At 37.6% G+C, this 53,519-nt stretch overlaps 1 protein-coding gene across 4 annotated transcripts; it reads right to left on the bottom strand.

Moving 5' to 3' along the window:
* Positions 1-528: 528 nt before the first annotated feature.
* LOC124180182 (GTP-binding protein RAD) lies at positions 529-50,187 on the bottom strand. 4 transcript variants are annotated; one of them, XM_046565345.1, is made up of 8 exons: positions 49,920-50,187; positions 46,231-46,773; positions 24,609-24,866; positions 23,900-24,115; positions 18,349-18,431; positions 15,979-16,168; positions 13,324-13,389; positions 11,868-11,949 (listed from the first exon to the last, which is right to left on the bottom strand). In XM_046565345.1, the coding sequence occupies exons 2-7, from the start codon at positions 46,514-46,516 to the stop codon at positions 13,340-13,342; spliced, it is 1,083 nt and encodes a 360-aa protein (XP_046421301.1). In that variant the 5' UTR covers positions 46,517-46,773; positions 49,920-50,187; the 3' UTR covers positions 11,868-11,949; positions 13,324-13,339. The 4 variants fall into 4 exon arrangements, with proteins under 4 accessions (XP_046421299.1, XP_046421297.1, XP_046421298.1 ...); XM_046565343.1 differs by lacking the exon at positions 13,324-13,389 and having other exon boundaries at positions 529-11,949; positions 46,231-46,598; XM_046565341.1 differs by lacking the exon at positions 13,324-13,389 and having other exon boundaries at positions 529-11,949.
* Between the last annotated feature and the right edge of the window lie 3,332 nt (positions 50,188-53,519).

The raw sequence follows: 53,519 nt of genomic DNA on the forward strand, positions 1-53,519 counted from the left end.
TTCTCTTTACTCAGTTTTCAAGTTTACCGTAGGTCTGTGGAGAAATTTAAATTAGCAATACCATTGGGCGTAAGGCACGTTGAAGGCAATGCTCACCGAGCATGATCCAATTGGATACCACCAACATCGCGACAAAGAATCAACAGTGTCATCCGACTCAACGCAAACTGTATTTTCTATCGTATCGTTTGAGATTGGATATTGTAAATGTGCAGTGAAATGTGGCACTCGCAATATTGTAGCGGTTTGCAAAGTGTTTCGGCAGCAATCTGACAATGAGTAGCTCACGATCAGTGATCATAGCAGTTGCCTGGAAAGCGAAAGGTCTTGGGTATGAGCCCCAGTCTCGTTGACTGAAGATGTATAATATTATAATCATTTATTTAATTTGTTATGGGTAAATTCCGGTACAAATAAGTTTCGCTGATGTGGCACAACATAATTTACAAAATGATTTACAAAAATGTTTACAGCCACCCCATATATATATATATATATATATATACATACATATAGAGTTCTATCTTATGTTATTTGTTTTTATTTTACTTCAATTTATACGTTATATGTATATATATATTTTTTTATTTAATGTATTTTTAGTATTGTACGCGATTATTCATTTCAATTCTCGCAAAATATTACGGATGCCCTTTTAAGAAATGTACACAGCTTATTCGCTCCACTAACAGAATCCGGATTAAACTATGTCCGTAAGGATGATAAAATTTGTACCATACATTGAATATCTTAGTTCGGAATAAAGTTTAGATACGGCTATTAAATTGTATTTCTCTTGGTCTGGCATACAGCAAGCGTTACATATTGATTTCGAGTTGGGTTTCATAATTTTATTATTTATCATTAACTTCTCAAATTGTTTATATTATTCTAAAGGTTCATAACATCATTTTTTGCTCCCCTGCCATTTTATTTTAGTGTCCGCTAATGAGCTCGTCACTTAATTACATAAAGTTGTCGTTGATGACAAAAGTTTTATTCACACTAGGTTCTTTACATAAAATATTGATTTGTAAGATCCAGCTGTACATTTAATTTGTGTGTGTCTATTCAGTGAACGATGAATTAGTTTATTCAAACATATTTTGGGATATCGTTCTTCGGCATATTTTTGATTTCAATAATCTAATTAAAAGTTATCATAATTATTTCAGAAGATAGCGGAGGTGTACCTACTTCTATTCTGACGGTATAATTTGATCAATATTTAGGAAGATTGAATACATGCTTATAGGAAAATGTTTAAAATACATTTATTTCCAACAGATAACACATCCCGCAATTTTCTATATTATAAAATAGTACACTGACTGCTGAAGCATTAAATAATTTATCCTTTGTTTGCGAATAATCCGTTTGAACGCAATGTAAAATATGAATTATTGATCTTGTCGCTATTTACACTGAGTGTTTCGCTTTGTTGCAAGTCCCATAAAATAAATCCGATGATGAGCTAGAAAAATTTCTGCTGGGATAGCAAAATTTCTTTACTATTCGCAGTTGCTTGTCTGCACATGTAAAGTTATATCGGTATTTGTTACTTAATCCGCCTTCATGAAAGATTGAAATCTTAGATTTCTTTCATCGATTTGAATTGAGATAGAGGGGATTTTCTAAATAGTAATCGCTCATCTGCAGACGTAAGAAAGAGGATTTTGTGTCTGCGATTCAAAGATATTACTTTAGCTTCGTTTTTCCTTACGAACGTTTCGGAATCGTTGTTTCTCCCTGTAGTGTAACTTTTTCTGTAACGTCAACATGTTCATACTTACATTGAGTTCTACAGACTGGAATTTCGGTATTATCGTAGACATTTTTACAAATTCTGATGAACGACGAGTTTAAATTCATGCTGAAAAGTTTCACCCATAGTTAAAAATACTTGATGGACTCAAACGTATGTAGAAAATCTGTAGGTATGAAATGATACAAAGGAAATTATTTCCGTTTCATTAACAAGCGATAAGCTGTATTTGGGTTAGAGAATTGAGTAAAAAAATATCAGTACAGTTTCATTATTACGAAAATTAGCTTGATCATAGAGCGATTTGACAGTCGTTCGTATGAGATTTGAGTGAAGATATTTGCGATTAAATTTACTAGCGAAATTCAGCTACAGTTTGACGGGTCATCTGAATCTCTTTTTTCCATACAAAATAGACGCATATATTGTGAACCACATTGAAGGAACCTTTCCCTCTTGCCTTATTTGATTGAACAGATTGGTCCGAAGGTACTTAAAAAACTCATCATTCATACCGTTGGCCCCTAGAGATTTACGATTTTTACACAGACTTAAACTACAAATAATTTCGTCTTGAGATATGGAGGAATCCAATAATGGGTGTCTCACATCTAACATGTCAGTATTAAAAGCTTTTCTGTTTTAGTAAATTTTCTTCAAATAGTCATGCCACTTTTTCGCTTTAATTGAATTTGGATTGTACTTTTTTTTTCTTTATCCAATAATCGTATTCCAAAGTTACTCCGAGCTTCTGGAATCCAGCAACTAGTTCTTCATTTCCAAATCACAATTGTTTCATTTAAAGATAACAGATTTTTGTAAGTCTGTTGCTTCCTTGTATTCCAAAGTGCTCATTTCGATAGAAGTTTTTTTTTTCACATCTTCTCAGTTGTAATTTGAACTTACGTTTAGCTTTTTCACATTCTGCGCCATACCATCGATTTTTTTTAGTGAATAATAAAATATCGGTTTAGCGATTTATTCAAGCCTACTGTAGTGGATTATTCTTTGATAGAATTAATCAAGTCATCATTTAGCCGATCTGATATACCTGAAAACCACACTACTGACTTTGAACATTGCATATTAAATGTATAATCGTCTTCTGAATTCTTGTCTCATTTGAATTCAACCTGTGTTCTTTCACTGGTTTTATAACTATAGTGTTCGAATTGAGGGTTATGATCTAATTCTAACAGGCGTATGATCAGAATTATTAACAACCTCGAGAACGTTTATATTGAGTAATTAAATTCAAATGCTTGTCGGGACAAGCTATAAGATCTATCTTATCGAAGCCTCCTGCTCCGTAATAAGTATGACTCGGAGAATCACACGGATATCTTCCAATCAAGATAACAATGCCGCTTTCCTCAAAACATTCTACAAGATTTAATACCGCGATGATTCACCACCAAGTCGAGTGATGATCGTGCAGGATAAGCGTGTGAAAAATGGTCGCATAGTTCTGCGGTCGAACTATTTAATACCCCAATTTGTGAGTTAAAAACGCCACATCTTATAATCGGAATATCCTGATATAGATTATAAATATTATGTGATCATTTCCTCAGTTTTCTTACAACTATACTAAACTCTATAGGAGGTCAAGGTACGTTAGAATTGAAATAAATTCCGAGTTAAAACTTGCAATCGTTACTGCTAACGTATCCACCGCGCATGCGATAGTCGCATATTTGTAAACTCCTTTATGCACCGCCATTGTTATGCCGTCTTTTACCCTTCCGTTTGTCTTCATCTGACAATGAATAGCATACGAATTTATCAAATTTTATTCGGCCAGCTGCATTAGCGATAGTAATTTTTCCGATGCCATGTTTCCGCTAAGCATGGAACGTCTACATTGACTACTGAATGTTTAATATTCATAAAATTATTCATTCCTAATACATTTCGGTATAAAATTTTTGATTGCTTTGTTTTCTGTAGATCGTCTCTGTATTGAGTCGATGACTCGGAGTCATCTTGAAACATTTCCTTACTTGAATTATCTAGCTAATGCGTTGATTGCTATACTCTGTTTTGCCTTGTGGTTCTAGATGTGCGATGTGTATACACATATATTTTGGTCATTTTTGGTATCAGGTTGTGAGAATGAAGAATCTTTCATTTTTCATTTACTTCTCACCGGTATTTTCTAATGATGTAAAATTCATCACTTGTGGTCATATAAGAAAAGTATTGGTTTCGGTCGTAAGTGACGTTTTTCAATTTCAATGAATCTTTACGTTTCGGGCCTCCGCTATCCGAAAAATAGGTTTCTAGGAAAACGTCGTTCTGTCGCGGTCTATCAGTTTCTTCTGACAAACTCCCGTGCTGATCTCGGAAACAGTTGGATGAAAAACTATGATATTCGCATGATTCCACATTCAAATGATGAGGATGAAAAATTGCCATATCCAGATTTCTTTGTTCGTATGGTTCCGGCGACAAAAATTCACAAAACTCAAATGACTTCGACACAGTACATTCAACGTTCGTAAAAAATTTTATACAAATTTATATGAAACGGATAAAATAACGAAATAAGAAACAATTCCATGAAACATGAAGGAACCATTGTGTGAAAAGAAAAGAATTGTGACGGTAAAAAAATTGGATCATACGTGATGGTACTTCCAGTAACTCAATTGGTTTGCAAAGTGATGAAAAGTACCGAAGGAAAATACTATTTTTACGGCACGTTTGTTGTCATGCCAATATCTCCTTTCGTCGGAAAATTTTACAAATTTCAACGTCTGTGAAGTAGTTCCATTTAGTACGCTTTCGTTGATCGTGATGTCTGAATTTTTTAATCATTCTTTTTGAGTAGACATATACCTCATTCTTAACAATCTTTCAACAACATCCCTTTCGTTTTTATAAATATCATTTGTGATCGTGTAATTAAGATTTTCGAGATCTTCCAGTTTGTTAGAAAAGGTTTTCTCAGCCTAAGGGCAATCAGTTTTATTGACTTGGGCCTCCGACCTATTTGTTTTTCTGTACGGAACACAGTAGAAATAAACACTGCTGGGATATTGATTTCAGCCTACTTTGCGATTTCGGGGTCTCGTTACCAAATTTTTGTCTGTCGTATCATGACTGGCACCTTAAGTAGCAATAATTTCAACGTTTCGTGAGATTTTTCGGTATCATTCGTTCTGGCACTGATCACTTTCACTGCATTTTCCAAATTTTTATATTTTTTATCTCGCCTACGTCGAGATTGCTTTATACTATTGACACTATCCACGATACATTTATTCGATTGATCTAGAGCTTCAAAAACATCACGAGTCTCGATTGATGTAGCCTGCGATTCTTTGTACGTATGAATCGCGATAACAGCTGAACTTTCAGCACGACATTTGAATTTATTGTGTTAGATCCGAATAACGAAGCAAACATAAAAATGTCCACCTCCTTTGGCTGCCAGAGCACAAAACTCAGCTGAAGATATATAAAGACTGTTAAACTTATTGACTTTGGTCCGCTGACTAGGGGAGGTGAATGGCCGAGGGGCGAAGACGGGAGGGGAAATTGTGACTTTCCGTAGTGCCGACTCGATTTACATTTAGATCCCATAAGACCGGTCGGTGGGCGCAGAACAATAGAATCACCCTGAAAACCCAGAGGGACACACCCAGCCGGAGGAAATATCATCCAAGGGCTGAACGTCTTTTTTTTATCTTCAGTCAACGCCAGTTCAATTGAATCCGTGAAGCGTTTGGCCCGGGTTCACCAAAATTTAGGTATAATGTTACAACAGACGTATAATTTGCGAAAATGTGTTCATATTTATAAACGCTAGAAAATTGTTTAAAATGACATGATATATTAAATGACCATTATAAATTTCACCAACATGAAAATTCGTATGCATTTATTCCAATCTACATTATTGGACGCGCCTAAGTAGCAGAGTCAGTGCCAGGATATTTACTATGAGTAAACGAGACATTTCCGTTTGCAGACAATAGCCATGCTAACCCGAGCACTTGTACATTGTTCCCTTTGTTTTTGCTAAAAGTTTAAATATTTAGAGACGATCTGCATCGGTTAAGCCACGTTGCAGCAATCTGTAACGCTGGTGAACAACTACGCGGAAAGAGTCAAAGATAGAAGTCTTTTACGTCTCAGTTTGCATTATAAAGAGCTTCCTTGATACTTTGTTTCGATGTCAGTAGCAACGACTAATTTATCTACAGAAATATTTATAATTAATAATTTCGAAAGTTCAACAGATACGTATAAATATAATGAAAGTTCCCAATGATACGATTGGTTAAAAAGAGATGAAACACTTTATTGGCTTATGTCGCATGTGGTGACTAAAGCTAACAGAGCTGACAAGCCTCACGTCAGCCACGTACAATCAGAACACACGTAATCTCGATGATTTTAGCATTGGTTTTCAAAATTCAAGCAACAGATTATATTAATGCTATACATAGTTGGGTAATCGGAACTTAAAAGAGGTGATTAGATACCTGCGAATTCGATACTGAGTGAAAATAAGCTTGAATAAGTGACCTGGTGTTCGTCGGTGGACGTTTTCGGTAATGAAAAATGTTAGTGTGTTGTTTGCAAGGCACTATGAATCCTGCATTCATATATGAGATATACGTACAGCGAATTGGCATAAGAAAATCGTCGCTCAGTCCCACATCTGGGTGGACTCTGGCACTTGCAACAGCCTAGCTTTCGACTTAATGTGTAATCGACGGCACGGGATCGAGTCCTGGAGAATAACAGTTCGAGCATCTCTCGAGTAACGGTTGACATGGATGAACCGATACTCGAAGCATGAACTGGGTTGATTGTGGGATTAACTTCCGCCCAGGCTTGGTTCCGATGTCGAGTCAAGGGTCGATACGATATCCGGAGAAACGACGGTTCAAGTATCAACCCAGCATTGGTTGACAAAGTTGGACCAGCACTCGATGCCGTGCCTGGGTTAGTACAGGCAGGTTAATTGGATTGTCATTGGCTCAGAATCGGAAGTCGACTCTCGATCGCCAAGATAGAACCAAGTCGTAGCTGCATTGTAGGTGTTGGCTAACTCTGTATGGGAACCAGCTGACTTTAGAACGAACAATATCAAGGTCCGGCAGGGATGGGTCTGTATTCCACGTCACCTTTGGTCTAATTCATTGCCTAAATATTAGACTGCTAGTTGCGTCAGATCAAGCATATCGCTTCATCTACCATTGACGGTCGCAACTTTCCCGTCGGACTAAAATCCTGGCTACATCCATCGGCAACTCGTCATAACCGTTCCCGCTACAACGGCACTCAACTACCGATCTCTCTCCGAAACGAGTTCCGTAAACTGAGGAACGCCGGGAGCGGATAAGTTCATTACTTGCAATTACCGCCATTTTGGTTCTGTCAGTGCGTGGGTGAGTTAGGGTGAACGCAATAAAACACCAAATGAATGAATAAGTAGGTACTTATCGTGAATTCAAGATAGAAAATGCATAGATAAAAGCTAAGGATTGCATCGAGCCAATTTCTTACCCTCTCCACTCTCATAATTTAAAAAACATTCAGAGAGAAGAAACTTATTACGTTAGGAGTAGAGTTTTCCCACTTGTTTACCTTTCTCTTTTTTTGCCCTCATCGTAGCCTGTACTAGTTGAATTTTTGAATTGAAAAGCATCAGCATAACAAGTTACACGTAAAAATGCCTGAAAAAGATCCAAAGAAAGAGAGAGAGAGAGAGAGACATAAATAGGTAGCGAAGAAGGGAAATCCAATCGTCAACCTACTTATCAAAGCATGGCTGCCATCGCTGTCGTGGTACTGATACATAAAGTAGTAAGTCTAAGTCTAGACAAAAGCAAAACGAGAGGGAAAACTAATTTTAAGGAAAAATCACACCTGTGAAAAGTCGAACAATTTTGAAAATAATTAACCTTTCTATTTTTCAATTAATTGCGATATAAATCACCAAGATTTACAGAATTTTTGTCCTCAACTACGTAACACAATTTCTAATCGTAATCTTTCTCCCGGTTGAATCTTATTGCATCAGTGTAATTAAAAGTATGATTATGATCTACTTTGTGCGTCTTTAGGGCAGTTTGTTTATCTTTATCACAAAAAAGATTCCTCTTATGTTTATGAATTTTAGTCCATAGTAACCTACTTGTTTGGCCCGCGTCGCATTTGTTGTAGTAATCGCTTGGGATTCGAAGAAATTTGTTTGAACATTTCTCTTGTGTTTCCTTATTTTTAGGAAGCACAAACAGGGAAGGTAAATTGTTTGTTTTCTTGAGCGTACTTTTCACAAATCTATTTGAATTAAATCCGATTGATTCTGATTGCCTTTTCACGTACGGAAAAACAAACGCACTTATCCTTGCAAATCTTGCAGTATTCTCGATCATGAAACCTGATTCCTTATTAGGTTTATTACGCAAAAAGGTCGATCCGTAAGCATTACAGTAATTTCGGTTTAATGTGAAGGATTATTGTTATCCGGCAGCAGCTTTAAAATTAAATCCAAGTTTTTGGCATGGAATATTACGTTTTTGATACCAGTCAGTTATAATAAGGTTTTTATTTTTGATTACAAATGTGTCGAGGAAACTAATTCTGTTGTTTGACTCTCTTTCGATTGTCAACTGCAAACGGTTATAAACAATATTCAAGGTATTCAGAGCAGAACCTAAATTTTGTTCAAGAACCACTGGCGGAATATTGTCAGTATATGTTTAATAGAATATCTGTTGGAAACTAAGACAGCCCAACGCCTTTTTCTCCAAATCCTGCATCCGAAATCACATAATATTGAGCTTTCGTATATTGGCAAACCAAAGATTTGAAAGTAATTTGCACGATCAAATGTAAAAATAGCTGCATCAAATGAAACTTTCAGTTCTTTAATGACTTTCTACACTGAAAAACGAAGTGGCTTGTGTAATAGAAGTAATGATAGTTGTACGCGTATCACTTACTGCAAATATAAGTATTGTATCATTGCGATTACATATTGCTGTGATAGCCACTCCGTTCAGTCGCTTACGTGTGTTTACTCTAACGACAAATAAAACTACCCAGAAAGATGCTCCCCATTTAAGAGAGAAAGGCTTTTTGACAGGTACGTTAACTGTCTCGGCATAGCTGTGGAAGCTATATGCATGGTGTGGAAATCACACATATTATATAGCTAAACCAAGCAAACTTTTTGGATCTTTGCGCGATAAGTAACAGGCAGCGACTTCAGTCCGACAATGCAAATTATTGAGCTTCTGCAGCTAAACCGTCTCGTTTGCGTTAGCCGAGTACATCGGGTACTTTAACGTTCCACTGTGGTATCCAAAGACTCTACTATGGTTTCAAGAACCAGAAATCTGGTTGGCATAGCCGTATTTTTCTCAGTGTGGAGTGGGGATTTCTTTTTGTTTGTAAGTTGGTTTCATCTATGAGCCACCGACTTAAGTGTAACTTGAGTGAAAACATTCGTAAAAGAAAGACAAAACATTTAAATGAGATGGTTATATGTCCTTCATTAATGTTAGAATTGTTCATTTCTTAGAGATATTTGAAACTGTGTTTCGTATTCATTGTGGGTCCTAGGCAGTGGAATTTCAGAATATTCTTGTACACGTTTGGCCGAAAAATAGATAGAACTATCGGCACGGAGTACGGACAACCAGAGGAGACACTCGGAAGTCGTATTGATTCCAACCATTTTGCGCATGTGTTTTGTGCGTGTGCGAAAATGCCTTGAGCATATGGTGGCTAATACACAGTGATTGCGATATCCATTTAAATTTTCGTTCCATTGAAATGCCCTCAGAACATGGCGGGTCTGAATCAAATACATTAAAGATTTGGCCACAAGTGTCTCCTCTGGTTATATAGGCTACTTTGTGCTATCGATTAAGGAAACAAGATGCGTTGACATGTGTTTCCAATGTAAATATCAAATCAAATTTCACTTGTTTGTACGTCAGTTCGTTATTAAACATTGACGACATCGCAGCGCTGTGTTCACAACGACCCATGATAAACTTTGTAAATATCGCCTCTAACGGCATTTAAGGAAAATAAGTGAAAATTTTCATTCTAAAACCTCACTGTCCGTTCACCTACCATTCTAACGTATAGTTAACAATAATAGTGGTAATAATAGTAATAAGACTGAAAATACCAAGAAAAAGAAGACGAATAATAAGAGTAAGATTAAGAATAATAAGGTTTATAATAATCATCGTACTAATAATACAAACAAGAATAATGATAGTAAGAATGACAATAATAATAATAATAGTAACAACATCAATAATATTAATAATAACTACAACCAAACTCGCCATATTCTTTCGGACGCGTCCCCGTATAAGCGATTGGCTTGTGCAAGACGAGAGAGGGATGGGGTTTAGTAACCATCATTATGCGTCTGCAGCCGTCTTATATGTTCGATAGAAACTATCTCATTAGTACAGGGAGTGAGGAAAACTGCGGAAAACCTTGCCCAGGTGGAGCCGGATCGAGTTTAAACCTCAGTTTTCCGATTTGGCGTCTGAACTGTGCCTTACAATTTTTGCGATCTGCCACTCAGATCCTTTCCAACACGCTGGGGATTTAAACTCAAGTCCTCCCATTCCGTAGACTGACTCGTTAGAGCGATGCTACTGAGGTCGGTAGTTGGTTAACCTTATTTTGTTTGTTGGTATCGCCACAAGCATTCTCCAGGTAATTAACAAAGACAATTCTATCGTTATTTCTATATTCTGAACGTATCAGATCGATTTTTGCTTCAAAAGCGATAAATTCAAAAATAGGAAAACTAACCTTTTTGTACCCAATACCATGCTTCTTCGTACCAAACTTAACTTATACCTCGATCACCTTCTTGGGGACTTTGCTAGCAGGAAGATTGATCGATAATCCAAATTTTTGAGGCACACTTATTATAAACTAGAGATTCATTTTTTAATTTGATGACACGATCAAACTCAGATATGCTCTCCCGTTGATATGTACTTCTCGTACTTATAACGAACCGAGAACCATTCGGTGAAAAATTATTGATAAGATCAAGATAATATTGTTATACATATTAAACGAAGAAACGAATCCTTACATTTTAAGGTACCGATATCTTGTAGAAATTTTCAATAATCAAGGAAGCAGTGAGCCTTTTAGTAGGTTCAAATGATTGCGAGTCAATCGTTATTTCCCGAAAACAAAGTTCATAAATCTAGGAGTATAGGATTAATAAAAGTTTCTAATTGTGAGAGTTGATTTGGTACGAAATGCGCCATACATTGCTGCTTTTGCTTGACCGTTAGATCATGCTAGCATCCGCATAAAAAAATTTGATATCAAGTGCTAGTGCTAGTGAAACAAGTTAGCTTTGTAGCTATCTCACGATTTCTCATGGGACTATTCCGTAAAGAAATTAGGTCACGCGCTTGTATTTGCATCCTCAATATTCTATCAGAAAATTTCTTTCGCTAGCTTTCCGTTTTTTGGCTTACGATACTTGTAAGTTGCAAATACGGCTCCAAGATCAAAAAAAATCCATCCTGTAACCGTCACCAGAATCTCGGTTAAATTTTTTACTCATAAGTCCCTGTATCACAGCAAAGGACTTGCGTGCGTAAATTTCGTTCTTATCGCACGTGCGTGAAAAGTGGGGCTTTGCGTAGCGGTTTAGCAGGACTAAAGTAGTCGAAGACTACCACGCAAAGCTCCAACATTTTTCATTCGCTTGTTATAAAAACTAACGCGTGTAACTCGGGCCAAAATTTGGCGATCCCTTGTCACACAATATACTATTGCCTTCCATTCCATACGACGGAAACACGTATTATACGTTTTTTTTTCTCGATCATAACTCGCTGCGGTTAGCCTCGCGTCGTCCAGCCAATCTTACGATTACAAGACGTGAAGATTTTCACAATTCTTGAACTTGCTGTCCTCTTTACCAAACAACCAGGTAAACATCTGGCGCGCCTTCATGCTCGCTCTGACCACTCCTCTTGACTTGTACCAATGGCCGCTTCCATCGCTTCCGCCTCCACCACGGTTTTCGGAACTGGCGTGTATCCACTTCAATCGAATTTGATTCAGAATCCCTACTAAGAGTTCGTCCACATTGTGGTTGATGCCGACGGACACCTCGATGAACTTTGCACGATAAGTACAGGCCATACACTTGCCATCTGGAAAAATGAAGTGCGTTGTGTGAAACATTGCTGTTGTTTAGAGGTTTTTAGGTTTTATCGCGACTTTGACGAGAATTCGACTACCGAAGTCTTTCGTTAGGTGGACAATGTTTTGGACTGAAAATTTGACGAAATGTAGTTAGAAAGTGTAGTAAAATAAACATTATGTTATTACTAACGTCAGAGAATGCGTGTCATTTTATCAATTTCCATCAGAAAATTGATATTGTTCGTTTGATTTTATCAAATAAAATGACATTTTATTTATCATTCGATCCCCTTCAAATCGTATGAGACAGATTTTTTCTTGAGCTTGTCAGTTGGCAGTAAATATATTATAGTTATGTGAAACTCAACATAGGCAATAGAAGAAGAATTTGCATTCGTAAAAAAAAAAAATATGGTACACGGTTGATCTCTGCGTGATTGAAAATGACCGTCAATTTATCTTCGTGATGTACTCATAAGTATTTGTTTGTATATTCTCGTATGAAAAATGTCAGTAACATTCAACGTTAAACTAAAAAATAATTCCTTTGGATTTCTGAAGTAATTTTTACATCGTTGACCTCACGTTCTCCCTCTTTCTTTGTCATCCGTGATAAGTTTCGAGGTTAAATTTGTTACTCTTCATTTCGGTCAAAGCCTGAGTTATTTGTTTTTCGTTTGTTGTTACCAATACCTTGGCACTTTGGTACATGGCACCCAATTTATTCAATTTTGGTTTGTATACGTTGGGAAATATATGCGATAAGTGTAACACTAATGCCCGCGAAGAACCAGGAAATTGTGCTCGCGTCCAATGTTATCGGCCGATCATGGTACGAATCTTAATTGAAATGAACCCTGCTGATACTGTATTAAAAAATAGGGGATGAATCAATTTCATTACTTGGAAGTGATGTATCTTGTTATATGTGGGGAAAAGGAATCGGGGGTACATTAATAAAGCCCCGTACCTCTTTATTTAACAGCTTCATCACTACTGACTACTTGGCTTCTACGCCAACTATACGTACATTTGTGCCGGAGCGTGACATGCGGAAGCGCTTATACAAAGTGCTGACCTTAAGGGCCACCGCCTTTTGTCATGCCAAACCTGCGACTTTGCATATACTTTGTACTACAAATCTCAAGATCGATACCCCGAACAGTAGTCTGCGTACTGGACACATGTAAAAATAAAGACAAGTCGCTCCAAGTGACAACTCGAACTACGAACTATCTTACGATTAATGGCAGCAAATGTAACATCTTAAAATCACGTTTCGCAGGCACTGTATCGTGAAATATTAATTAAACAGCCGACCAGGTTTCGAGGTGTTAATTTTGAGACTTAAATCTTGAGAGTAATGAAAATTCATTGCTTACCATTTTCATTTGAATATCAGTGGGATCCACCTTCGACAGTTACAGGGGTATGGTTGAACGGACCATCTGAATTTATACAGAGTACTGTACAACGGTATTTTTATTGTGTTCTTATAAAAGTAATGAAATTCGCAACAAACCATTTGAAATGTAAAGGGAGCCGCTCAGTACCAAAATTATCTTATATTAAAAATACACGAAAAACTTATCGCCGCTTTTCATCGTGAAATCATCATGAAAAATTGCAAGCACAACTTCTCGGCATGTATGCGTCGTCATGTCAGACCTTGCTGTTTTGTACAGCGGTATTGAAACACGATTCAACGAGCAAGGTACGTGGCGGGAAAATCATTTTTTTTTCTCTATGCTCTCTCCCTGCTCCCTTCTGTCCTCAAAAAAATTTCGAAAGCGACAGTAGTGTTAATAATAAATCAAGCAATTGCTTTCACATGTTCGATACAAGTCATGACGCTGAAGCTAGCAGCCAAAGTCGGCGGCGATTGGAGCTAGCCTACGGACGAATAGAGTGCTGGAGCCCCGGGGCAAAAAATATTGTTTGACGGGATTTATGTGCCTCCCGAAGATTGTATTTCAAGCTCAACAATTTGCATAAATGAAGTTTTGGCGTCGTGAGCCTTCGCTGATTTTTCAATAAAATTCGAAATAAAATTCGTGAACAAATAACAGCTGAATCATAACGTATGATAGGGGGTGTCGGAAATTTGGGTACATTTTGTAGTTACAATCCGATTGACTAGCCAAGTCGAGCTCTGGTGTTGGAAGACCTCGTCAAGTGTTTGAAAAATAAAATTCTTCAGTAAATAGCTGCCTATTCGCAACGCATCATTGGAGGAAGGGTGTTGCAATGTTATGAACATATTGGCGGTTCAGTTGAAAAATTTGACTGCTGGTTGTCATTTATTTTCCGTATCATTGATTCGTGATCTTCACAATAATCGCGCAAAGTGATCGAGTACATGGCAAAGAAGCCAAATACTAATACAGATACTGAGGTGAAATCAGCGAAAAGAAAAAACTGTCTCTATTAATTCGCAATATGAATACTCGGGAGACGAACGAGATAGGTAATCTACGAGTGCTTCGACACATCCATACGAGCTCATCAAGGAGCAAACCGAACGAACGGAAGAATCAAAAGTGTGTCAAAGAGCAAATATCGAGATGCGATAATTCGCAAAACAACTAACTTATCAGGAAGACGGAAACGTACAATTTTCGGAACTTATATTTTGAATCAACCTTTCGAGAAATGTGCATTAAATACCGTAACACGACGAACGGAAGCCGAATAAGAAAACAGGTTCCAAGACTATTTAACTAATTGTAAGTACAGCATGGCAATTTCTGTTTCAAACCAAGAAGTTAACACTGTACTAAAACATTTCGTAACCAGGATTGTGTACGAACGTGGAATACCGCAAGAAATACCCACTGATCAAGGTACGAAATTTCTGTGTAACGGTCTCGAAAATATTTGTAAACCGTAGATGATTGACAAGATCCAGTCGATGACTCATCGACCCGAATCCAAAGGAGCTCTGGGGCGTTACATGGAACATCAGTGGAATGTATAAAACGTTACGTAGACGAGGAACACAGCAACTGGGACGAATGATTACCCTATGCCATGCTTACATATAACAAGACGCAGCATACTGCGACGAGATTTACACCATTCGAGCTGGTATACGGATAGCGATTTGAACTATCAACGTCGCTAAGAATAAGATCCAGCACCAATGTACACTTATGGTGATTACATCCGAGAATTACGAGAGAACTTTCAATCTAGCAGCCTCAGAATTACAGAAAACCTACAGCAGGCTAAAGAAGAGTCAAAAATTGAGTACGGTTGAGGAAAATAATAATAAAATTTGATGACTCTCGGCGTTTTATGCAGGCCGAAACAGCAATCATTTGTTGATATTTTAACATGACAAAGTGATCCTAAGAGTTTTATGGTGTCGCTAAACTCGAAATCGATTTCCGAATTCCAAAATTTATAATGACTTCAAATGGACTTCAAATGATGAATTGACTCGTTCATAGCCAATTCGGATGCCATCTAATTTCGATAAAGTTGATCTACCATTTTGAATGCAATAAATCCAATTTCAAATTCCAGACTAGAGAGCTTGAAAACACTATGGTAAAATTTTTCATTAATTTTAATTACCTTTTATCACGTCGATTTGTCAGTTCAGGTGCAACACTCTGTATTTCCAAATTTGGACTTTGGATTCGGAATTAACGACCACAAAAACTCTGAGGAGAACTTTATCACGGCAAAATATCATCGGATGACTTCCGTTTGAATGCACGTGGAAGGTCAAACAATGAAAGGTGTTTTATTTTCATGGTTTACTTCACGTTGAGGATAGGATGTCGGTATGAAAAATAACATGTCGAAGATTTTCACTCATCCTGCAACCCTGCAAAGTCTTGGCAGAGGGAGTCTCAAATTTTTTCGTTATGAATATGATAAAAAAAAATTTCGATTAACTACTCTGATCAGGAGTATTTAAAAAATCTGCAGTAATAGTGATTTACGCGAGTATAACAACATCTTGAATGCAAGAGGTGTGAGGTTTTCGACAAAGTTTAAAAATCCAGATATTCTAAAAATTAAATCACCTTGCGACGACACTGCTCTTGACCGAGCTAAGTCAATCTTGTTACCAACCAAGATGGCTGGCCTTCCTCGAAGGAGATCCTGATCGTGTAAGTATGCCAAGTATTCTTCAGCTCGTTGGAAAGACGCCTTGTCAATAACTGAATACATCACGACGAAGGCGCCAGGTTGTGATATCTTATCCAACTCCGCCTGAAAAATGGTAGAATTAAATAAATAGGTATTGTTGGAACAGCGATACGAAAATAATAATCTTCAGCGAATGCCGTAACTCCTCAAAATTTTTTATTAACAGTGCATGTTGGATTCAAAAGTTAAGTGAAAATTGATTGTACTCGTTCATGTTATCGATATCATGCAGAAAATTTTTCAATTATGAGACGTTTACGAATAGTTAGGTAAATCGGATCGATTATTAAATGGTACATTGTGTTACAAGTGCGGAAAACGGATGATTTCCGATGAGGGTGCAGCTTACGCGTGAGCCGCAAAGGCGTGTGTTGCGTTGGCACAAATTCGGGTAGCAAAGTTGACAGTACGAGCCAAAGGCGAACGGAAAAAACACTTTCTTCCAACCTTTGCTTGGAGAATTCGATTGTCAAAGTCTGTGGAACGTGCGTAAACTGCTCAATTTCCGAACAGTGCAGTACAATGACGTTAACAAAGAAGTAGAATTTATTTAGTTGAATGTTGGAATAAAAGTAGACCGACTTGATAAAAGATCGATTAGAAGCGTACTTGACGGAGGATGGATTAGAAGTTAATCAGTTGGCTGTTACAACTGAAGTGAAGTTAAAGACGAAAGTGTGTGTCAGGAATGGTGGATAAAATCCACGATCGCTGGAATACATTTCGTGGTTTTATTCTCGCACGAAGCTAAAAAGTTTCGGGATGTTTTTATTCGGCATTGTACGTAGAATTTAACGGACTACGGGATTTTCACGTCGTTGCTGCTTAGGCGTCGATAATATTAAAAAACAGTGGCATTTTACTCCGTCGGTAAAGACTGACTGTAGCATCCCCTTAAGTGTTACACGCGGGCAACCGGTCGGTGCTGCCACTGGTCGTTCGCCTCGCCGCTAAAACACTAGTTGGGTTCACCGACGCGCGAAATAATGTGCGTAACTTCGTGCGTCGACGAGGCAAGCCGTCGTCGCTGGGTTTGCCGGTTCGTCGTCCCGACCGTCCTAAGTACCGTCCGTGCTAAAAGTAAGCATTCCCGACGAATTTGGCAAATTTTTTTATTTGAAAATTGAGCAATTTTCACATCAGTGAAATTTGTAATAAGTAACTACAAAACAAGTGGTTTTCACCTGGTTCCTACGCGAATTATGTTCCGCATGCGCCTGGATTTCTTTTTTTTTCAAATAACTTCGAAAAGGCGCTTTTCAAAAAGCTCGTTGTACCTTGTACGATTACTGTCGAAATATTTTTTGTTCCCACGCATATGGCCGAAGCGTAGGGAATAAAAGTTGCGATGGAAATTGCGATCCGACAAGTTACCACTTGATTGTGTCAATAATTAGCAATTGACTATTGATTTTATTTCACAAAAACTTGTGTAAAAATTGTCGTACGGTACACATGTAATTTAGAGTTACGCTTGATATTATATTCGATACTTGAGTAGTATAACTGAACCAGAATAATTAACGGTTATCGTGACGAGCAGCACGAACACCCAGTATTCTGAAGGAACGTATGTGTATATATGAGGCAGCCCATGCCATTTCGACCTGGGTCTGAACCTTGACCTCTCGGATTTGGCCCGTGATTTTGGATATGATTGTTCTCACTTTGAAAGACACTCGTTGTTTTAAGATTCTTTTGACACTCTTTGAATGTTCTACAACTTTCAATATCATGTTACTGATCGACACGATTTAAAAATCTGAAAATATTCTGAAAAATTGTGCGTCAGAAAGGAGAGCGGATATTTTTCCTTCATACTGTTTTCAATCTTTGTCCGAACAAAAACGTTAAAAAACTAGAAGCGAGAGTCATTTTACTACGGATGGTCGCTGAAACATTCTCATATGCCACATCAGATTTTTGAATATTTTTTCAGATTTTTCGCAAGAAATTTTCTTTATTCTGCTAATAAATAAAAATGCAAATGTTCAAACGATAAGTGTTAGGCTAATTTCTTCTATGCATTAGTACAATTTAATCAATAGAAATGGAGCAGTGTGCAAGCGTTGGTAATTTGCTGCTATTCACGTCCATGAAGCAGCAGAAATACTAAAATAAAAATTTTATGTATACTATTTGATAACAATCAAATTGAAAATCAACTGCGATATTCAAAATTTTCATGAGAACAGCGAATAATTTTCAAACTAGAAATTGTAGTGAAACGATGAGGACTGTACCTTCGGGTTTGTGATGTTTAAAAATCTCAATTCGCTCTCTTCACCGTTCAGCATTATGAAGACGGATTGTTCACTTGGTATGTCTGTAACACATAGAATTAAATGTACATTATCCCGAAGTTTTCCGATAATCAATTCAAAGTACAATTATTTTCACATTATCCACTGTGATACTTTTCAGTAATCCACAGTTAAGGGTTATTTGAAAAAAAAAAAGAATAATTTGGAAAGTCATTTTCGCCGATATTTAAGCCTGTAGAAATAAGGTTCGTGACGCAGGCAAAAATATTAAAATCCTGACGTACAGGTAGAATTTCATAAGGATTTTGCTTACCGCTCACAAGAATAGATTGTTATGTCTTCGGTGCGCAAGGTTCCAGTATATTAAATTGTCTCTCTTTTATTATAATTTAATTTCTACCTCTATTGCCAATTTTGGATTGATATTCAGTTAATGCATATTTACACCATTACAATCAATGTCGTATTCACATTATATCATCGTACCTACGTGCATCAGTTTAGCACACGTGCAGCAGTAAAACCTTTCAGACAATAATTAGTGACGTTTCTAAAATTAAGATGAGCTAACACGTATTATTTTTTTTCTAAAACATATATATATATATGTAACTAAAGATAGAGATAGAAATTTTGAAATCGTCTCAAAAAGAGCCGAAGCGGACGTAATTTTGCCACGAGCTTTGGCTCAAGAATGAAATTCATAGATGGAATAGGAAAATTTACCAATAAAAGTTTTGGGGCTAAATTTTGCTTGTTGATTCAGATGACACGTAATAAATTTTGGGAGAAAAGGAAATAATTTTAATTGCTTTAACTTCAGTTCACTTTGAGTGAGTCACTGCACGACTCTACTTAGCGAAGTTCGATACTCTTGTCCTGGCGATGGTTTCGAGCACTGCGCACTTTTTCAATTGGAGGAAGTCACGACAGAATTTCGCTTGCGGGAGGCGAGAAAGGTCAGATCCCTATGACGAAATACGAGGGAACCCGGGAGTTTCCGGTATATATGACTGCGGAGCGGTGAGCGCTGATTTAATTTCCTACAATCGAATTTCCAGAGACGTAGAGTAACGGCATGCCGGCAAACGGCTTAACCATTCTGGATTTTGCGTGTCGAAGAGTTCTCGAAACTCGTTTACCGATCTCTGTGCTTGGTGGCCGTGACCTGAGTTTCGCGATACAACGTAGAGTCAGTTTCGTTTTATTGAAAATTGTGGAATCGAGTCACGGCTTCGAGCAGAATCAATTTCTTCGTTAGTTGTGATCAGCCAAATTCTGTGGGACGGGGTTGAATCACGTTAGCGTCTTTTTCAAGTGTCACCTTTAAAGTACAGGTTGGGTATCATTGAAAAATATTGTAGATCTTACATCTCCCGAGTGGCAAGATTTACAAATCCGATAATAATAGTTACAAAGCCAGTAGTAAAAGTTACAATATGCTTTACACGCAGATCTACCACAATTGGTGTAGATTTGACTCCAAAAAAATGCTCTCCATATACTCACCACGACAGATGTAAAATCTAAATACATTAAATTTTTTTTTCGTGCGAGCGTTCGGCGAAGCATTAAACCAGTTTAGAACTTTCGATAAATATAAAGGTTCCGGATGCGTCACGATTATTTTAAGTTGAGTTGGAGATAGGTTACCTTAAGATTTTGTCACGACATTTCTAGTCGGATAGAATTGAAGACCGTTTTCTGTGTTCTTTACTGCGGTTAGCGCGATTATCACAGCAGTTTTTCTACGCTACGATCAGCGCTGGTAGTGAATTAGTTTCGGCTTAAGATAACGATTAGCGCTTTCGGTGACGATTAAGTTCTAGCTGCTACGACGGAGGTAGTCGCAAGCACGGTCGCAAAGAGCGCTTTCGACTAATCTTATTGTTCTTCCTTTTCTTGTTTTCATTTTATTGTAGCGACTTGCGTAGTTAAGTTGGAAGCTTCATCACCAAAATCCCGTTTAGTGCTTGTATTTAATCTGGCTTTTGTTCGCTCATAGCGATTAGCGCAATTAGGTAAGACCGACTAGTTTAGGTTGTTTTATTCCGCGAGCTAGAGACCTCAGTAGATTTTCAAGCGTACTTTTTGTTGCCGATAAATTTCTTTTTTTCGAAATCTGGCGTTTTGTGGTTGACTCGCGAGTAGCGAATTCAGTCCCAAATTTGATCATCATTTATCTTACGTTCACACTCTTCTGTTCCATTTTTTCTTATCGATAGTGTACAAAATGTATGAATTTTTTTTTAATTGCTTTTCGATTAGGGACGATGCAGATTGTTAGGCGTGTGTTTACCACGCCAGGCGCCGAAAAAAATCTTGATATCATTTATAATATTTCAGCTATCATCGCAGGTTACTGAATTATTGTGAACGAGGTAAGTACTTGGCAGCTTCTCCGGTTTGGCCAAGTGCAGCAAAAATTTGCGTCACAGTGTGCATGCGAACGCGTCAGATTTTTGTTGGCAGGATTCCAGACGTTGAACCGATTTTACTGAGATTGGGATTAAATTTTGAGAGTAAATTTTTCATATCGAGACAAAGGTCTGATGAAACTTATTGGAACTTACGGTTTCAATATCGCGGACGCTTACTCGGTAATTTCTTGAGAAATTCAACGAAATTTGGAATACAACTTTCTGCCACTGAAATATGCCTTTAATATATGTCGTATACGTATTCAGATAATGGATCATGAAAGAAGTTTGGTAAACATCTCTACGAGATTTTCTGAATTTTTGCTATCGTTACTCAAACGATCCTTACTACTAACGAAAAGCTTTTTGGCCAAACCACTCGTTCATTAGTGGTAAGGTTTCAATGGAAGCCGTTCTAGTTCTAAGTAATACAAAATGTGGTGTCCCTGATATTTTTTGCTATAGATTGGTGTTGTCTATTCGTGTTAGTCCAAAATCTATTCTATTGCTTTCCGTTTGAACCTGCGACGAAAATTTCTTCTGGCCAAGGATCTTTCGAAGACCCAATCCATGAGTTTTGCGTTAAACACAAAATTAAAGCAACCTCCTGACTACATAAAGGAACATTATACCTAATTAAAGATACTAAACAAAAATTATATATATTTGTAACAACTTTTGGAGTGGTACAAAGGTTTTTTGTAGAAACCCGACAGCCAATTAAAAAGTTTAACAAGCAAAGGTTACTCTTGTCGTCTCCGCGCTGAATCGAAAAGTTTATGGTGACGCCATTTTATATCACTGAGTTTTTACGGTGTCATTTATCATATTTGTAACCATGCGCCGGTAGCGCATAAATCTGCTATAGTTACAGTAATCTTAAAGAAGTTGGCACTGCTGACAAACCAAGTCACTGTTTGTAACACGACGGTTAGCATAAGGCAATAAATCTTTACACTCTCGTTTCTTAATGGAAGTATTAAATAATCAATCAGCGTCAACGCAATAACCTCCAACTACCTCAAGTACTCAGTATTCAAAGTTCAATCAACGATTTTATCGTGGGTGAAATAGCCAGCGGTCAGCTTTTCTGCGTGCTGTGAGTCGTGAAACAACCGAAACGCTGGATCAATCGTTTCAGCGGCAGGCTTATTGATTTTGTCAGTGTGTGACGTATTTTAACTGTCAAAAGAATATTTTAAAACAATTTTTTCCGTTCCCTTCGATTAATCTGTGATCTCTACCGCGGTTTCCTCCCATAACAGTTTCGAATAAGGAATCGTTTCGAGGGGTACTTAACGAAACTGTGCTAACTCACCGGGTCGGTTGGAACTAAGCTAACTCATCGGATCTGTTAGAACTGAGCCAATTTCGCAGGAATGTTAGAACTTAGCTAATTCACCAAGACGATTATAACTAAGCCAACTCGACGGAACGCACGGTGTAATTAAGTTGAATGCTTCCACTGATTATGAGCGCAATGGAGGAGATGTAACGAGAGAAAAGTGTATACATCAATGTCAGCGTGTAATGTCTCTGCTCACCTTGTTGCTCAGACATCTGGTTAGCTAATTTATAATTTTTTTCATTTAAAATGCTAATAAGTTGCTGTGTCAAAAATTGTGACAGTGGGAGCCAGTGGATAAGGCATGTCGTATTGTCGATGTGCCAAAGCTTGAAAACTTTTCCACCTGACTGAACCTTCACCGACCACCGAATAAATTAAGGTTTCTGGATGCGGGTCAATATCGATGAAGCCAATACGGATCTCCTTCGCTTCTACAGCAGTCCCTTGATCCTGATCGTGGAGTGTTACCGACCACTTCGTTGTCGACCTCAAGTTGACGATTAACTAGGTTACGTATAGCTTTGCTCCTTGTCTTCATTAGTTCTAAATGGTTTACCTTCTAGATCCAAAAATACTATCGTCTGAAATCAGGAAATATCGCTTACGTCATCTAATCACTGAAACATTCTCTCAATAAAAATAATACAACGAAGACATCACGCGTTATTTGGACTTTCCTACATCGGCTATTTTATTGTAACTAGAATAGGCTCCTTCGGGTTTGCTTTGTCTCGGTAAATACTGATTCGTGACTTTTGCCATTTGGGACGCCGAGCGGTCGTGACTTTTGTCATTCGGGACAATGCGCGGGCACCACAATGTATTTTTGGGACGCTAGGGTATTCGGGACTTTTGGAGTTCGGAACTTTAATGTGCACCCAGTGTTTCTAATCGGTACAGTCTGTTTCGTGAATAATCAGTCGGCTTCTCGGCGAGTTGGCTCACAATCAGTTCTAACCGTTTTAGCGAGTTAGTTTACATTGGTTCTAACATTCTTGCCGGATTGGCTCAGTTCTAATCGTCCCTGCGAGTTAGCTTAATTTCATTAGGGTCCGTTAATTTTGTCACAAGACATTTGGAAACTATTTCTCCGCCTTGTGAATTGATTCTGGAAAGTTTTACTTGAACTTGTGCACATAACGTACTGTCAAAAAAAATTTATTCATGCATAGGCTTGACATTTAAACGTTTCGCAATAATTCTGGCTATTGCAACAAATTTTTGACGCCGTCCCTGGATTAAAATTTTTAAGTAAATTCCGATAAATGATACGAGTCACGAAAGAAAATGTGCGAGTATTGTTTTTAATATGACGATGTCCTTTTTTTTTGTGTAGAAATAGTTTATAACATTGTTTTTCTTGACCTAAAGGGTAAATAAATTATTTAGTGTAACGACAAAAAATGTTTTTGTTCGAATATATAAAAAGTGTTTTCAAATATTGCTTCTCACTTCCGAGAATCATAAAAAAATGATTTTTATAAGGGGGTGCTCTAGTCGATTTCGACGTTGTCATATCGAAATCCTCGTATATCAAACACGAGAAAGGGCTTAACAGCTCCATTCTATATGCAATTTTGAACAAAAATACTCCCAACACATTTTCATTCGACGAAGAAATAACGAAATGGCATGAATTCTACTATTTTATTATCGTGATTTCGTAAGTCCGTGCCATTTCTTCATTTCTGCGTGTAATGTAAATGTATTTCCGGATAGCCGGAACCTGCAACCTTCAACCTTAGAACCTTTATGAGCCAACCTTTTTGACGATCGTAGGCGTTGATGCACTCGCTAGTCATAAATTGGCTGATCAGGGCGGTTTTTCCAACGCCTTGAGTACCCAGAATAGCAACAGTATACGAGACGATTTCCGTCGATGATGGAGCTTTCGCTTGCACAGTTTCTTGCTCGGCAGGAACCAAGGAATTCGAACGTGAACGCCTCCTTCTGAACGAGTCGCCTCTGTTGATGACTCCTGAAAAACGTTTATCATGTTCATGAAGTATTCTGCTTCTCACTATTTGAAAGTTCATTAATCGTACTACAGGTGCGCAATAACCTCAAACTCGTATCGGTTCTACAGTTCAGTCAAACTAATGTCCCATGAAAATATTCACGAGACTAAAGACTGAAAAAAAAAACTAATTAGATTTGAAAGGACGATCATCACATTCGTGTGTAATTTTTTTACGCTGAATTTCCATTCGATGTCAAAAATACCCGTATACCCCTACAATAATTCAGTAAAGCCACACCCTGCTTCAGGGGATGTTAAAACAGTGTTAGGTTATCATAAGGTATCATTTGGTCCTTGTCGTAAAAATTCGCGCGGATCCCAAAACGGGCAATTTTCGTGGAGGCTCTTTGACCTTGATCTTCAAAAGCTTGGGAGTTTGAACTTTCCCCTCGAAGAAATGATCTAATTCTGAAAAGAGCCGAGACGACCGGTAACAAAATAAAAGACTCACCCTTGCTGGTAAGGCTAAAACTGCGCAATCTGTAGCTATCCTCATCTTCGCCTTCCTCGCGTTGGGGTTGTTGCGCCGGTGTATCAGGCACGTCAAGGAAAGCAGCGCTCTTTCTATGGTGGGCATGGTGCATGCTTTGACCGCGACGACTGTTGCGCCTCCTGAGACCTGGACTGACATCGTTCTCCGACAGACGAGGCTCACTGTTGCAGTGGGCTGACTTTACACCCCCTTCCTGATGGTTGTGCTGTGCAGCGGCTGAAAAAAAGAAGATTAATTCTAATTTTATAATTCAGAATTTTCAAAATCTAATCAACTCGTCCTCAAACATGCGTATGGTTATACACAAGCCATCCCAATCTGGCCACAACCCTAACCATTTTCAATTTTATTCTCTTCTGAGCCTATTCGCTTAAGAAGACCACAAAAAATCAAGAGTTGCAAGGCGTCAGTTTTAGCAAAAAAAAAAACAGAAGTTGTAGCACTGGAGTAATTTCTTTTGGCTAGCCATACACGGATAGTCTTCTTTTGCGCACCATTCACGAGTATCGAAAGTAGCCGTTCGCTCACACCGTGCGAGGATATTCTTTTCGCACTGCTGGTGGTGCGGAAAAAACGTGCGCACGCGCACTTTTCACTCCTACTCCGTCAGCGATGTACGAAATATCTCGCACGTGTTTGCGACAGACTGTTTTCGGCGTCTGCGGTTGGCGCGCAAGAGGAAACACTTCGTTATACAAGCCTAACAAAAAATACAACTCGACACGCGTGTCAAACGCAAAAATTCCTATAACTTGTGTGACAGGGATGCACTCGCCCTTCGGTTCGTTTTCGATACAAGTGCGTAAAAACTTACACACGCGTATCGAAAGTTATTTTTCTTTGACCGTGATTCCCGTGCGCAGAATGCTATGTACAATGCTTTGGGCACACCGTGCGTAAAGTCAGGTCATTTCGATACGAGTACAAAAAGTAAAATTATTTCGATACAGCGTGTAAAAAAGTAGCACTTTACGCACGGATATCACGATCGAAAGAGCTGACTTCACATAGAGAGAAAATTTGAAGTGTTCCACGTCAAGTGCTTTGGAATAAATTACGTCAACTTCCGAGTTGATGCTATTTCTGTCAATGACATAAAATAGGTGAATAATAATCGACGCATCGTACTTCAACAGATTGGAGTGAATTCCGCCAATCCGCCGCGTTATAGCTCTCCCTTTCTTTTGCCCCAGCTCTAAATCGACGGATTGGCGGCATTCGCTCCAATCTGTTGAAGTACGATGCGTCGATCGTCAAGGTCTGGCGCTTCGATGCTCCGTTGAAGTGCTCCGCCTTTATTATATTCACTTATTTTCCGTCGATCGTCGAGGCCTGGCGCGTCAGTGTGGTTGAAGTAAATACAGTCAAAGTGTATCGACGTAAATCATTCCGAATTTTCTCTACGTGTGCTCACACTATTGTACAAAATATTATTATTTAACATCTCGCCTTGAGTAACCTCGTGGCAAGTTGCTCTCTATCCCATTTTAATATCTTATCCTGAATTCTTTCGTATTCCGTGTACTTTAAAATGTTTAATTATTCCGTGATTGTCTTCGTTTACGTCATTCATGATATTTGGATTTTCTCTCTGCACACCGTTGTTCTTAATTTTCTATTCGCACAGCCAGGGCCGTTCCAACGATCCGGTACTCTCGAAGCCATTCTTTCCTTCCATTACATTAATTTTACGAATCGAACTCGTTGATAATTGCTAAAAAAAAATAACTTGTCCAATCATCTGATCATCTGGTAAACCCACCACTCTGCCGTAAAGCACCATTATACCGTGTTGGCCGAATTAAACCGTGCTGAAATCTGAAATGATCTATTTCTGTAATTTTCGCATCGTTAATACATGCAGCATCTGGCGTTCGAAAATCTAGAAAATTATCTTGTGAAAAATTCTATAGTCAAGTGACCAACTTCGTAGAGTAACGCTAAATCACCTTCGACTACCTTTTCTTGCATTGTAATTCTTGGATTTCGGGATTGAGCATCACAGGAAAACGGTTATTTCCCGACATTGCTTAAACATTTCCGTATTTCTTCATCGGTCAACCTGATACTCGTTTCTCCTTTACAGGATGTCCCTATTGATACTAGAAGTGTCCAGTTGAGTGGAGTTGATCAGTCAAGTATCTTTTTCTGATTGATTTCTGGTACAGATATAGACACCATCGAAAAAGGCAACCGGTATCAGGTTGACTCTCGTCCTGCTAAAATGAGCTACAATGTTCACACAGCGTCCGCAAATGATTGTTCATCAACGCGACTCCATCTCGGAAGTTAAATATTTTTATTGATTTTTTTTTTTTGCATTATTTGATGTGTAGCGATATCGTCTCGTAATTTCACCGTAGAAAGAATATATTAATTCGATAATTACTCAACGTGCGATCACGGGTAAAAAAAAATAAAAATCAACGAAAAGTATTGATTTTCAATCCACCAACCTTTTGAAATTAACCCTCTCTACTAGAGGGCGAGAGTTCTATTTTTGCCAGCCTGTCAAAGGGGCATCGCCGTCCACAGAATTTGATTCTACTCAGTTTTGGAGACTAAAAGAACGCTGCAGCCATCAGAGCTACTGTATAACGAGAAAAAAGAAGTGAAAAAACCATCACTTTTCAGCGGAATATAGAGTGGGAAAATCTAAACTTGAAGTTGACTGGAAATTATTCCATATTGGAACTCTACATTGAGTAATTTCCCGTCATTTCTCGTATCGTGCCATTCTGTTAACTGGATTTTATTTGTAAAATAAAATGCTATTGTGTGAGTTTACGAATTCTTGAGCATTCGTAAATCATTTGAAGATGATTTGTCTTTTGTTATCAATCTACCGACTTTAATTTGAATTTTATTGCTCACTGCAAATTGACTTCCTGTCCTACTTATTTGGAAATGAACAAAACTAAAAATATCTCCGCAACCGTTGATGAATTTTTAACGAAACGGATGTTGCTATTCTGCATTCCTAGCCTGGGCATCTGCTTTTTCAGTATTGTCTATCCAAGCCGCTATGGGGCGCAATTGCGGACGATCTGTTAGGAACAGAACTATCCGATTTCGACCAGACACAAACCAGAAGAGTTCGATTGGAAATCTTGAATTTCCATAATGCTCAGAAAAATAATCAATTTCAGGCAGTGTAATTTTTCAACTAGTCGTGTTAAAGTAAAAAAAAAAAATGATGTACTTGTTTATATAGATATTTTTTTTTCATCCGCATTTACGATTCATTGGAAGTGAAGGATCAATTTGACGTTGAACTTAATTTTTGTAAAAGATACGACTGGATAAGCAAGCCAAAAGCGTGCTCACTGATTTTAATTGATTTGATTAATATATGTTAAAGAAAAAAAATTTGTCTAGATTAACAAGCCATCATTCTTATAACTTATTTTTTTTTCTCCGTACTTGTCATAGATATTACTTAGCAAGAAATACCGGAATTGATAGTCATCAAAATCTACAAAACGTGATCTTTTAATTCACTCCGGCTTGTTCTAAATATTCCCAATAATTTTGACATGTTTTTTCTGTCAATATTCGATTTGGCTCCAACTTGGAAATACCTGTCTGTGATAAACTTTTTAATTTCCTTCCTGATTATGTTCTGAAATTCGATATTCACACCAAGAAAATGCGAAGTATCCGACATTGATAAAATAATTTCAAAGACTTCAACCTTATGGACTTTACTGTGCTTGCTGAAAGGAGGGGTTGAAATTGCTTTTTTTTTCTATTTTTTTTTCTTCTTTTGCAAACACCGACTCTTTTACATCGAAATTCGATAACGGCGTCAGGAAGGGTATAAAACTGCAATGAATCCTGGCCCACAGAAGCGCTCACCGCTGTGGTGCTGTTGATCGGTGTAACTGGCTATGGATATATTTAAACTCTTAATCACGTTAGCTTCCTTATCTGGAATCGTTTACTTTCAGAGATGCATAGCCGAAGTTTTACTAACGCCAGAAAACGGTGCACCAAGCTTTGCCAACAGTACTCGAGTACGAAACTTTTATTGCAACAAAATTACCTTTGTTTGTGCCGCGTTATTTATATACGTACACCATTTATTTTTTACAGAAATGTTACATTTAATTCTTCCCAACAATGTTTTATTCTTTTTTAGGTAGCTATTTATTTAGTGAATACATTTTTTTTCCATATTCAATCAACGTTTCGTCATATTAGAGTTGAGATTGAACAGTTTTTTGTATTTAGCTCGTTAAAACGCATCGACTGCTTCAAACGGATGCTATATGGTTAGTTTTCTTGCAATTTGTGTTGCAATTCACTCATACGAATACGACCTCTTGCGTTTTGTCGACTGATTGAATGAGCATTCCTCACAATTAATTATTAACTTTTACTCAACAATTATCAAATTTCAACTCCAATATGAAGATGTGTAAATCGAATCTGGACAAAAATGCATTCATTGAATAATTATTCTGAAAGTAATAAAACATTGCGGGAAGAATTAGACGTAATATATCTATAAAAATAATTTTTTTGTACTTGTCTACGCAACGCGACACTAACAAATGAAATTTTTTGCGATAAGTGTAACGTACACGCGCCATGCTAGCAAAAATTGAGAAACTACTTTCCTACGTTAGTAAAACTTGGGCTACGTGGTTGGGAAAGTTAGCGATTCCAGGCTGAGAAGCTAACGCGATTAGGAGTTTAAATATATCCATCGCAAGTTATACCGTTCAAAAGCACCACAGCGGTGAGCATCAGTGAGCGCTTCTGTGAGCCAAGATTAGTTCGAGTTTTATACCTTTCCCGATGCTCGGTGCTGGATAAAATGCTTTCGTGGATGCATTTAAAATAGAAAATGGAAAACTCTTATGAAAGTATTATTCAAATGGACAAATGAAAATGATTTGCGCAATTCTATTTAAAACGAAAAATCTAATGTTTTGTTTTTCATTTTATTTCTTGCTCAACAATTATTATTCTTGAGAAGCAACTGCAGTTTTTTTGTATTATATTCTGCATGAAAATGGTGTAGACGATGGTAGACAAGTATTGTCCATTTTTCTATTCCAGAAGAGTGTAGTTTCGAGGATTCTTACTAGATGTACCTTATAGTTGTACAGTTATAGAAAAAATATTTCAAACACTGGAATCAGACGCTGCTTATTTCAAGAATATTATCTGAAACGATACAATCTCTCTGAAGTTAGTGATTATAGGCAGGCATATTTGGTATTCATGCGTGCAATAGGTTTATTCGATATATTTATGCGAAAGAATCGATGCATTGCTAAATAGACTCTCTTTAAGTTGAAAATTAATCGAAGACCTAAAATTGCTTATTCCAATCTGAGAGAAAATTGACTGAGAATATTGGCAATTGAATTTTGCGAAAAGTTTAAAACTCGAGTAAACACAGCCGTTTGACTAATGGTTACGTGTATAAGTTTTCACATTCCAAATTGAAAATAGAAACTAGAAAATATATGTTTAAATCTATTAGAAATTGATTTTAATTGAATCGAATATTTAAAATGAAACCATTTCTAATATTGCCGAGCTCTGCATTAATGCTATTACGGAATTTCGATGTAAATGAATTGGTAATTGCAGGAAAATTCAATTTCGTCCGTGCCCTTTGGCTTCTTTCGCCAATCACGGGCTAAGTCCGTAAGTTTGGCCTCTTCAAAATTATTTCATCAACCTCGGATACTTTGCTGATATTTTGGCGTGAATCTCGAATTTCAAGAAATTTATCGTCACTTTTGTAGGTATCTATCAGATCTCGAGTCTCGTAAGAATTTAAATATGTATATGATGCGAAATAGAATACTTCTACACATTTGCATAAATTGTTATGATTTTTGCGTGAAATTCGAAAAAGAAGAAAATGAATACGGTTATTTTATGGTTTTTCGTGCTAGACCACCATTTAAAAATCCAATTCGAGAATATAATTGGAAAGAATGTTAAAAGATGTATCAAAACCGTCAGATATATTCAAGTTGGTGCCAAATTGACAGAAGAAACACGTTAAAAGAATCAGAAATTTTTTGCAAATCTATTTTCATGCGAATGTTAACCAAAAAAATCACATTTTGTATGTTGTAATAACATTCAAGTCCAGTATTTCTTACTGAGTTATATCTACCCATTATAGTTACTGAGTGAAAGACTACTCGGTGAAAATGATTGTTTTTTATGAGCTAGTAACCGCAAATATTGATACAAAGACTTGCCAAAAATTTATATCTTTAATGTGAATCAAGTTGGATCAGATTCCAATTGTATGCGAAAAGCTGTGGGTGCACTTTTGCCAGGTTTATCCAGCAACGCTAAATGAATCGACATAAAAATTGAGAAACATTTTTTGTCACTTCGAAAACTATCAAGTGAATCGGAAAAGAAATCGATTCCTAAGAAAATTTCAGACTCATCGAATAGATCAGTCGATATGAAATGACCTATACATAGATACGTTAGTTACGCAAAAATGTATAATTCTACGGATCGACTTGCAATCAACTGGAAACGTCTACAATCCCACTTTAAATCCGTCGGGGTGCATTTGAAATCATTCGAGATGTCGAGAAATTTGAAAAATATGTCTAGAGGCTTAGTTAAAATCATGGAAAAAATGCTGTACGTACAAGAATAATTTTGATAAGAATAGGAAACATTCGCGTGACGATGAAATTAAAAATTCTACCTCGAGAAATGAATGCATTTTCAACAGGATTCTAGAAACGAGAGTAGATAGTCAGTAAGGTGCATACAGGAAGTGCGAAGAATTGTTCAGTATAAAAGCATCTACAGAGCTTCTGGACAGCAGGGATAAATGTGGAGTTATAAATGATAAACGAGTCCGAAATGAGGATGAGCACGTAACTTAACCGGCATTCGAATGTAAAGTGCATTTCTTAGAAATGGAGTTCTCCGTGAGTTCCTCCTCGAAAAAAAATTAAATAGATCATTCCGCATCGTATTGTCAGATCTCTCTTAACCCAGCCACGCATCAATTTTTCCGTGCATGCGATTTACTTGAAATTTTGGATGCATGGGCCTTTGAGGTCGGTGATTACGTCTAAACTCGAAATTTGGAAATTCAAAATAGCCTATCCAATATGGCGGACAAACGAGAAGAAGAAGAAAAAAATTTTTTCAAAAAAATTCTGTACAATTTTTTGGTTTTTATTAAGTTTGTGTAAAAATTTGCGTACGGATTTTCATGGTAGATTAGTAGAACATTCTTTTTTTCATGGAAGATTACAAACTTCGACCATTTCTTTATATGTCTTATTTTTTAAATAAATAAATAAATGAATTTTATATTTTGTTCAGACTCAGAAATATTTCGAGAACCATGTGGAATCAAAGAAGTTGGCAGCTGTTACCAAAAAAGTAGTTTGATAAATAAAAAGCTGCAAAAAAAAAAAAGGTGAAACGCTTCGAGTCCCAGCGTGAATTAAAGGGTTAAAAAGTGATCGAAAATTTGCAAATCTATCAACGGACGAAACGGTTCACTCATAATCCTGAGTGAATTTTGAGTATAGGCTGCCAACTTGACACGTCCAAAATTCCGACTGATCGAATTATAAATTATATTTTGAAAAACGGAAAAATGGAATTTGCAGTTCCTCAAACTTGTCAAATCACAGTGCATCAAGCCCTTCATTTATTTATCAGCTAAGAATATTAAACTAATTATTACTTTTACTATTGAAAGAATTAACTGTACAAAGTATTTCAGTTTTTTCACCGGCTTTATTCTAAGTAAAACAATTTCGTAAAATTGATATTGACTTACAGTAACTATTTGTGAAGGAAAATTTTGGCCAAGTTTATAATGAAATCTGTCTGACGAGCAATGTGCAAAGGTTCATCTTCAAGAATACAAATTTGAACGTCCGACAGAACAAACTAAAGCCAGTAAATCTAAACAGCGGGGAAAATGTTTGAATTTCCCGTGAATCGAAATAGCTCGGAGTTTCCCTGACGTATCGCCCTAATCTCTTTTATATGGAATTTCTTGTTTTAAAATGTTTGTCACTACGGGTGTCTCGCACTCAATTATATTTAGTTGTCGCTCTCATTGGACATTTGCCAATGAGTTGGCTTCGCGGTGATTTTTCTTTGCGCGCGCCGAGACGGTTTTACAATGTGGATTTTTGTTTTGGTATCGCGTATCAACGACCCGACGTTCTTCAACGTTAAGAAGATGAAAAGGCAGGCTGTACATGCTTACTTTATATCTTTGCCTCGAAGTTGAGTCTTCCCTTTTTCTTCTCTCGAATTTATTCAAGAATCGCTTTTGTACAAACCAGACAGCAACTGCCTTTCTCAGCTCATCGCCAAACATCTCAGGATGCTTTGAATGACGAGGCTACAAAAATGAAAAGCATCGGGAAGAAAATAAGAAAAAATTCATTTTATTCAGGATGTCTCGGTGCTACAGTTGAGTGGAAAAATTATTCGTGATAAAAGTAAAAAAAAGAATTTGACGTACATGAAAAAATAAAAACGTAGCCAACCTCCAAAACGTTGTATGTTAAATTGATTCACTAAAATTTGTTGTCTTCACCAAATGTGGTGATCAAATATGGCAGAAGGAACATTCCGTTGATTCAAACAAATTTCACCCAACTTGATATACTACAAATTGTTGTTCTCACCACTTCTTTGCTCAAATGAAATCACTTTCAAACGAAGAAAAACCTCATTGATTTCGCCATGTTTGATCGTCCAATCATTTACGAAAATCAACTATTTTTTTTTTTTTCGGGATTTAACTTTAAATCGTCGGGATTAGCAAAATATTATGTATTGTGTTTTTTCAAGCGTTTCATGTGATAAAACATGGATTTTCTTCAGAGAATAGTTCCACGTGACTGGACGAATTTTGAACATTACTGATTAGCAAAGAAAAAAAAATATTATTTGTGCAGTACAGGTGAGAGAGAATAATTATTAATAGTAAACCACGGAACGAACATGTGTAAGAATTGGGAATACTCACTTTCTTTTTTCTATAAAGGTGACGATGAACGGTGAAATAAAAATGGTAGATAGAAAGTGTCTCATTTAGTCATTACACTGAATCGTCTTTGGTTATTTAGGTATAAATATCATCGTGTCCTTTTGGTGTTTTATCCGCAGATCAGCCGAGAGATAATCGCATTATTCGTCAATGGCTTATCAACGGGAAAAGGGTGAATTCCCCTAAAATGATTCAGTGTTGCAAAGGGAATATTAAAACAGAGCGCTTTGAGAAAATCCGATAGGCCTTGAGCTCTGGGAGGAGGAGGGTGAGAGAGTGTTGTGAAATTTTGCACGGCGCGTAGAAAGGGGATCGATAATTCAGGCCGACAGATTCCTTGGCGAAATATTTTTTGGTCCCGCTAAAAATAAATCGTGGTTACGGTATAATCGCGGTAAGAATGACGGATTAATGCAGTATCGATACAGTATTCGGTTTGTCGATTGTGATTATTGTACCCGGATGAATTGTTCATTAATCCCTCCCCCCCCCCCCCCCAAAAAAAAACAGAAGAAAGAAAATCAACTTCTTTGAAAGTTACTTACCTGAATCAAGTAATATTTTCTTTGAACGGAATAGATAGTCCTTTGGCGAAGAGAAAACTGAATTTGTGTCCTTACTCACAGGAAACGAACGATTTTAGTCAAGGGAGAAACAAATTTATACTCCCGGCGAATTTAATTGCTGTTATACATCACGCACACAGTACTTCCTTATTATTATTTTCTTTAGCAACGTTCTTTCTCATCGGGCTTTTGCTTTGGCGTCAATTTACCGTCTCTTATTGGAAAGAGGTACAATAATTACGTAGGATGGACCAGAATCACAGAGTTTCAGAATTTCAGTTAGATTTTCTCTGGTACGTTTCAATTTTAAGAATACTCTTAATTTCTCGTACAAAATAATTGGAACCTTGAAAATATTGGATGATAAAAAAATGCAGGAATATACGATTCTATTAAAAATGTTCCCTACATCGTTACTCGAATATTTATTTGTGGCTGGGTAATTTCTTACCAAGTAAACTTCATCTGGGCTTTCAGTTTTCACTTTTTTGCTAGGGATAAAAATATCATTTTTAACCTCGTTTTTATTTCTTGTATTTTGACCCTTCTGTCGTATCCACGAAATCAATTTCAAGTTAGTAAAATATAGTTCATTGATATATTTCACAACGCGTCGAAATTTAATTACTGTAGTCGATGTGGCCACTGCAAATTTAGCAATTTTAGTGACTAGTTTTATTTATTCAATCCCCAGGGATCACTTTGACGATGCAGAGCGTGTTAGTAGGCGTGATTCGATTTGAGGTTTTGTATTTAAATCGATCACTGTAAATTATCTCACAATCTAATAATGTGGGGGTCTGTAATTTTGCACAAAGCACAGAATATTTTGAGTAGATTTCAAGTAGGCACATCATCTCAATCTCATTACAATTTTTTGTATCGATGAATTTTATGTTCGTTCTAAAACCAAAATTGCGATAAAACACAAGTTTAAAACGCGCAACTCAAGTGAATGCATTCAAATCAAATTAATAGATGTTAGTTCTGTAATTAAAAAAAAAAGTTTCAAGCCATTAAAGTTTGATTTTAAATATAACACCTTGTCGATAACAAACTCAGAGAATAATCCATATTTTACTATTTGTTTGCTAAAAAAATATATAAAATTTATCCGATTACGATGAAATATTGCTTGTTTCATTCATCGATAAATTCCCTGTAAATCGTCCGAAACTATTTCTGTTTATTTTGCACTTGTTGATTCAGAAATAGACACGTTATTGTTATTCAAAATCCAACCAGGACGCGAAGAACTCAATTACGAATGATATCAGGTATCGTTTATCAGAATCGAAACGGAAATATACATTTTTCGGTGGACAAGTTGCGTAGTATAACAACGTAATTCATGATATTGTTAATGTACCGCTGACTTTATCGTGAGAATTTATAAAATCAAAAATGTTTTACGTTAAAAAAATGTCGAAAATAATTTAACCACATTAAACCCACGATTCGTAAACTTTACGGCGGGGCTGACGGTCATATACGTTTACGGAATTCCACCACCCACATTGAATTGTTTGTATCCCACCAAGGTGCCTGTATCGGAAGGGTTCTCCGTAAGGTTGATGTGGGATGCAAACGACGCTTCCCCGATAGATGGCAACCAAAGTTACATTTGAAGTGATTACCGCGTGTTGCCACGGCAACCACGATATGGTGCACGGTATACTACCGCTTCTGAAAAGATATCGCCGTCTGACTTGGCAGCTGATATTTCCTCCGATAAAACAGAGTTGGCCGGGTGCTGTTATCATAAATTTGGTTCCCTAAGATGTGCTCTCATGTGACGTGATCTTGTAAAAGAGCTGAAAATCACGATAGCGACGCAGCATCGCATCTAATCGGCGACGGCTACGCATCGAAACGGTAAAATAGTCGGGGAACTCGATTTTTGTGGTCAAACACAGTTGAGACCGGAACAAGGTTGAAAATTCTATGTCGTAACAGAATCACAGCTGGAATCCGCAAAGATATTGAACAATTACAGGAAAAGTACAACAGAAAGCAGTTCTTGCTTTCTTCTGTGCTTCGCTATGTTCTTTTCCCATCGTTCGTGCGTTCCTAGACTTATCCAATTATTCCGAGCATAGAGTTATGAAATGCACAGATATGAGGATGCGAATAAGATGAAATAACGAAGCATTGTCATATCTTAGGATAAATCCACTGAGGACAATAAGGCGTGACGTACAGAAGAATATTAAACTTGACTTAATATAAACAGCAAGAAAAGCATTAACCAGTTTTATTAAAATTACTTCTCGAGAGACCTACTCTACCTCATCGGCTATCGGAGGATACAATAAATTTGTTAGTTTGAGTAGGTAAACCGATCAAAAGCGAAACGATCCAGCAGTGAATATTCTCAACACGCGACGCAGTTGCTTTCGATTCTACTGAAACATGCGACACGAGAGGTGTGAATTTTTGTTTAACATCTTGGGTTGACTGGCTCTCCACAGTTCAAGCTTCAAGAAGATTAAGGGATGCCGTTTGTTCTACAATGCTTATCGGAGATGCTTTTTCCGAACGTTGGCCGACATTCCCTGTCCCTCAAAGCACCAAAATTGTATTTCTACTTGTCATTGTCGAAGAAATCGGTCCATTTGGATGCATCACCGAAAAATGGTCTGCGATTCGGTGATAACTGACAATGAGCTCTTGGTTGACTTAACACGACTCAAAATGAAACTTCACCTATGATAGGAATATTCGTGATGAAATCCAAAATAAAAAAAAAAAAAATTAAAAATACAGGTCATTGAGGATAGGAAGAAAACGGAGGATATAAAATACTTGTTAAAAATATTACGAATACCGGGGATACAAAGGAAAAATAAACCGAAGTCTAACTCGAAATCTATGAAGGAACCTGCTTGAATATCTGACAATGAGGACACGTATTGTCTTGTCCGTCATTTTCCATATTTCAAAAGCGTCCGCGTATGCGGTTGCATTCAGTGCATCAACTGTCGCGTTGTAGGACTATAATAGTTGCACTCACAATCAGAATGAGGGAGAATGTTATTGTGATTATTTTCAGTGACGGGTATTCGCAGTGATCAGTGATATACTATTTGAACAAGCATTTCAGTTTGTTATTCTACATCAATTGCGATATTCAAATGGAAAATGTAACAGTTTTAAAGAAGTTATAATATTATTAATAAACGATGTGTAATATTAATAAGTTTTGTGGCGGTCTTAACACCTAGCGTACTTTTCGATGATCGTTGTAACTCTAGAGTCTGAAAATGAATATTTCACTTTGTTACATCCGACATTGGTTTTCCCTTCTGAATTAAGTTTTCATCGCCCACCAACAAAATGTTTTTTTTAAGTGTTTCTGTTAAATATAATTCCAGTGTTTTTTATGCATGAAGTAGGGGGCTGTCACACTTAGGTACCGAGCTCTTTGTGCGTTTTATGAAGCAAATTTCCAATCTCGTTTCGATTTGTTGTACGGATTATATCCGAATATTCGATTTAATTATTGCATCAAGTGAAGCAGCTTAACAACAGTATTCGTAAATTTGGTAGCATATCGTGCTAGCAGAGGTGCGAAGACGTCGTTGGTCATCGATCGGAGTCAGCGCCAACTGACAATAAGAACAATACCATCCGTCTTGCCTTTCATTTGAAGTCGCGTTATCGCAATTCAACCATTGGAACAATGAGTTCGCGCCACTAACCTACCTTTATTATGCCAGAGTTGCAATCAATATGCCGCTGTCATGGTAAAGTTGCTATCGATTAAAAACTACATTTTCGATCAGAAATGGAAAACCAATGGCGTATGTTTTCGGTGAAACCTTTCAAAAAATGTAGTAAACACCTCAGATGTAACTTCGATTGCGGATGAAGCGTTTAAAAGTATTCCGCCGATATGTGGCTGGATCAGCTTCAGTGTAACTTCACGAACCTTTGTTTCGACACTTCCTTATTTCAGCGTAATTTTTATCCAACTATACGTCTCGCGCATTCTTAGCGAGGAGCGTCAACATCGTGAGTGAAAACGTCGATAATCGTCACCTGTCTATTTGTCAACGCCATTTCCCGTAAATAATTTCACGAACCGCAACACGTCACGAAACTTAAAAAAACCTCATCGGAATTGGTATATTTCAAGTACGGTCAGATACGTATCACATGTAATATGTAACATGTAATACCTGCAAAGTTATTTTTTCGTTGTACTTGCCGCTGCATAAGCAACTCTCTTTTTCACCCGAGCCTTGCGTTCAGCATCGAATGAATGACGCTGCATACGAATAAAATTGAGAGAAAATTGAGGAAATTCAATCCTGGTCAGCATCTTTCAACTCTTTTGATGCTAAGGAATAAATCGTTTACCGAGGAGATAAACGTAGATCGCTGACAGAATCTTTGGAACGGACATTTGTTGGAGGGATGAGGAAATACGATTTAGTATAAGATATGTACCGATTCAGCAAATCCACATGCAAAATTGAATCAGCAATGTTTGCAATATCCAAACCTGTGCAAACCAACGAATATCTTCCTTAGTTTGCACAGTAACTTTTTTTTAATGTATGAGTGAGAATTATAAAAGACGCGGAATCACTGGAGCGGCTATTTAATAGATGTAATGGATTGTGAGTCTATTTCTATATATTGGTACTCCTGTGGTTCATATTTTATAGCAATTTAACGGTGATACATGATATACTAAATCGATAACCATGAATTGACATGGAATTTTAAAAACAATAGTGAAATTGAAACAAGGATCCCGGGTTTGGGACATAAGATTAGATAACGTATTCCATTGTTTTTTTCTCGAGTATGCGTGTGATACAACAAGTTTGCAAAACGGCAGTCGAATCGGTTGGACTTCCATTTTTATCCGCAAATTCGTATAAGATTGTCTACTACAGGGATTAGATCTAATTTTTCTCGTTGTTACGGGGACTTGGAAGATCGTGTTACTTTTCCAAGTAAAATGAAATTTGGAATCGGTGAATTCAGTGCATAACAAATACATTGAGTGTAATTTCTGAAGAATTATAACAACAGTTAATCATTTTTTACGCCTAAATGAATTTCGCCCGTTCTTCATATAAAGTTGCGTCATTGCAATTATTTCGTTCAAGTCTTTGCTACAGTCTCGCGAAGTTTGAATCGGTACCACTTTTCACGTTTCAAGAATTTGTAAGACCCTGCGCCGGAGATTTGTGAAGGGATTCGGGATTGGGCGGAAAACCCTCGGGCAATTAAAGCATGCCTACGTCCTTTGATTACGTCTAATTGGACTCGGCTGCTCTGAAACCACCCGTAAGGTTGTATGGAATATTATTCATTGTCAGTATAGGACAGCGTTGTGTTTGGTCTTGGCAAGTTATCAATGTAATGGACAAAATTTATTCAAGGGGAAAGCTCAGTGGTGTATAAGCCGAGCGATAAACGATGATTTTGTACGATTTCATTTATTTTTATTTTATAAGTTGTGAACTATGAATGATATTGGATTAATTTTTTAGGACATCGGATGAGGATCAACTGTGTCAATGTTTCAATTCTTTCAGTTTTTGTCGAGCTAGCACCTACTTTTGGATCGCAATTTCAGAAATGCATTGATTTACACGTGGACGAAATCTTATAAAAGAAAAAATCCGATGTTTCCCTCGTAGCTTAAGTCAGGTACGCCAGGATTATATCAATTTGCAGGAAAAGATATGAGAAAATAAAGCATCTTCAATTTTCGACGAAAAAATCGGCTTAATACTAATTTGGAAATGTTTGTGAGGCCATGTGACTTCTGTCCGTATTTTATGTTAGACTACCAAGCTCTCAGTTTCTACCTTCTTAAATACAAGATTATTGTGAATAAATGATGAAATTGTTATGGATGGTATGAACTCTTGAAACAATCATAAGGAATCCGATCGAACTTTGCTTTGAATCGTTGTTTGATCGATTGCTTTTAAGACGGAAAATCTAGCTTTAAAAGGCAACGAGTGTGTCAGATAAATTCATAGACTTTTCGTACCAAAAATGTGGTTTAAGAGAATCTTTAAAACTGCACGTAGATCTCAATATGAACGATGTTGATTTCCAAATTCAAAATGACAGATCCAATATGACCGAGTAAAATACAAAATGCGAGTTGCTTTGAATGAAACGCAATAGAGCTAGTTAACAATCTGATTTGTTCGATGATCCGATGCCACGGTTGGTCCAACCGTGGATTACGGAAATTATTTGGTACGATATCAGTTATTATTGAAGCTTTGGTAAAACTATTGGGCCAACGATGGCACGATTTTAAAGCGTTAGCACTGCATATTGGCAAGGTAATAATAAGGTCGAATGGAACAAGAATTAATAAAAAAAAAACTGATGGGTTATATTACTTGAAACCACGAGAAAGGTTTTTCATTTAATTCAGGTATTTGTAAAAAGTACCGGTACGCTTACAGCGACGTACGGCAGAAAGTCGAGAGATCGAATTTATGGCGCCTCAGACGACAAAGCTATTGAAATTTGTTTCATCCCATTTCAATTATTGGATCAAATGTTATAACCAAAGAGAAAATAAGTACAAAGAGAAATTGGTAATAGCCTAGGTCACAGGGTGAGGCAATAGCAAAGAATTGAAAGAAGCAATAAACAAAGAAATAAGATGGTGTGACCGTTGTGTCGTAAAATCGTGGGGGGTGAGATATCGTTCGAACGAGTAATGAAATAACCTTCAATTCTAATACAACCAATTAACTACGATAAGACATCATGAAATAAAAAAATTACGTAAGGCGTGTAGAGAAATACAAGTACACCTGGAAGTGCAGAGTTAGATAATAACGAGTATCGAAAGAAATTGTGGAAAACCGGCACAAACATATCAAAGATTTTTGGAATTATCAGTCAAAGACTATTCGCCCGGGATTTACAGGCTGGAAAAAGGGTAAGCCCAAGTGTTTTCGAAAGAAAAGTATAGTCGGGTAAAGTCGGGTTTCAATCCCTGCGAACTGTCGATATCAACCGTCGAAGAATGTGATACCGGCCTCTTTTTATATCCCTCACCGATCCTATAAGTAAAGCAAACAGCTCATCCCCAGATGACCCGAGTAACGGATCCAATGCAAGCTACAGATGATTAGGAAACAGAAAGGTAAGTGTGCACGCACACGGAAAGCTTGCGAGGCGTGAGCCACTAATCCGTCCTCACCCCTCGATCCTCACTGACAACGAATACCACTTTGATGCCCCCCTTGGAATTCTTTGAAACTCCTGTACGTTGCACAACATTGGAAACTAAACTTGGCGAAATGTATATTTTTATTGTCGGAAAAAGGGTTTGAGCAGGTGAAACGGATTGGTTTTTTGATGCGCTTGGCGTAACAGAATGAAACCAATGCTGACGATGGAATGGTTCTACTGACGAATGAAAGATTTTAACGTTGGTTTCATTCGTAGATATCAAGTGATTGTGTCCGATACTGAGAGACCACCCGTTAAGTGCCCATATTTGGGAGCCGCTTTCATCCCTTTGAACCGTTTTTTCGACGATAAAAAAATATAGGCACCCTTTAGTTTTCAATGTTCTACGACGTACATGAGTTGCAACGAAATCGGAGGAGGATACCAAATCGGCTAAAGGTAGTTTGGAATTTTTCGAATACGATTTCGCTGTGACTATTTCAGTGCACCCACGATTCGCTGGACTTTTGGATGAGATGAAGAATGGGAAAAAATGAATGAAAAAATGACCGGTAAAACGACAAATAAGTAATGAATGGAAAGTATGGAGAAAAGAAACTGAATTAAATCAACTAAAGCAAAGAAGGAGGAAAAACAAAGTCTGTTGTAAAATTACGCCAACTTTGAAGACATAATATTACGTGTTACACATGTAATGAACCATCCGTGTCGCGAACGATGTAGAACAGAATAACGAGCCGGGTGAAAGGCGATTAGCCCCGAGGATCGTAATTGGAGAATCGATCCTTGGCCTGCCCGGAGGTGCTGCTTTGATACGCTTGAAAATGGGTGCGAAATTTTTCAAATTTCGGGCGAAATTTAAAACGCAGCAGCGTCCGGCGAGAGAAATAAGGGGGAGACGTGAGGGAAACTGATTGTGAGTGTTGAAGTGACTCTCGTCTCGAGGAGAGTCTGCATGCCGAAGCCTTCTCACCCTTCTTTTGCGGACAGTGGATTTTCAAGCTTCGGAGTCGACCAATGGACGACAGACAGACGACCACCTTACTCCTTTTCATGGGAATTTGGAACATCGAAAAGTTGCGCAGAAGACGAGATTGCGATCGAGCGTTAATTATTGCGTCACACACTCCGGCGGGTGATCGATTCCATCGGATCGAGAATTAATTTTTATCATTTATTGGCGAACGTGAAGCTATAAGGAAAAGAGGGTTACAATTAAGGCTGGTGGTGAAAGACACTTCGAATCTTGAATTGGTAAACGCTAGTTTTTCGACCCGTAAGATTTGTCGAGATTTTTTGAGTTTTGCGTCACTGACAGCCGGAAAATGCAGAGAAAATTTTCCGGGTCAGGTGACTTTTTGAATTAAGCGCATAGCCGTGAGTGCGAGTTCTGATTACTTCATGCGGTGGAGTTTTGAAGCGGTTTTCTCGTCACGTTGTGCCGGGGATTAAACCTCGCCAGATTAGGTCACGACCGAGCTCAAAATTCCTCCAACACACCGATCTTCGACAGTCTGGCTGTGACTATTCATTGGGTTGTTTTTTTTTTAGGTCGTGATTTCGAGTCTAGTCGAGTAAGATATTGTTTTTTTTTTTCGTTCTGCTGTAATCTCCTAATTTCACTGGAATAGAACGAAACAATCAGGGTTTCGAATGCAGATTTCGTTTACCTAATTGAATTTGCCATTAGTATATAAGTTTGCTGCGAGTCTTCTCTTTTTGCGAATGATTACGAAACGTAGCAGTAATTAGCTCATAAGTTGATTGTCCAGATTCGCAACTCGCGTAGTATAGTTCACTTTGAGATTGTAAATCTGGAGTTTTCAGTTCAAGTTTGGATTCGGTTTTCGCGAATCATTGCTGAATTTTAGTACTAACAGAATTAGTAATAAAGCTAACAGAATTAAGGTAATTTTACATAAAAAATAATATAAATATGGCATATGATATTTTTTTGTACTTTTAACACCACAGTCTATGGGATTCTGGAAGCGATTTTCGATTATTAATCCCAGTAAAATTGTTGTAGAATAAGTTTTGTTTTTGCACACAATAGGCATTTGGTCGTGAAATTTATCCATGCATTGCATATTGCATAGACAAGTTAGTTTTCTGAGATATAGTCGGTGAAAAAATAATTTCCCGCGAAAGAGGTAATTTTTGGATTTTCTTCAGGGGTTTCTAAGACCACGGTATAAACAGAGTAGGATTAGTTATCAATTTTTGAGATTTCAATCTTAAGGTCCAGAGTAAAGGTACAAAGATGAAATTGTGGGAAATTTGTTCGTCGTGATTGTTTTATCCTGTAAACTCGTTTAGTTTTATTTTACCTGAAAAAAAAATCAATTCGACTGGAAAAATTAACTCATCAGTTCCAACAAGCAGTAAATAATCTCTTTTAATCGATCGGAGTTCAGTCGATTTCATTAAATTATGTCACATACTGGTACAATCGAGATAAAGTTCTATCCAGTTACTTTGCAGTCGTAAACCGACTGCTAAATATGTTTTTTTTTTTTTTGTTAGGTACAAAATGGATACGAGTTCCTTATCTATAACCAGAGGATACGGTGTGCTTTAATATTCTTTTTAGTCTAGTAATTCGTGTTATGTATATTTTATGGCGGAAGTTGCGATAATTTGATGTTGGTGAAACGATAAAGTGACTTTAAGACCTCATTTAACCGAAATATGTCATAAAACAGTTTAATTTTGGATTTGACAAAATATTTAGATCAGTATATACACCTAAATCACAATAAATAATTACTTGTACTACTTTGTTTTGTATAATGTCAACAATACTTGAGGGTTGTTGTAACGATGGCCATTTTGTAGATGCATAATTTCAACTACTACTATAACTATTATACGAGTAAGTGACGTTTATTTGCCTGCGGGTGCAATTATTTCTTACGAAATTGTTCTTTGAGTCAAATAAAATTTTTCCTAGTCAAATGAAAGGAAATTCTTCCGTTGAATCAAAAAATCACGTCCACAGCTGCCGGTTGAAGAAATATATTTCCGAGTGAACTATTCTGGGCAGTCGCCAAACGATTTCAGAAAAAAAGATGAAATATACACGATTTATATTATACACAGACGAAATTTGTGCGATTGGCACACTCGTTCGATATGAATTCATCGAACATAACAAGTTCCATTATAGTTTCACAACCGTGAAAATAACCAGTGTTGGCCTATTTTCCGAAGCATCGTCAGTTACTCCAGTTCATTTTTATACTGTTTAGAATCTTTATGAATAGTGTCCGAATAGCTGGTCTTCCCACTAGTTCGAAAAAATAGAAAGAAATGGCAAACATTGCGCTTCTCATTATACGCTGCTGAATAGCGTTATCAAGAAACTTTGCACAAGTTTTTTGATCCCATGTAATTTGCGAGTTTCATCACATCCGGGATATGCCAAGAAATTTTTTTCACGATACAAACTACCGTAACAGGCTTGCTACAAAATTTAATCATACCATAAGCTGAGAGTGCGTAATTCACTCTTAAACAATAAGTTGGCGGGATGAATTTACCGAAATTCCCGTAATCAAAGAATTAAAAATAAATTTTCCCTCGGTACTAGATTAAATACTAAACTTTTCAATCACGCCTCCCGATAGCTCGCAAGAAGAGTTTCAGTTTCAAGCTATTCTTTTCAAGGGTCCTGTCGATTATTCGATACAAAATAATTTATAATTTTCAAGCCAACTGAGGCGCCGCCTCCTTAAAAGTTTTGTAATTTTAAAGATGATCTTTCGTATGTTTTCAGATTTTCGCAAGTGGCCTGAAAATTCGAAGTTCAAGGATTTGCAACTTGGGAACGGTGAGTGACATCGAGAGAAAACATAAGTACGGGTGATTATATTTGGGTGTACAACCGCATTACACAACCATATACCAAAGTTACAACAAAGTTGAAAATGGTGAGGCGCGAGGGTCGTTGAACTAAGCCGAATCAAGGCATAATCGTGTTTCGAAAAGTCGACTCTTCCGGAGGTAATGCAATTAAAATAAATATCATAAAACAAGTGACTTTCGTTCCACGAAGAGAAATTTTTAGTTCCGGTTACCGTTCAGTCCTTAGCTATTTTAATTTTTTTACCACAATCGAAAAATATAGTTCTAGATACAAAATGAAAATTAGTTTTTTCGCTGTTACCAGAAAATCTAGTATCTGTTACTATTCGTTCTCATTACGATCACTGTTACTATATTTTTGCGTGATTGTTGCGAAAATTTAATGCTTGTGCAAGAATAAATTGACGTTAAGGCCTTGTTTAACTAAAAAAGTACAGTAAACCTCAGAAACTGATTTTGCGTTGCAATTAGCAAAAAAGGATCGACGATAGCGCAAAATGGTTACGCGTACGTCGTTTTTTTTAACAATACCTGTTTTACTGAATTTTTCCAGTTACCATAACAAATGAAATTTTTCTCAGTGCGAAGAGTGATCGAATCGTTGAGTTTCTGTTACTTATACGTATAACTTCAGCATCCATCACAGTATCAGCTCTGCCCCAACATATTTCCTTTATGGCGAAAAAATCCAATTTGGTTATAAATTCGCATCCCCCAACTCACGGATAGCGCAAAATTTCTATAAGAAAAAAGGTTGACGGTGAGGGTTGACTTCTTCACAAAATTCGCCTTTAGCGCGAGAAAATGCTTATGAAAATCGAAATATTTTTCAATTCAAGCCCAACTTGTAATCTCTCGAAATCCTTTCACTCTCCGGACACACGTTCGCGCTCTTTGTATCCATGCAACGTATTCGTATCCATACCTTGAGCAGCAGCTTTTCGTCGGATGCTTTTATTGGCTCCAGAAACTCGTGCGCTTTGGGACCTCGTGGCGGGTCTGCGCCTCCTCGTGGGTGTGCTATTCTCAGGAGTTCCAGCACCATTGCCACCACCACCACCACCACCACCACCACCACCACCACCACTACTAACGTTTCCCTCCTTAACCCCCGACGGAGGAATCGCGCCCAGTATTTGTTCCATGGTCGAGAAGCCGGGTGCACAGATCGAAGCCGACCGGCCTTTTTTCTGGATCACGTCGTCGGCCATGGCCAATTCGATAGTATCCGTTTAGATATCCGGTAGTACTTTCAGCTGACGTCTAACGCCCCGAGCTTCTTGCTGCCAAGCTCTATTGGACGATTTATAGTACGGCCGTTGCGATTACGCCTGATTTATGTCTTTTTGTTCTTTAACTTAACCACGTGTATTTATACGCCGAGTATCGCGGTAAACAGCGTCGTTTTATACTTTAGAGTTTACAGTTCACGGGGACTCAGAATTTTTCATATCCTTTTTTCAATCACCTGTTTCGGAGAGAATGGTTTCTTTTTTACTCGCCGACTTGTTTTTACGCGAGCAGATTTTTATCGAGGATCGATGTCGAAGATCTATCGGTAGACGCGTGAGTTTAAACAAAAGAATCGCGAAAAATAGATTGAGAACGTGTTGCTGAGGTAAGATCCGCGTTGAATTGTCTCAACGCAACGGTTGCTTTATGTGGAGAAATAAAAGAAAAATATGCGACAGACGCGCGTGGGAAGAGCCGATATTTACCGCGGTCTACCTTTCGTTCGATGAAAGCACCGTAAACCTAATTTCTATAAATCACGGCTCGAGTTGTTTGGAAATTAATTATCCCTAAATTGTCTAAACTCGAATATTTACTCGGCTCTTCAATCGACCGAATAACACGTGTGGAAGTCGTCTGGGTTGGCCCTGTTACAAAAAGGTTGTCGGACGGGCGCTGGTCGGGCAATTCTACTGTGAAATTTTCTAACCGGATGCCGTCCGGGAGTCGGTTGAGCAATTATTTTTCTAAAGTTCCTATAGCCGGATGCTGGCCGGGAGCTGGTTGGGAATAATTTTTTCTTAAATTATAAACGGGGTCTGGACAAGTGTTGCCTTGTCAAAAATGGTGTTGTGATTTTAGTAAATCAGCATTAATTGTTAACGTCTTTACATGCATTTTTTCATCTATTATCAGCAACTAATTTTCTCAACTTATGCTGTTTTAATAATGCATAAGTGGGTTTTAAAAATCAAATATTATAGATTCTTGAAGTGAACGAATTGCAACTTGTTGGCAACCAGATCGAAAGTCAGAATTGTTTTACGGTAATGGTTGTAGTGGGTATAAATTTGTCCAAACAGACCTCTTACGTACTTATGTTTGAATAACCAAATATTTTTGATTATCAGACTCAATCTTGCTTTCGATTTTCTACGAGAGAATTTGGTTTTTCATTGTCTGAAAACTCCGAGTATGTTACCAGAAGTAGTTGCGACTGAGATTTCAAAATCAGCATGCTTGAGTCACGTTTTTACATTGAGAGGGCTCTTAAGATGCATGTTGGGATCTGGTCGAGTACTGTTCAGACAAGCCTGACGATATTCTGGGTAGGATCCGACCGTAATCTTCGACCAGCAGCCGACTAAAAGCCGGGCTTTCAATTTCCACGCATAAATAACTTATACAAAATCTAAACAGATTGCATGTAATGAACTATTGCGTTATTTTTAAACGTTTTCTCTTATCTAACATCCATGCCCCATTCATTCGAACAATCCAGAAAATTTAGTAAAATTGACAAAGCCGTACAACTTTGGGTGACAACGTCAACTGCTTCTTCGTCAGATCGTTAATCACCAAACTATTCTGTTCAAAAATTGGGGTTCACATTATTTTATTTATTTTTTTTTCAATGCGCTTAGTGGATTTAAACCACATTTTTTTTTATTTTTACGTTCCGGCGTTTCTTGACTGGACTGTACTCCTGATACATCTTCAAGGAGATGTCAGAACTTCAAATTTTACGTAGGAATTCAACAAAGCATATTTTACCTTATTTCTTCTTGTATGCGATAAAATCGTTTGAAACTTTGGGAAATGATACAGGGTATGTAAAGTTCAAACAGTCGATGAAAATATAAAAAAAACGTATTAGATTCGGGTATAGAGTAGCGTACCATAAACCCAAAGCGTGCACGGAGAGTTATCCGCAAGTATATTTATAGTATATCCCTCGCGATTTGCCACTGTTGAAGAATTCATCGTTTCTTAAAGTTTGAAACGATTTTGTCACACGAGGGAAGAGAAAAGTGTAAAATACGTTCTGCTTATTCGGTCATCACTCATCGCATCTCCTTAATAAAAGAGAATATTCTAGCACAGAATCTCTTCTCGATCGTGACATTTCACTATTTCTCTAACCGTTGGTTTATATTACTTCGAGATTTAACGTATATTTTCTTAGAGTAAGAAACGAAAAAGAAAACCAGACAGCCATTGAACTGGATGATCTGGCAATATCTCGGACCAAAATATAACCGATAAACAATGGAAAATAACGAAATTTCAGCTTCCGAAAAAACGTTGGATATGAAATGAGTGTGCGTAAAAAGTTTCAGGTCACGAACACGAGGTTTGAAACAGTATTTCCGAGGAAGACGCGTTCGCAGCATTACAAGTGAGCATTTGTTTAAACGTGCTGCTCCGAGAATACTGCTCCAGCATCGTTATTATTTGAAATTTGAACAGATTACTTTCAAAACATGTTTTCAACAATAGCGAGAAGTTTGGATTCTAATTATACCCGATGTGTATTTAACGTAAATATAAAAAAAAAAAAATTAAAAAAAAAAAACCGGTTTTCTTGACTTCTAGAAGTTGAAGTTCCAAACAAGTAGTATATCTTTCGTTCGTGATGTATGTATTACTCTCGACTATCAGCCAAACAAAATTTATCGCGAGTATAATTTATGGTTAAATACGAATATTATAAACAATTTTCGACCCATAATCCGATGGAAATAATTTATTCATTTACACAAACGTGATGGTGATACCATCGCAATCTGGATCATAACTTTCGGATCAACGTACTGTGCTGTTTATTTTTTCTTAATCTGAGGTTTATTTTTAATGCCAGACAGATTTCTTACGGCACAGATCGAGCTGGAAAATAGAATTCTCGTGCCAATTTGTTATTCACCCCTGAAAACCCTCTCGGTTGACTCGAAACTCGAACGATCAACCATACTTTTCTAATTCTAATCGTAATAAATGAGCGGCACTCGACCGGAACGTTTAATCAAATAACAGTTTCATCCGATTTAGGATGTCCGAATAATCGTCCGATTACAGTTGAAGAGAAATTCAATAGCTCGCCAGCTTTTACAATAATCAAACCCCGAAGCTTTCGCGGCAACGCGTGTTCATGCGGAGTAAACATGTAAATGTTTACTCGGTTGTAAGATTCGACAAAGAAAAAAATCACCGGCCGCAAAGGCGAGAGGTGAACTTCTTTCGAATTGAAAGTGATGTCGGAAATACGCGAATTCGAATATCTCCAAGATTTCAGTCACCCTGAACAACAACCGCAAGGTCAAAGAACTTTGGGTGAAATTCGCCTTTAAACAGATAGCCAAAATTCATTGCCGACAGGCTTACATTAGGCAATGCTCGAATCTACACCATCGCTTTTCTCACGACCGTGCACATGTGACGACAGTCATTCCTTCGAAATTCTGCATCAAGCAACAAGCGTCACTTTCGAAAACCGCGGCACTCGACCCAACGTCCGTGCCGTGAGCGAAGGAAGGGCGAAGTCTCCGCAAGCTCGGTTAATCTTCACATCTTCATCGCGAGCTTATCGTTGTTAGTACGGTAAACTTTGTAATCGGACGTGAATTCGTTACCCCGCGAAGCCGGCCGCGTTACGTTTCGCAACACACTGAACGGGCGGCGCAAGCCGAGATACGCGGGCGTCGGGACGCCGGGCGTCGTGTTCCCTCGGCGCACTTCGCCAGCCCCTGGCAATCGGCCAGCCACACACATATATTGACACGACGCGACGCTGTGCCTCGGCCACCGACACTCCGTTGGTATTTCCAGGCTGAATGACGGTTTAGGGAGTGCATCTGTACTTACTTTCGGTCTGACGGAACGTAACGAGACCGAGTGTCGTGATAGAGGGCGGCTAGAAATACATCACGAGGAGGGACGCGAGCTTTTTCCTTACTTCCAAGACGCGTCGCGTCGGGGTGGACGCGCATATTATTCACTTCAATTTCTCGTTCCGACGAGGAGGCATCCGCTCGATTCGTCATCGGCTCGGTATCGTTCGAGACGATTTCCTGATCTCCGAAATCACACTGAGATCATAATCGCAAAATAAAATTATATAATCCCTGCCGTGATCTGCGCTGTAAAATTTAAGTAATCACTAAACATCGCAATCATGGTCTCTCATTTTCTTTTTTTTCTCCTCGCAAACGAAACGTTTTACGTATCGTTAAAGAAATGCTCACTGAAGTACATCTCTCAAACATCGTTTTTAAGGGTAGTTCCCAGAATTCGAATTCTGCCCGTTTGAATAATATGGTCAAAGTGTAATGTTAAATTTTTCTTTTTACTTTCTTCTGGTACAATTCGACTTCATATTTGCAGGAGGGTTACAGTGTCTAAAAAATTATTCGTTGAGCAAAATTCATATCTCAATCGAATCGAAGGTTGTAATTAAGCCTCGCACGTCTATTCGTGTAAACATTCATCTTTTAACGTCTCAAGTGGCTAAACTTTTGACATTACGGTAAACATTGAAGTGATAAATTGGCGGGCAATTCCCCATAGAAATGCCTGTAGAGCAGTCTGTGGCTTCCACGGCTTACGAGTCATCAGTTCCGTAATTACATAGATGTATATGTATGCATAGAAAGGCCCCCGCCTTGTTCAATATCTCGAGAAATTACCAGTATAGTGATTAAAAAAACTAAGTATAATTTTCGTGCACATTCTTTATCAACGTAAAATAAATTTTCATTATTACATGAATCAGCAATATTAAAAAAAAAAAAAAATGTGCTTACCAATTACGTGAAATCGATGCACACTTCAATTGAATCGCTTGTTTTGTAATCTTAGATTAGCAAAGTTTGATAATATATTGTCGAATGATAGATTTTGAAGGTTATCGTTTTCGAGTGATCGAAATCTAGAAAAACTGCACTTTTTTCGTACGTCTTCATCGACCTCTGACCTTCTTCACTAATTGATCTGCGAAGAGTCTATCATAGGAATGATAGAATTGATTCGAAGTTTGTCTTTTGCTGATAATCATCGATATCTGAGGCATTGCCCTCGTCATTTTTTCTCTAACCCTTTGTCTCTCATTTGCAGATTTATAATCCACAGCTGGTAAAGTTTCTACAGCCTTCTGTTCGATTTCATTAAAATGGTTTCTAGTATTTTTTTATTACAGGGTTCGTAATTTAAAAATAATTAAGGCGCATCAATTGGATGCGTCTTTTTTTATACCAGAACAGACGTACGTCGCTTATCACTTTGTTCAGTCTTTTTATACTTATCCGCCTGGTGATTAAAATGCATTTTCAATCCGATTAACGTCATATAATTTTCGTGATCGGGACTTCAACTCAAAACAGACGCAACACTCGCATTACTAGCCGCTCGCTCTGTACCTGTTGCGCTAATCGTAAACGCTGGCATGAAAAATGATGAAATTATCTACTCTTTGGCATTAAAGGCATGATTATAAAAGCAATTTTCGAAACAAAATTCATGAATGTTTCACTTTTCTCGTCTCTTTTATCGTTCGTATATCTACACTTGACAATCTTAGACATATCTTATTGTCAACACTTGAATCAAGAATGTAATAATAATTTTAATAGAAATGATGAGTGAAATTAGAAACCATACAGGTGATAATTTTTACTCGAGTAGGCAAAACTCGACAAATGTTAGGAAATTTGAATGAAACGTTAATTGTGAGGAAGCTCAGATCGTTGCGTGTAATTTGATCGGGTCTCGCACGTTTGCGATAGCAAAAGAATCGTGTGTGCGATTGAAATGCGAAATTGCAAGTCAAAAGAAAAGAACGAGAAGCAATGCTAATTTAACAAATCGAAATAAAAAAAAAAAAAAACTGTGACTCCAGACAAGGACATCAATGCTCGCAGTTCGATTGTTAACTCTTCTTTTCCTCTGAAGATCACGTAGTACTTTTTGGCCCCTAAAATGCGGGAAATGTGGAAATAGTAACACGTGTCAAAAAACCGCACAATTTTTTGACAATTTTCAGGATTTGAGTAACTTTTCTGAACGTCGCTACAAAAGAGCGATGCATCGTCAAAATTTGAACCCCTACCGATGGTTTGGTTGTACAATCTAGGGAAAAAAAGGTCGAGTTTACTCGGTCGGTAAAGGTGGCAGTACTACGTGACCTTAAATTAAGGATTTACCGAAGCGAACGAAGCTCGTAGTGTCTGAGACCGAAATATCGGTTCTACGTTTTCCCATTATTGTACAAGTAATCCAGGAATACTACTTTTAGTACCTACTACGAGGTTAAGTCGAGTGTGGATGAGACCACCGCACGAAGATGCAGCGGAAGAATACTGACCAGTAAATTTTCCTCGCTACTTGAAATTTCATGGCCAGTCTTTGTTTGTTTGAAGCAAGTCACGCTGCAATTCATGGATACAACGTGATCGATGATATCACTCGGTTCAATTCCGTGAAAATGATAATGAATTAATTTTTGACGTACGTAATAGAAGAAGAAATATCGCGAAATTTCAGAAAAATAAAGTAATGGAAATATACTGTAATTGACTTGACAACAATTACTAGTCTTAACTATCGTACGATTGTCTCGCGGGTTGGCTGCTCGTCTGTCGATTGAGTATTGCGGGCTGCCTATCTGCAGGCGTCGTTCTCTGTCTATTCTAATTGAATTTGGCTATGCTTTGTACCACGCGCGTTTTGTCTTGTTCATTAGACTGGTCCTTTGAGTCCTTGGTATGGCGTATTGTCTGTTGGATCGGTTACCCAGGTGGTTTGATACTAGATATAAATGAAACGTTTCAAACTGTTTCACAAAAGATTTAATATTCATGTATTCATACAATTTAGTATCATTTGCTGTGAATTCAACTGAACATATAATACGTCCAATGAATTATCGGGTTGAATATTAATAAAACAACATACCATAGTAATTGTTGAATCATCACGCGTTGATAATAT

The sequence above is a fragment of the Neodiprion fabricii genome, chromosome 4 (assembly GCF_021155785.1).
Source record: "Neodiprion fabricii isolate iyNeoFabr1 chromosome 4, iyNeoFabr1.1, whole genome shotgun sequence".
Taxonomy (NCBI): domain Eukaryota; kingdom Metazoa; phylum Arthropoda; class Insecta; order Hymenoptera; family Diprionidae; genus Neodiprion; species Neodiprion fabricii.

What these genes read in the sequence shown, in the direction of transcription:
- LOC124180182 (XM_046565343.1), bottom strand. Translation starts at nt 46,516, where the DNA reads ATGGCCGACGACGTGATCCAGAAAAAAGGCCGGTCGGCTTCGATCTGT. An exon ending in TAAACATCACAAACCCGAAG is followed by an intron (nt 16,169 to 18,348) that starts GTACAGTCCTCA and finishes ACCATTTTTCAG; the next exon opens with GCGGAGTTGGATAAGATATC. An exon ending in AAGAGCAGTGTCGTCGCAAG is followed by an intron (nt 11,950 to 15,978) that starts GTGATTTAATTT and finishes TCATTTTTCCAG; the next exon opens with ATGGCAAGTGTATGGCCTGT.